This window comes from Aegilops tauschii, chromosome 3 (assembly GCF_002575655.3).
Source record: "Aegilops tauschii subsp. strangulata cultivar AL8/78 chromosome 3, Aet v6.0, whole genome shotgun sequence".
NCBI lineage: Eukaryota > Viridiplantae > Streptophyta > Magnoliopsida > Poales > Poaceae > Aegilops > Aegilops tauschii.
Window position 1 is genome coordinate 487,131,754 of NC_053037.3, and position 69,683 is coordinate 487,201,436.

The following is a 69,683-nucleotide window of genomic DNA, read 5'->3' on the forward strand; positions in this document are numbered from 1 at the left end:
CTAGCGGAAACTAAGGGATATTAAGGCCTCCTTTTAATAGAGTACCGGACCAAAGCATTAACACATAGTGAATACATGGACTCCTCAAACTACGGTCATCATCGGGAGTGGTCCCGATTATTGTCACTTCGGGGTTACCGGATCATAACACATAGTAGGTGACTATAACTTGCAATATCCGATCAAGAACACAAATATATTGATGAAAACATAATGGGTTCAGATCTGAGTTCATGGCACTCGGACCCTAGTGACAAGCATTAAGCATAGCAAAGTCATAGCAACATCAATCTCAGAACATAGTGGATACTAGGGATCAAACCCTAACAAAACTAACTCGATTACATGATAGATCTCATCCAACCCATCACCGTCCAGCAAGCCTACGATGGAATTACTCACACACGGCGGTGAGCATCATGAAATTGGTGATGGAGGATGGTTGATGATGACGATGGCAACGGATTCCCCTCTCCGGAGCCCCGAACGGACTCCAGATCAGCCCTCCCGAGAGAGTTTAGGGCTTGGCGGCGGCTCCGTATCGTAAAACGCGATGAATCCTTCTCTCTGATTTTTTTTCTCCCTAAACACGAATATATGGAGTTGGAGTTGAGGTCGGTGGAGCTCCAGGGGGCCCACGAGGCAGGGGGCGCGCCCCCACCCTCGTGGACAGGGTGTGGGCCCCCTGGTCTTGATTCTTTCGCCAGTATTTTTTATTATTTCCAAAAATAATCTCCGTGAAGTTTCAGGTCATTCCGAGAACTTTTGTTTCTGCACAAAAATAACACCATGGCGATTCTGCTGAAAACAGCGTCAGTCCGGGTTAGTTCCATTCAAATCATGCAAGTTAGAGTCCAAAACAAGGGCAAAAGTGTTTGGAAAAGTAGATACGACGGAGACGTATCACAAGCCCCTGGCTGTGTCGTAAGTCCTGACAGACTCGTGCTCGCCCGTGTATCCGGCCTTTCCTCCTTATTGTATTAACATGGTTAGTTATGCTATTGCAGTCTGGCCCACAACAGCTCCCTACGAACCTCGTCAGGAGGTTTTCTGGATTCAGAGGCGATGGCCAGTGAGTCACCGCTGGCCGCTCACTCTCCCCCAGCCAAGGGCGACGTCGAGGTGTCGTCCCGAAGGACCCTTCCTGGCCGGGGAGAGGTTCCGGAGGTCGTCAGGGCGGCGCCAGAGGTCGAGACCTCGGCCGCCGGACACATGGGGGAATAGATCCCCATGGCGACAGATGATGGGGGCCAGGTTCAATTTGGCCCCCAACCGAATATGGTTCCGGAGACCCACAAGGCTCTGGAATCCGGCAAGCAGCCTCCCTCGACAGAAGGAGGCACGCCCATCCCGCCGGTGACCTCTGTCCAACCAGAGGGACCGGACAATCTGCTGAAGCGCTACGAGGCGCTTCCATTGTGGATGAACACAGTATCCTTATGGGTACGGTGATTGAGAAGGTTCAGTCCGTCAAAAGCAGACTGACGGAAGCCTGCAGCGGCCTGCTGACAGGCTTTGAGGTAAGCGACGCAAAAGAGAAAAATCCCAATATAGACAGTAGCCCCTGAGACACTGTCCGGTGTTCGAAAAGAAAAGCCGGACAGAGGATCAATTAATTTTCGCAGGGAACTAACTAAATGTGTCTTATAAGCAGGCGTCGTTGTTGGCCGCGACCTCACACGCTGCCGAAGTCTCCGGACTAAAGCAGAAGCTGGAGCGGGCCGAGGGAGAGCTCGGCCAAGCGAGGAAGCAGCTGGAAGAGCAACAAGGTATGCAATGACTTGCTATATATTCGGAAAGAATAAATGTTGTGTATTGACTGTGATGCCATGATTTATGTAGGAGCAACGACCGAGGTCGAGGCCCTAAAAAAGGCCCTGGCCGAAGACGAGGAGAAGGCTGCCAGGGAGCAAGCCGCCCGCAAGAAGCTCAAGGCCAGGCTCAACGAGGTCTAGCAAGAGCTCCAGGACGCGGTGAAAAAGTGCGATGCCTTGGAGGGCGATGTTTCGGTTCGAGAGATCGAACTCGCCAAGGCTCGCCAAAATGCGGAAGAGGCCCGGGTAGAAGCCCAAGGCGCCCTCCAGGAGATCCAGGAGGCCAAGAAGATCGTGGCAGGTAAGGCGTTTAGTATGCAAAGCAAGTATGTGAAGAGGAAGTATTTCTTACTAACCCGAATTTGGAATTCCCCAGGGGCGTTCACGGACCTGCCGCGCAACGTGTCAGACGCTGCGGAGTTCTTCCGAGCCGAAGAAGGGAGCTCGACGGAGAAGCTGTTTTGGTCGCAGTACCTTGCGCCAGAACATCCAGTGCCCTTCACCGATCAGCTGAAACAGCTGGTCGAGCTACATAGGGCGGCCGAACTGGCCATGAAGGATTTGATAATCCGGCTATGGCCTGCCGAAGCTATACCCAGCAGCTACTTCAGCCTCGTGAAGCGGCTGGTGAGTGCCTGTCCTCGGCTGGACGTCGTCAAGCGGTCGGTCTGCATCGAGGGCGCGCGCCTGGCCTTTGCCTATGTCAAGGTGTGGTGGGCGAAGATGGACGCTGTCAAGCTAGCGACCGAGGGGCCGCTTGAGGGCAAGCAGCACCGCACACCCGAGCGATACTTTGAAGACGTCCTGGAGGGGTCTCGCATTGTGGCGACGCAATGTGCAAAAGACATTATTTTTGAATGAATACATTCATGTTGTCTCGGCCTTGTATGATCAAACAAAGTTGTTATGTAAAATAATGTTTTGTTTTTATTAAAAAAATTACCTCCTGTGCGGCCGTGTTGTATGAAATCTGAGGGTTGGCCAGTCGTCGGCTTCTGCCCCCATGTAGGTAGTACGGAGGTGTTCGGGATGGAATCTAAACACTCTTGATCCAATTATATGGTCCTTGAAGGAGTTGTTTAGCGCAACGAACCAGGCAATCAGACTATGCGGCTTTAACGCCCTCACTTAGCCATAGGAGTTTGACAATAAAAATGTTGGCGCATCCCCTAGTATCCGAACTAGAGTGCAATAAGCGCCTGATCGGGTAAATACCGATCCCTCGCGTAATGCGGAAAAAATCTCCAACGATTTGAGACCTCCAAAGAACTGACCGGCTCTCGCCGCATCATGACAGTCAGTTTCCGGCTTTCTCTACTGAGGTGCTCCATCGGGTGAACCAGCGCACAATCGCAGTAGTTCTCCCTTTACTACCTTAGCCGATATAGCGGAACGTAAGGTAGCAAGCACAGGAGCCGGGCAACCCAACTATTGACCAAAGACATGATTCGGAGCCAATGCATATAATGCTAAATTCGGGGTGCCGAACCGTACTATAAAAAAGTGTTCGGACTTTGTTGCCGTAGTGTGGGGCGCTATGAAGCCCCTGGCAAATGTGAACGTACGAAAGTGTACGGGTGCTACTTGATAAGGTTATTAACAGAAGATAGAGGAAAACCGAAAAGGAGCAAAGATAATGAGCTAGGGCCGCAAAATTTGGGCCGCAAACTGTTCTCATTGCAATTTTATTAATACGTCAAAGCACATTGATACAAATAGTGCGATAAGCAACGGGCAATTTGACATGCCACGACCAAGGGAGAGCTGCGTGCGGGTCCTAAAAACAGGTAGAGTGATCGTTAGAGAAAACACCTAGAAATTCCCATGTACGCTTGCGCTTCTTGTCATCTTGGTGTGTTTATCCTTTGATAGGACCGGTGATCAGGACATCGGGGAAAACCTATGGAAAAGAGGCCTGAAAAGGGGAAAGAGAAACAGTGAAAGTATGTGTGTCCGGGAGCGGTCAAGCCGTATTGCGGATCACAGGCTAGTTATGCCTCCGTCTATGCCCATGGTATTTTGAGTGCGTAGTTATGTATGCGTGGTACAAATGCCGCCACTTCAGTGGGGCTAGGACGAAGGCCAAATTGCTAATCGAGCTCTTGACGAGCCGAGCTGTCATGCTGCAGAATAGTCCGGACCCTCTTGACAGTGTCCGGGAGCTTGGCCGCCGAATTGAGGTTCTGCTTGAAAAGGCCGCTCTGTACTTCTGCTGCTAAGGCCGCGGTGTGTTCCTCAGTACAGAGGGAACGTTCCGTGTTTCCATTGACTGTTATGACGCCGCGTGGCCCGGGCTTCTTGAGCTTGAGGTAAGCATAATAAGGCACCGCATTGAATCGAGCAAATGCGGTTCGTCCGAGCAGTGCGTGATAGCCGCTGCGAAAAGGAACGATATCGAAGATTAACTCTTTGCTTCGGAAGTTGTCGGGAGATCCGAAGACAACCTCTAGCGTAATTGAGCCCGTGCAGCGGGCCTCTACACCTGGTATGACTCCTTTGAAGGTAGTTTTTATGGGCTTGATCCGTGATGGGTTAATGCCCATTTTGCGTACTGTATCCTGATAGAGCAGGTTCAGGCTGCTGCCGCCGTCCATAAGGACTCGCGTTAGGTGGAATCCATCAATTATTGGGTCAAGGACCAATGCGGCTGAACCGCCATGACGGATACTGGTCGGATGGTCCCGTCGATCAAAATTGATCGGGCATGACGACCATGGATTAAATTTTGGGGCGACTGGCTCTATCGCATAGACGTCCCTGAGCATGCGCTTGTGCTCCCTCTTGGGGATGTGTGTAGCATATATCATGTTCACCGTTTTAACCTGGGGGGACTTCTTTTGTCCCCCAGTGTTCGGTTGCCGGGGCTCCTCGTCATCGTCCTCGCTTTGCGATCCCTTTTCTTTGTTCTTGGCATTTAATTTGTCGGCCTGTTTGAAAACCCAACAATCTCTGTTGGTATGATTGGCTGGTTTATCAGGGGTGCCATGGATTTGGCACGGACGATCGAGTATGCGGTCCAAGCTGGATGGTCCTGATTGTTTCTTTTATATGGCTTCTTCCGCTGACCGGACTTGGAACCACTGAATCCGGCATTAACTGTTGTGTCCTCGGTGTTGTCACCATTACTTCGGCGTTTGTGTCTGCTGCGTTGGAGCTTGCTGTTGCTATTTTTGGCCTCGGGGGTGCCCGTGTCACTTGCTGTAATTTTGCTACGGGCCAGCCAACTATCCTCTCCCGCACAGAAGCGGGTCATGAGTGCCGTGAGGGCTGCCATGGATTTTGGCTTTTCCTGGCCAAGGTGGCGGGCTAGCCATTCGTCACGGATGCTATGCTTAAAGGCTGTTAGGGCTTCGGCATCTGGACAGTCGACGATCTGGTTCTTTTTAGTTAGGAACCTAGTCCAGAATTTCCTGGCTGACTCTCCAGGCTGTTGGACTATGTGAATTAAGTCATCGGCGTCTGGTGGCCGGACATAAGTACCTTGGAAGTTGTCAAGGAAAGATTCCTCCAAGTCCTCCCAGCTGCCAATAGAATTTTCAGGCAGACTGTTTAGCCAGTGCCGAGATGGCCCTTTGAGTTTTAGTGGGAGTTATTTGATGGCGTGAAGATCGTTCCCGCGGGCCATGTGGATGTGGAGAATAAAATCCTTGATCCATACTGCGGGATCAGTTGTTCCATCGTATGATTCGATGTTTACGAGTTTGAACCCTTCTGGGAATTCATGATCCATTACTTCGTTAGTGAAGCAAAGAGGGTGTGCGGCACCTCCATATCGGGCCGCATCGCGATGTAGCTCCGATGGAGTCCGTCTGCGGTATTCGGCCCGGGCGTGACTAGGTTTGTCGCGTCCGAATAGATAGCCATCCTCGCATGTCAGGGCACGTCCTCGCGATCCGTAGATCGATCTTGTATGTCCTGCTCTACTGTCCAGGTCCTGGCGAAGGTCATATGTATAACCCCGAGCTGTCTTATCCCTGCCTTTACGGCGAGGTGGGGCAGTTTGGTGTTCGGCTTGAGTTGTTGTTTTATCCTGACCGCGCGGTGGTCAGTCCGCCCTATTGCGCGATGCTGGTGCGGGTGCTGCCGCCTCGTCATCGAACTGAGGTAGCAATTTTCTCTTCGGGTAACTTTTGGCTGGGCGCTTAAGGCCGTATTCCTCGGCTACCAGGACGTCGGTCCATCTGTCATTGAGCAGGTCTTGATCAGCTTGAAGCTGCTGCTGCTTCTTTTTCAGACTCCTCGCAGTGGCTATTAACTGAAGCTTAAAGCGCTCCTACTCGATGGGTTCCTCAGGCACGATAAAATCCTCGTTGCCGAGGCTCACCTCTTCCTCGGAGAGCGGATGAGAACTACCGTCCTCCGAGTCTTCGTCTATGGCCTGTTCATTGGGGATAACTTGCCCATCTTCCCGATTGTCTTGTTCGGCCGTTTGTTCGTCGGGTTCTTCTGTGTCTTCGGCACCATCCGGAGTGTTGTCGTCTCTTGTGTCGGTGTTGCTGTCTCTGCTGCGGCGCGATTTAGAGCGGCGCCGCTGACGCCGACACTTTGGTTGTGTCTTAGGAGGGTCCTCCTTCGCTGGGTTTTCCTTGTCATCGCCGCTATTATTTTTTTGGCGCATCTACCATGTATACGTCATATGAGGAAGTGGTCGTCCATCGTCCAGTGAACGACCGGTTTTGGGCCTCCTCGTCTCCGGCATCGTCGTCCATACCGTCGATGTCTTCGGAGTTGTAATCGAGCGTGTCGGTTAGGTCTTCGACAGTGGCTATGAAGTGGGCGGTGGGTGGGAAACGAAATTCTCCATCATCCGCCTCCAGCTCAAACCGGATATAATGAAGGAAATATGCCCTAGAGGCAATAATAAAGTTATTATTTATTTCCTTATTTCATGATAAATGTTTATTATTCATGCTAGAATTGTATTAATCAGAAACATAATACATGTGTGAATACATAGACAAACAGAGTGTCACTAGTATGCCTCTACTTGACTAGCTCGTTGATCAAAGATGGTTATGTTTCCTAGCCATAGACATGAGTTGTCATTTGATTAACGGGATCACATCATTAGGAGAATTATGTGATTGACTTGACCCATTCTGTTAGCTTAGCACTCGATCGTTTAGTATGTTGCTATTGCTTTCTTCATGACTTATACATGTTCCTATGACTATGAGATTATGCAACTCCCGGTTACCGGAGGAACACTTTGTGTGCTACCAAACGTCACAACGTAACTGGGTGATTGTAAAGGTGCTCTACAGGTGTCTCCGAAGGTACTTGTTGGGTTGGCGTATTTCAAGATTAGGATTTGTCACTCCGATTGTCGGAGAGGTTTCTCTGGGCCCTCTCGGTAATGCACATCACTTAAGCCTTGCAAGCATTGCAACTAATGATTTTGTTGCGGGATGATGTATCACGGAACGAGTAAAGAGACTTGCCGGTAACGAGATTGAAGTAGGTATTGAGATATCGACGATCGAATCTCGGGCAAGTAACATACCGATGACAAAGGGAACAACGTATGTTGTTATGCGGTCTGACCGATAAAGATCTTCGTAGAATATGTGGGAGCCAATATGAGCATCCAGGCTCCGCTATTGGTTATTGACCGGAGACGTGTCTCGTTCATGTCTACATAGTTCTCGAACCCGTAGGGTCCGCACGCTTAAAGTTTCAATGACAGTTATATTATGAGTTTATATGTTTTGATGTACCGAAGGTTGTTCGGAGTCCCGGATGTGATCACGGACATGACGAGGAGTCTCGAAATGGTTGAGACATAAAGATTGATATATTGGAAGCCTATGTTTGGATATCGGAAGTGTTCCGGGTGAAATCGGGATTTTACCGGAGTACCGGGAGGTTACCGGAACCCCCCGGGGGCTTAATGGGCCATAGTGGGCCTTAGTGGAAGAGAGGAGAGGCGGCCAGGGCAGGGCCGCGCGCCCCTCCCCCCCTAGTCCGAATAGGACAAGGAGAGGGGGGCGGCGCCCCCCTTTCCTCCCTCTCTCCCTCCTCTTTCCCCTTCCACTCCTAGTCCAACAAGGAAAAGGGAGGGAGTCCTACTCCCGGTCGGAGTAGGACTCCTCCTGGCGTGCCCCTCCTGGCCGGCCGCACCTCTCCCCCTTGCTCCTTTATATACGGGGGCAGGGGCACCCTAGAGACACAACAATTGATCGTTTGATCTTTTAGCCGTGTGCGGTGTCCCCCCTCCACCATAGTCCACCTCGATAATACTGCAGTGGTGCTTAGGCGAAGCCCTGCATCGGTAGAACATCATCATCGTCACCACGCCGTCGTGCTGATGAAACTCCCCCTCAACACTCGGCTGGATCGGAGTTCGAGGGACGTCATCGGGCTGAACGTGTGCTGAACTCGGAGGTGTCGTGCGTTCGGTACTTGATCGGTCGGATCGTGAAGACGTACGACTACATCAACCGTGTTGTGCTAACGCTTCCGCTTTCGGTCTACGAGGGTACGTGGACATACTCTCCCCTCTCGTTGCTATGCATCACCATGATCTTGCGTGTGCGTAGGAAAATTTTGAAATTACTACGTTCCCCAACATATAATTCGGCTGAGAGCCCTCCGCTAGAGATAGATTCTTTAACGAGTTTAGCACATCGCCTAAAGGTGAGTGCTGGAAGATGTCCGCGGTGCTGAATTCGGCGATCGAATATGCGGACGCAGATGGCTCGGAACTTATGGCTGGAAACGAGTCCGGGGTTCCGATGACACAGGCCTCTCCTGAGGTTAGGTCTGTGTGCGGCTCCAACGCCGCAGAGTCTGCGGCCTCCGAGGCGGGGTTGAACTTCCCGTCCTTGGATGGCGCGATCCGCTCCGGATCTAAGGCCAGAGCGGTTACAGGTGCGATTTCCTGAGTGTAGTCCGATGACAGATTTAAGTCATGTTCATCGTGGCGACGGGGAGCGACTGCCGCGGTCCCGAATCCGTCGAAGATCAAGTCTCCGCGGATGTTCGCGACGTAGTTCAAGCTCCCGAATCTGACCTGATGGTCAAGGGCGTAGCTGTCGATCTGCTCCAGCTGGCCAAGCGAGTTGGCCCGCAGTGCGAAGCCGCCAAACACGAAGATTTGTCTGGGGAGGAAGGTTTTCCCCTTGGACGACATCGTTGACGATGATTGAAGGGGCCATCAAACCTTTTGGGGATGGCACAGTGGAACTCTCAATGAAAGCACCAATGTCGGTGTCAAAACCGGCGGATCTCGGGTAGGGGGTCCCGAACTGTGCGTCTAAGGTCGATGGTAACAGGAGACAGGGGACACAATGTTTACCCAAGTTCGGGCCCTCTCTATGGAGGTAATACCCTACTTCCTGCTTGATTGATCTTGATGAATATGAGTATTATAAGAGTTGATCTACCACGAGATCGTAATGGCTAAACCCTAAAAGTCTAGCCTGTATGACTATGGTAATGAGTCTCCCCTCCGGACTAAGTCCTCCGGTTTATATAGACACCGGGAGGATCTAGGGTTACACAAGGTCGGTTACAGAAAAGGAATCTACATATTTGATCACCAAGCTTGCCTTCCACGCTAAGGAGAGTCCCATCCGGACACAGGTAGAGTCTTCGGTCTTTGTATCTTCACGGCCCATCAGTCCGACCCATGGCTAACAGGCCGGACGCCGAGGACCCCTTAGTCCAGGACTCCCTCAATGAGCTTGCCGGATCTGATATCCGTGTTCACCAACAACTGAATGAAATCGTTTCCCTATTCAAAAGAAGAGTAGCTTTTCACTGATGAACCATCGCCTTCCATTATAGTTTGATTTTCTAGCTTTGTGGTGGTAGCAATTATCTGGTCAATGGGCATTGCAATTGTTATATCCTGTCTCCCTAGAGCATGAATGCATAATAGTTCACGAGTATAATTATTAGATTTCAACTCTGTTTGATATCACACTGTATTTCTATTATTAGTAAACAAAAACACTTTGCCCTGTTTTGCAGAAGTTGTGTTCATGTCAGTTGCTTGGATTATTTTTGCGTTTTCATGGCCCGCTACGAGTTCAGAAAAGATGACAAAATGCTCGCTGACGTTCTTCTCAATGGAGTTCATAATTGTTGATTGTAAATGCTCTGATCTGTAAAAAGAATAAAGGATAGGTATTTGCGATCATCTATAAATCGAAAAAGCAACAGATGTTTTATATATCATCTTTGATGTTAGGGGTTTGCCACAACTAATTTGTTTTTTACATGCTCATATCTTGATTTTCTTGCAAACGAGAAAGCACGGCTAGGTCCTGCTAGCTTACAAGCGAGAACTCTACTTCCTTTTTGTTAGAAAGGATGGCATCAATGTATCAAAAGTGTAAGCGTGCAGATTTCACATTTTAGATTTCTGAACGTTTCATTGTACTCATACAACCCTGATTGGAAAGTGATTGCAAATGGATTCAAATTGGACTGAAGTTTAAACATTAAGGTGTACCATTCCACTAAAGCAGCCCTATGAGAATATAATTAGATAATCTTGTACATATTACAAAGCAAGGTTCCATATTTTCATGATTTTGGCACTCTATCAGAATGAAAAGAGCAAATTGTTCTTCAAAGCATATGAGAAATCGTCAACCTTCAACCATGTCACTCACATGTAAAAACAAAAACATTGTTATTGGTCCAGAAGCTATTTATCAAAATGTAACTTTCTAATATACTAGGACAGTGTGGCTTCTTGCTGAATTCCATGTAGAAGACTTTTAAACCTGCTTTGGAGGAAAGGAGCAGGCATGGTCGAAGGCTGCCCATACACATTTGTTGAGAGTGTTCGCGTGGATGCATATTACCATGACCACCTTCAATCAACGGGGAAGCCATGGTCGAAGTCCGACCATACACATCACTTGATAATGTTGGCATTGAGGCAGTACCATATCCGCCTTGGATCACTGGAGCAGACATGGTCCAAGATTGTCAATACTCATCATGTGTCATAAAACGTCGATGCTACGAGCATTAAGATCCTATATCATGAAAGATGAAATAGTTTAAAGATGTGATTAAGTAAATTATGAAATGAAAATAGTGAGTACAAGCCATATGTCTCACAATCAATTCATTTGGATCATTGTGTTCCTCTCTATTTTCTGTTGCATTATTTGGATCTTCTCCTATAGTCAGACGTAAAAACCGAAGAAATAAAGAATTAAGTATAGAAGCATATAGTGGATAATAGCTTTGCTAGATTGGGTATAATCGATCAATACCTTTCTTTTCGTCTTTTTAGCACGTTTCTTGTTCTTTCCTTTGTTCTTTTCGAAAGAGATGCTTGATCGTTTGCGCCTATTACCTCCAGAGGAACTCTAAATGACACAACACCTTTTAATGTTTCTGCAGCACAGTCAATCAAAACTAGAGAAAATCCTCATTTGACTTTTCTTTCATCTTGCTGAGAGAATTATCTGCTCCCAAGTCCAACTTATCTATGTCTTTCTCCAAATCATCATGAAGTTCTTTCGATGTTGAATACTTTTGTCTTGAAGAAGCTACCGTATCTGAAGTGTCTCCTCTCCATCAGCTGCACGACCACCGGCAATCACATCATCCTCCTGGCCTCTTTCTCCAGTCATGTTGGCTGTGTCGTACTCCTGGCTTCTTTTATGAGCGGTGGCGGCAAGTACATGGCGGCTTCACTGTCGGCGCGGGGCGGTATGAGGCGGAGCTGCAACCGTCCTCGTGTGCTCGTCCGTGTGGTTTACGCGATTCAGACCGTTGGTACTGCCGGACTCCGGCGTGGCGACTCCCGTCCTTTCGATGGAGGTGGCACTTTTAGGCAGCGGGAGCACGGCCCGCGGCGGCCATGGCCGTCGTTCCGGCCGGATGCGACCATGGGAGAGAGATGGCGGCGAGGCGTACTGGCACGGTGCTCGTCAATCCAGGGAAACACTGATTGCTGCGGAAGTGATTGATACAAGCCAAATGGCATTTTCTGGAGCCGATATGAGGTACTTAAGCCGAAGAAAGGAGCGCTATAGGGGACGCGAGCGGATGCCGTGCGATGCATCGGTAGGACAGGTGGCGGCAGATCGGATCGGGTATGCACGCGAGGAGTTTTGCAGCCGGTCGGCACCCATTTTTTTTTCAAAAATGTTTCAATGCTCCAAGCCACATCCCAAGCTAAATTATTTCATTTCATTCAGTAATTCCGTGGCGGACGCACGAGAACCCTGCTTATCCCGTACCACGGCGTAACTTCCACGGCCTCACGCGAGGTGCAGCGCTAGTGACAAAAGGAACAAACAACGTCTCGAGTACGATCACTCGATCACGCACACAGTCACAGTCACGCTCCGCGCCGCTCGAGCCGACCGGGACCGGGACCAAACCGGGCGGGCTGGGCTGACCGAAACCCTCGCCGCGTCACGCCCCGTCCCCCGAAATTTCAAACGCGGGCCAGCCACGCGGCCCCCGCCGCGACGCCATAACGTGCACTGACGCCGCGGGCCCCGCGCCCAGTCACTCACCCCACCGCAAAATCTCCGCCTCCCTCCGTCCCCGCGCCGCACGCACGCACGGGCTAGTACGCGTCTCTCCAGCCAGCTCACTGCCTCCGCCACCCCCACCACACCACCCCTCGCCTAAAACCCTCGCACCGCCGCACCGCCCCTCCCCTCCCCCAAAGCGCCGCCGCTCGCCGGCGGTGAGGCCCGGCGCCCCGCCATGGCCTCCTCGTCCGGCGCGCTGCCGCCGCCCCGCCGCTCGCGCCCCGGCCCCTGGCCCCCGGCGCCGCCGCCGCAGCCGCAGGCGCAGCCCCTCTCCTGGGCCAAGCGCACCGGCTTCCAGCCCCGCGTCTCCGGCGAGTCCAGCGCTGCCGCCTCCGCCCCGAGCTCCGGGCAGGCCCCGCTCCCCCGCCCGCCCGGCGCCCCCGCCGATCTGGAGTCCGGCCCACCGGCCCGGCCCAACCCCGCCCTGCCGCCCCCTCCCGCCGCCGCTGCGACCAATGCCAAGCAGCAGCAGCCACAGCCGCCGCCACAGCAGCGACAGCAACCACAACAACCTCCCGCAGCGCCTCCCGCGAGGGCGCGCAGGAGGGATTCGGATGGAGGAAGGCCGAACGGGCAGCCGGCCGCGGCGCCGCTGCCGCAGCTGCAGGAGGAAGAGGATGCACCGGAGCGGCCGGCGCACGTGAAGTACGAGCTCCGTGACAGTCCTGGAATATGTAAGTGCCCGAAGGAGGAAAACTGAAACATCCACGATTCCGATGAGGGTTATACGGCTTGCTAATGTGTGGATTTTTAAGCTGTGCTGCAGTTCCAGTAGTGATATACGGGTTCCAGCATTACATCTCCATGCTCGGGTCGATCATCCTGGTCCCGCTCGTGATGGTTCCTGCAATGGGTGGCTCAGCCGTGAGTTCATCATTGAATTTTTACTAGTATTTCATTTTCATATAGCATGGCTGTTCAGTCGGGGTGTTGCTTAATAGGTGCTGTTTGGATGCATATCTTTTAGGACGACACGGCAGCGGTGGTGTCGACGGTGTTGCTAGTCTCGGGATTAACCACATTGTTGCACACATTGTTCGGAACGAGGTTGCCACTTGTGCAGGGGCCATCCTTTGTGTACCTTGCCCCCGCGCTTGCAATTATCAACTCCCCTGAATTCTTTGGGCTCAATGACAATGTATGCATTTTTTCCCCTGTTTGTGTTATAGTGACACAACACAGCCTCTATAACATGATCGTGGCACATGTTGTAATGCAGGGCCTGTGAAATAAGTTATCTGAGATTAACTCAAATTATATCATTGCAGAACTTTAAACACATTATGAAGCACCTGCAGGGAGCTATCATAATAGGAGGTGTATTCCAAGTGCTGCTGGGATATACAGGCCTCATGTCACTATTTCTAAGGTTCTGTTCCCTTGCTTCCAGTAAGATACATGTCATTTTCATCTTAGCTGTCTGCTGCTGCTCTGACATGTCCATATGCTAATAGGATGTTGCCATGGACCTGATTGACCTAGGTAGTGAATAAATCGAGATTTGAACGATGCATGCTCATAGGTAGCGAAATTTACTCTGGTAGTTTTGTGTTACCGCAAAGTAACTTATATTTCGAATATGGACACAACTTTCACTTAGCTCTACTGTGTAAAGATTAATTATTAGCATTGCATGATATCAACATAAATAAACATCTTAATGATCATTTCCCGCTTTTGAGTGCTATTGTTATGGATTTGTGTCCATAATTTAACTTTGTTTACAACTACTGAAGCATGGGTATAGGATCAGCCTTTCCTTATCAACTTAGGCTTTTGGGCTAACTGGTTGGTGCCTGCAAGTATGCAACTCAATATGGTATCAGATCCAAGTTGTCATAACTTCAAGAGCTGTCTTTCAAAAATTTAAGAAAATATCTGTAACCCAGTATAGTCCACGTCATAGGCCTGAGGGGGAACCTAGATATATCCCAGTATCCTAAACATATTTCTGTGATGAATTCATTGGCTGGTGCAATAGATTGGCTTGGCATTGTGACCATCGACCAAGCTAATTTTGTTCTTCTGTTCTACAATTCAATCTCTGTTTATTTCAGGTTGATAAATCCAATTGTCGTCTCACCAACGGTTGCAGCTGTTGGACTTTCGTTTTTCAGTTATGGGTTCACTAAATTAGGGTCATGTATAGAGATGGGCCTCCTGCAATTAATGATGGTCATTATCTTTGCACTAGTGAGTACACTTGAAATCTTGTTAAATGCTGTAATGTCTTCTTCACTACAAATAGTTTTATGCTGATATTTTTATATTTCTCTTGGTGCAGTACCTTCGAAAAATAAAGTTATTTGGCTACCGGGTTTTTTTAATTTATGCGGTAAGATGGGCTAAAAGTATTGACCTGTTGTCTTCATTTATGCTGCATTACGGTTACTGTGACTGCATGAGATACCAACCTTTGAACTACTGATGTGCTGCCCCTTTAGGTTCCTCTTGGTCTAGGAATCACATGGGCTGTTGCTTTTGCTCTGACAGCGAGTGGAGTTTACAGCTACAAAGGTTGCGATGCAAATATTCCTGCTTCAAACAATATATCAGCCTTTTGCCGGAAGCATGTATTGAGGATGAAATCTTGCCGTGTAGACACTTCACATGCCTTGAGAGTTTCTCCTTGGTTCAGATTTCCGTACCCGTTGCAATGGGGCACTCCAGTTTTCAATTGGAAAATGGGCCTTGTGATGTGTCTTGTATCAGTTATTGCATCAGTTGATTCTGTAAGTTGGGATTTGTTTCAAACCTTCATCATATTGGCTTTACTTTATTTTATATGTTCTTCAAATAAGCTTGCAATGTACTCCCTGTAGTGATCTAAAACATCTTATATTTGTCTACAGAGGGAGTATTACATTGTGTCTGTTGATATAGTTAACTTATTTAAAATGATCTAAACTATAAAGAGTCTTTGTTAACCATCAACTCGAAATATGCTTCCTTCCCAGACACATGTCTTACTATTGTTCTGATTACCTGAAATTGGATCTTTATGTAGATAGTATACTGATGGAACCATTGAACGCTCATCATAATAAAAAATCCTATCTTCTTACAATTCTGCTGTGTTCACTTGACTTAAGGTTGGTTCCTACCATGCGTCATCTTTGTTTGTGGCAACAAGACCACCAACAGCTGGAATTGTTAGCAGGGGTATAGGCGTTGAGGGTATCTCCACAGTCTTGGCTGGCCTGTGGGGAACAGGAGTTGGGTCAGCAACAATAACAGAAAATGTACATACGATCGCTGTGACTAAAATGGGTAGCCGCAAGGCAGTTGGATTTGGTGCTATTGTACTTATACTTCTCTCTCTTGTTGGTAAGTAACTACGTGCATTTGTCTTGAGTCTTGACGTATGCTCTTACACAATATTGGAAGAGCAAACATCACTTAGTCAGGTGATAGCATGCATGGTTCTTGCTGACAACTATTTCTCTATCTCATTTGTAGGAAAAGTTGGTGCTTTCATTGCTTCCATCCCTGATGTTATGGTTGCTGCTCTCCTTTGTTTCATGTGGGCCATTCTCTGTGCTCTTGGCTTGTCCAATCTTCGTTATGGTGCCACAGGAAGCTCGAGAAACAGTATTGTAGTTGGGCTAGCATTGTTTTTATCCCTATCAGTTCCTTCATACTTCCAACAGTACGGATTACTTCCGAACACAAACTCATCAGTTCCAACCTACTTTCAGCCATACAATGTTGCATCACATGGGCCTGTAGACACTGGATTTGGTGGGGTATGTACTGAACTTTCTATCTTTTGCATCAGTATGTTTTAGTCTCTACTGTTTAAATAACAATTGCATGGTTATATCTTCATACTATAGTTTAAATGATGATTGCATGATTGTGTTTTGTTGATAAAAATGCACAAATTCTATTGTCAATTAGAACTCTTCATACCGTCTGACTAGTAGAAAAACAGATATTTGGTTTGGACCAAGCATATGCTAGGCTACTGGGATTGTCCTATGGATCACTTGGTATATTTGGAATTGCTACTAAAGAACTACTACCATTTTGACAAACAATCTTATGTACAACTTTTTTTTTTGGTAATTTGCTACTCAAAGTCACGCTTCAATTGAAAATTGATCCGGCCTATGTTATCTCAACATAGCCATAGCCGGTCCCAAGCCTGGGTAAAGGAGGGTTGTGATAGGCTTGGCGAGCCAACGTCATAACTGAACCACTCTTATGGAGGTGAAACCCAGAAGAACATCCTTGGGGCGTAACTGTAACACCCCGGCCAAACCTACTGGTTCCTTGCCGTTGTGCCTGGCTACCACCTAGGATCTAGATTGGCCCCACTGACCAACACTAGTCTTTCCTGCACACTTTGTCCTAAATCCTAACTCGTGCGCACCCGGTATCAACTTCCCAGTTGGCCACCCATCCTTTCGGATGGGCTCCCAGAAAAGAAGATGCATCTTGTTGATATTAGTCTATCATTCTTATTAAGCCAGGATGCCACATACACCCCCACTCAAAAGAACCAATGTCCTCGTTGGCCCAGCAGGAGCACATGTGCCATGTCGTGTGCCATGACGGGCCACACGCGCCATGATCCACATGCCCACAAACCTGACCCGCACGCGCTCGTGTAACCGCGAGGGGCGGCTCTGATACCAATTGTAACGCCCTGGCCAAACCCACTGATTCACTCACCGGTTCCTGGTTGTTGCGCCTGGCTACCAACGAACTAAAACCACGACGAGTAAATCGGAACGGAGGGAGTAGGATTTAGACTAGCCCCACCGACCAATACTAGTCTTTTCTGCGCACATTGTCCTCACTTGTGTGCACCCGGGATGAACTTCCTAGTCGGTCACCCGTTCTCAAATTGCTCCAAGCCAAGCACTCTTAACTTTGAGGTTCCTTTCGGATGAGCTCCCGGAAAAGATGGTGCACCTTCTTGATATGAGTAGTCTATCATTCCTATTAAGCCGGGATGGTCATAATAACCCTTTTAGCGACGCGCCATATTGGGACCCAGGTGTTGTCTTAAATGGGCAAGGGCCGGGCCGGGCCGTCACCCCCTTGGTGTCGCACCGTACTAGATACGGTGAGAAGTAAGCAAGGATCGGTCATCGCATCCTTAGTGGCGCACTACATTGACCCTCGGGTGTAGTGGAAAATGAGCAAGGCTCTAGTAGCATCCCCATCGGTAGCTGGAAAGTAGGGTCCCTGATGGGTAAGTTATGGGAGTTAGCTGATACAATGGCGGAGAGGCGTTGATATCCTATGCATCCAAGAAACCAAATGGAAGGGACAAAACGCTATAGGACGGCAATTTGACCTCCGATGTTGTATGGTGTTGAATGTTGGCCAACTAAAAGGCGACATGTCCAACAGTTAGGTGTAGCGGAGATGCGCATGTTGAGATGGATATGTGGTCACAGAAGAAAGAACCAAGTCCAGAATGATGATATATGTGTTAGAGTTGGGGTAGCACCAATTGAAGAAAAGCTTGTCCAACGTCGTCTGAGATGGTTCGGGCATATACAACACATGCCCCCAAAAGCGCCAGTGTATAGCGGACAGTTAAATGTGCTGATAATGTCAAGAGTGGTCGGGGTAGACCAAACTGACATGTGAGGAGTCCGTAAAGAGAGACCCGAAGGGCTGGGATATCACCAAAGAACTAGCCATGGACAGGGGTGCGTCGAAGCTAGCTATCCAGAACTGTGACTTGGTTTTGAGATCTTATGGGTTTTAACTTTGGCTTACCCCAACTTGTTTGGGACTGTATGGCTTTTTTATTGCTGTTGTTGTTGAGTGTGTTTTTACTTTGTAGCGAATTTAAATACTTGTAAAGTAAATGTTCACTATTGTGGATTGTCGAGTGACATCTAGAGAAGTGTAGTTTGTGACCTGTATGCTTGGGTTGAGGCCCAAAATGCTAATTTAGTGGTGGTTTCGTACGAAAAAGGCATTTGGTGGACGGGCTCCAGGTGGCCCTTTATTTATTTTTCTGAAAAGCTTTATTTCTGGAGCGCAAAAAAATTCTGAAAAGTGTGCATAAGCATATTACATGTATAGTACTGTATTTACGTAGGAAGTTTAATCGTGATTCTCTATTTACCCACATCTCAGGTAAACTACGTCCTCAATACGGTACTGTCACTCAATATGGTGATTGCGTTTCTGGTTGCTGTCATTCTCGACAATACTGTCCCTGGCGGACGCCAAGAGCGCGGCTTGTATGTATGGTCAGAAGCAGAGGAGGCGACAAGAGAACCATCCTTCTTGAAAGACTATGAACTTCCTTTCAAGATAGGGCGGGCGTTCTGGTGGGTCAAATGCATGGGCCTATAGCATGCCTGTGACTCTCCAGAGTTTGAATGGATCTACTTGCGAAATCACACGCGAAAGAAATGGAGCCTCTCATGTTCCATGACGGACCGTTTCCCCAGCAGAGGTACTGAGTGTATATTCCGAAGAATTGCTCCTTAGGTTAGTTCTCTTGTCCTGACGCTTGACGCGTGGGACGAATTTTCCTAGTATTATTATCTTGACTAGTGTGTATTATAATTGAGGGATTTTGCTCTTCCGATATTAGTAGCTTTAGGGGGTATGATATGTATATGTGGATGCGGTAAGTGGTCTGAAGTAAGCCTGGGCTCCGATCGACCTATTAGGCTTATATTTACAGGAATCAAATATCTGACTTCCAACGTGGTCAAATCAGAGGTCTCTTTGCATACTGGCATTTGGAGTGTAGGTGTATAGTCTTACTGGCATTTGAATCAACTCTTTAAGTACCTTTTCCAATCTCAGCTAGGGATGGAAATTTGGGACCCCCATGGCACCCTCTGCTGAACTAAAATTTCAAATTTAGTTCATTTAGTTGAACTAAAGAGGTTTGGAGAATACCCATTTGCATCCTTAATTGCAGGCTCGTGTCTGGTAGGCTGCTTAGGACTGCGTCGCCGAGCTTTGGACAGTCATCGTGGGAAGCTGGCGGCAGTTTTACGAGAGTTCTGCACAGGTTCCAGCGAAGGCAGACTGGAAGGGCAGCTAGCTGCAGCGCACAGCTCGAGCGTAGCGCTTGCAGCAACACGCCATGATGACTGTTGCAACTGGAGGCAACACACGTGAGATGCATACACCACGGTGTTGCGCGGGGCAAAAGGTGCGGCGAGATTGCTCCAGAAGCAAAGTTCACGCACTTCGCTGTCATCATCATGAGTGTCGTGGATGCCTTTACAAACGCCGAGAGAGGATGGGCCAGAGATGGAGCAGGCACGCCAGGACGAGTGCGTCGCCGGCAGCCAGCCGCAGACACCGGCCAGACGACAGCACTCAAACTGGCTGTTTCAGTTTCAGTCACCTGCAGACTGCAGGGTCGCACTAACGCATGCGACCGGCGAAAAGCGACGCAACTTTTCCTGTCTTGCCTTGGGCGAGGTTAGCACGGATATCAAGCAAACAAAGGCATCTTATCTCCACTGCCGGTGCAGCCGGTGAACAAGCTGGCTGTGCTTGACAACGCCGCAGAGCATAGCATACACGCCACTGTCTGTCATCGGACCACAGGAAAAAGCCGACCAGCACACGCTATAGACAAACAATCAACGGCAAACACACGCTACAGCATCAACTTGTTAGAAATGATGCACTCGCAGCCGCGGCTGCATGAACAGGTCCGCATCCCGGAGAGGGCCGCCACCCTTTCTCAGGTCTTCCGGGAGTCCTGGGATCCCAGAGAGGACCGAAGCGCCCCCTACCGTGAAGCCTGAGCTTGCTGGAACGCCGCACCTACCAGAAGTAGCCGCGGAACCGTGCGGGTCATACAACTGCCTCGCTGAAACCCCAGCTTCATCATCTTTGTATGTGTCATGTCCGAGCTCAAAATCATGGCCATTGCTTCTTGACAGCCCCTTGTCCTTTGGGAATGAATCTGTCGGCAGCCGGAACAGGCCCGGGCTGCTGACAGGGATCTTCACGTCGCCCTGAATGTCGTCGGGGACGCGATCGTCGCCCGGGGCCGGGAGAGCCAGGATCTCCTGCCGAGGAGGGCTTGAACCGCTCGGCTTCTCCATGAGCGAAGCATTGGCGCCATCGACCCAAAGGCTTTCCTCTCTTCCATAGTCATGGTAGCCATGGTAGTCCTCCGGTGCTCCCAGCGCCAGTATTTCCTGCCGGGACGGACTTGAGCCACTGTGTTCTTCCCTGTACGAACTGTTGCCGTCGTCGTCGTAGAGGTCCGCACGGTACTCATCGCCCGGCGCCGGGAGCGCCAGCGTCACCTGGCTGGGCGGGAGCGGCCGGTCCAGCTTCTGCCTCAGGGAGATCCTGGCGCGCTGCAGGGCCTGGAGAACGCTCTCCACGTCGATGTCGCCGCTCGACTGTCGACATGACCGTGTGTCGTCCGCGTGGTCGTGGAAGCGTGACGAGCTCCAGTCCGACACCTTGCTGACCGACGGGCTCGACTCCGATGGCGCCTTGACGGCGCAGATCCCGGAAGACGCGGAGTTGGCGTATCGGCTCGAGCAGCCGTCTGAGTTTGCGTCTCCTTGCTGGTCTTGGCTTCTTCTTGTGGCCGTGCTGTAGCTGGAGCTTCCTTGTGCTGAAACGGCAGCGGTCCGCCCCATTTCCTCTGATGCGTTCTTGGGTGGTCTGGAAACGAGGAGTTTTTTATCACCACCTGATCTCGCCGGTACCTTGCAATCTGCCTCAGCGTCACCCTGCAGTTTGGAAAGCAAAAGTATGGGTCAAATCGGTGCAAGAACTATCACCTCCGGCAATGTTCATCATGTCAAATCTCACATCAAGGACACATCATTCATGATGCTAACTCTGACGTATTTTGACAGAACTAGTGATTTTGTTGCCAAAAATGCAGCTCATACGTCGGTGGTAGTAGTACCTTGTTGGGTGAACTCCGGGTGTCGTTGAATTTCTTCTCCCAGTCCGTCTGAGCCTTCTCCTCGGCCTCATACTGCCCGATCAGCTCGGCCTGCTTCTCCAGCACCCTCTCCATCTCCCCATCATCATCGTCGCGCCTCATCACGTACTGACCACCACCGTCGCCCGAGCTCCGCTGGTCGTCTCCGCCCACCTCGCCGTCAAACTTGGTCCGGCCATCATCATCGGTGCAGCGTGGTCCATCTCGCTGTTCCTTCCGACTCTCTGTCAGTGCTGCAATGCTACTGCCATACAGAACTGCAGCGTGTCAAAATCTGACAAGAATGGCATTGCAGAAATGAGGACGACAGTTAATGGCGAGACCTGAGCTCCTTGCGCTTGTTCTTCCGGCAGGACTGGCCCATCCGGTACTTGGGCGAGGGGTCCGACTGCGAGGCCAGGAAGTAGACGTAGCTCCGGCGGTGCCGCTGCTTGAGCTGCCTGGCCCTCCGCGGGCTCGCGCACCGGCCTTTCCACGACAGCCCGCCCGGCTGCAGGGCCGTCCCGGAAGTCGCGTCCTCGTCCTCCTCCTTCGTTCCGCCCTTCGCCGGCGGCTGCTCCTGCTCCTGTCCCTCCTCGCCGTGGGAGCGGGGCGCAGGGTCGCCGGTGGTGACCGTGGCGTCGCGTGGCTCGTCCAGCTCCTCCTCGTCCGCGTCGTCGTCGGAGCCCGAGTCGAGTACGTCCGAGAGGCTGCCGCAGAAGCCCCGGGACTCCAGGACGGCCAGCACCTCCGCGGCCTCCCGCTCCGCTTGCCGCCGCTGCGCCGTCACCGCCCGGACCTGCTCCTCCAGCTCCGCGACCTGAACGAGACGCGCGAATCAACGGCGCCGACATTGGCATCCACAAGAATGCGCGCGCAGCATACGTACCCTGGCGGCGAGCTGGTCGGCGCGCTCCTTGGAGGCCCGTGAGACGGAGCGCTCGGAGAGCAGGCGCGCGCGGAGGAAGTCGATGGTCATGGGCGCCGCCGCCGCCGCATGGTCCGCCATCCGCGCACGCTCACAACCTCGGCATGCACACACCAGTGTCCCCCGTCCGCTCCAGAACGGCAGCCCGGGCCGGTGGTCGTCGGCCGCACTGGACACGAGCTACCCGAGCTGCACGTACGACGTGCTACTGAAGTGGACTTCCGAACTCACTCCCGGGGTGCGGGGCTACGATACAATACAATTGACAACAACCCCACGCTCCCCGCTCCTGCTCTACGGTGACGGTCTACACCAACGCCGCACCCACCGGCCACCGTCACGCCACGGCTTGGTTCTCTCGTGCTCGTGCCCGTGCCCGTACGTATTAAAAAAGTGGCATGTCTTTCTGCGAGGTGGCGCACGCGAGGACGCAGTCCGCGGTCGCCCCCACGCGCGCACCGACAGCCGTAGCGGTCGTTGCACGAGGACCATGAGAGCTGACGGCGAGCCTCAGCGCAACGGTATCGCTGGCTGTTCCGTCAATTCACAGTGGCGAATGGCGATGCCTCACCTGTCGCCCCGGGGTCCTGTGCCGTGCTGTGGGCAAACGATCTTCTGGCTGGACGGAGGTCCTCCCTCCTTGCATCGGGGTCCGTTGTTTATGATGTTTGTGGGGGTAAATTTTCTGTCGAGCGCGGTACAGCCGAACTGTGCTGGCTTAGGCTGCAAAATCCAAACTGTCGCTGGGAGGGATCACGCATGAGTGTCATGCCCCGCTTGGAATCTTTTCGTGCCTGGATTGGATCCAGCGCCTCACCAACCAGCCTCATACTACGACCGCACGGAAAGCCTCCAACGACTTGCTATGACCTCATTTAAATCCAAGCTCACCGCTTCCAACAAGAAGAAGAAAATCAAGGTCAGCTTCACGTACTGCACCAAACAAGGAGGCCGTGACGAATTTGCAGTGCACCGAGTAATATAATATCGAGCACACACGTTTCTATCAAGCCATTTAATGCACACCCGCACTTCTCTCATGCTCATACTAGATCTGTGCACAACTTCAGGCCTTCGTAGGATGATGATGATAAAGCAATGGCGTACGGGGAGCAAATGTGTGTTTCTGTTAGGAAAACTGGATGACCGATTGTACAGACACAACAGATATCTGCCAAGTGCTTACATTACAGGACGATTGTTCTTACCAGAGGCCACACTTGAGAAATAACCAGAGTGCTCACTTTAGAACCATGGATTCGACGACACGTGATGAATACAAGTGACTAGTCAGTTAGTCGCCGCTGGCACATCCCTTGCAGCCACAGTGGACACACTCGATGACCTGCTCCTCCCTCAGGTGCTTGGGGACCCGGCACACGCACGTCGTCGCAAAGTTGTGGTCTCGGGTCTGGATGCAGCGGAGGCAGCACAGGCGCTCGTAACCCGGCTGCGCGTACACAAAAAGGAAGCAACGGGTAAGTAAGAACATCTGACGGATCATAGTAACTAAACAAAGAACAGAATAACAAGTCCTCCCTCCGTTCAAATTTGAACTAAAACAGCGTCACTTATTTCCGAACGGAGGAAGTAACTGGAAGGAACAGAAGGAAAACTATGAAGAATGAAGCACTAAGGGGAGCTTTGTACTTAGGGTTCTGAAACATTTCTATCTACATGTCAAGTGCTACAATTAGAAAAGGTCTGTTGTGGCAGGAAGAGCATGGGGCTAGAAAATATCATTGCTACTTGGCAGGATATATGTTACCAACCCAAGGGGACGGGGGTTGTATATTTAACTGTCATGGTCACCTAATCATTAAATGGCTACTAAAGATTGAGAATGACGGTGTCTGTTAGGAGCTGGTTAGGAGAAGGTACCTAGGCAACTGCACTTTAGCACAATGTAGTACTAGGCCTGCACGGTCACATTTTCTGCATGGTTTCAATGAAGGTGAAAGATTTCTTTCTTCAGTTCTGTATGGAAGAGGTGGGTGTTCGTACCAGGACAAGTTCTGGAAGGATTTGTGGCTCTGTGATGTTGTTGTCAGTTATAATGTCAGTGCTGCTACATTTTTGGTGGAAGGGTAGGGATGTATTGTGGGGGCGGGAGAGAAAACTGTTATGTGGTTGGAACTTGAGCAGATGTAGCGATGCCAATGTTGTCTGATGAGCCAAACAAATAAAATGTAATGGTTACTGGGCAACGATGGCTGTTTCTCTGTTTAGTTTGTATTTGGCTTTAAAAACCAGACAGGTTGTTTGGCCTTACAAAAGATTTTGGTTAGTCAAGGTCCCTCAAGTTAAGTGGTTGTTTGGATACAAAGAATTACAGTGAGATTTTAGAAAACTGGTTTTTAGAGGATTTTTAGGAAAACCAGTTTTAGTTGGTTTTTTGGGTAAATGTAAGCATATATAATTCCTTGTTTGGATGGGATAAACACGATCGTGCAGTTCTTTGTTTCACGAGAAAAAACAATGCGTACATGAGAGGTGTTCCGGCTCGCATCACGGCGGCTTTGATGCATTCTTTGCATCACACAATGGTGACATGGCAGCAGCAGTGAGCCTGCCCCTCGCCGCCCCACTCGAAGACCCAGCCCAGCCCCCAGGTCTGACTTCCCCGGCCATCACATCCACGCCCGGAATAAGGACAACGGAGCCTCCGGTGGCAGCGGCGCTGCTCCAGTATTGGCACCGGCCATGCCGACGAGGCGACGACTCAGGTGAGATAGCCATGGCCTTCACGAGGCGATGACGGGAACAAGGCACCATGCCGACGAGGCGACGACGCAGGAGACGGAACTGGAGGACGGGACGATGATGGTGGTTGCAAAGCAGACAAGGGATGTAGCAACAACGCATCACGCGGGTCCGCCGTGAAGGCCATGAGCACCACAACCTGCTTATCAACGTCGACTCCGTTGAGCTCTTGTCACCACCGGCTGAACTCACCAGGATGAGGACGTTGATCTCATATATAGAAACAGGTTTTTAGAAAAACGTCTATTACTCGTTTTTTCATGAACTGGGTTTTTGAGTTTTTGTAGAACTCAGTATACATATCCACGTTTTAATTAGATAATCCAAACAAGTCTTTTGGTGGTTATAACAGAAACTGAGTTTACGGACATCTGGTTCTCTACAAACTCAGTAACCAAACAACCCCAAAAGTCCTCTGTAGTTAGCATTTAGGAATAGCATTTTAACTAAGGATAATTTGCTCAGAAGAGGCTGGTGGCAGTGCAGTAGATCATCCTTTAATCCATTGTGTAGTAGTCCGTTATGTATGGGAGGTAGCGAACTTCACTTTTGGTACTAAGACTATGCCTGCATTGTTTAGTGAAGTACATGAATGGATTATTAGATGCTCTGTAAGACTGTAAAGCATGCACAGTTAGTGGAGGCAGCTGTTTTATTTACGTGTGGTTTGCTTTGCTCCATATGGAAAACCAGGGACCGCACTGTTTAAATATGTTCTTCAGGACCCTGCTAATGTATGTTACAGGTTCCGCATTGGTTATCCTACCGGGCTGGCTTACAAAAGCTAAACTTGTGAAGCCACCAAGCGCAACTGCTGTTGCAAGTGACATCTGAAGTTTTCAGTCACCACTAGGGATAGAGGCCTCTGGTGCATAGGAATGAAGATTGATGATAACAAAGATCAGAACAGGAAACTGGAGTTTTGGTGCCCGTCTCTGTTTCTGTATTTGTCCTTGTTATGGTCAGGGTGCTAGAGTGTGGCTTCACAAAGTTATCGTAAGTACCCTGGAGTCCGGGATACTTGTAATGTAAGGCATCAAAGGATACTGGTAGGAAGGGTGGATGCACAAGCATGCCATGTGTGGATGAGATCAATCTGGTGTATTGTCAGTTTCATGAAATCGAACGGGAGCACTGAGCTACATTACTCGGAACAAAAAGTTTGACCATTAGATGTATAATTCTTTAACTTTAAATCAGGATTACAGTAAACAGGGAGTGAATATAACATCCACCCTTCGTCGAGGAACTCAATTTTATTACGATTATTATCCACCGTTCATCGAGGTAAATGCTGACGAAATGCTATAGAAGCAAATTCATGCCATGAATGAAGTTGCCCACATGTCACAGATTTAGCCACAAAAGCATCTTATATAAGCTCAACATAAATATGCAATGAGCACGGCATACTTTATTAATCAATTCAGATGTCCGGAACACAAGCATTAAGCTAAAGAATATTATGGGGTGATAAAGGCATAAGCATGACGACATCAGCTGCTAGTTTGACATCACCAGAATAAAATTGCAAAGGTAGGGAAATTTATTCAGGGTGTATTTTGAGAACTACTATCTGTTACTCCCTCCGTTCCTAAATATTTGTCTTTTTAGATATTTCAAATGGACTACCACATACGGATGTATATAGACATATTTTAGAGTGTAGATTCACTCTTTTTGCTCCGTATGTAGTCATTTGTTGAAATCTCTAGAAAGACAAATATTTAGGAACGGAGGGAGTAATTGTGAATGAAAAAGATAAATAAGAGAGTAAAAACTTGATGGTGTGTTTATTCATACATATGAACTAACTCTGTACACGCATTAGTTAATTAAAGAACATCTAATGCGAGAAGAAATGAAAAATAACACTCTACAGTAATACGAAACAAAAAGATTTGTGTGCATGTAAAAATGATATTTAGCTAAGGATACTACTAACCTTTTTCCACTTTGCAATCAGATTACGGTCTGCATAACCCTGGTCCAGGCAGAACTCATACAGCTCCTTTGATATTTCCTTCCTTTTATAGAAAAGATCATAAATGTAACGGCTTCTTTGATGAGAAATGCGGAAAATTGGCCAGAGTGCTTCACACTTCCTCTTCCCGTCATGTGTATCGTTTTCAGCTGCACGTGCAAATCACATTAGTACCCATCCTAGAGTGCGAAATATCATTGCACATCTGAAAAGGGTACACAGATAGATAATAAGCATACTCAATAACATGCATACCTTCTCTCATTTTGGCATCCAGCTCACGGATTGTGGGTTCAATAAGCACCCATCCTTCAGGATATTCGACGCGGCTTGTCTTTATCTTAGGCATGCTGTTGCTGTCACAAGGGGCGTCCAAGGGCTGGTTTGGAATGCACAGACCTGAGAAAACATGGATAACGAGGGTAAGATTCAAATAGCATATACTTATGTCACCAAACTCATCCAGATATCTGTGCATTTTTTTAAAAAAAAAGCAGGAACTGGCAAACTGAATGAAGGTTCATTCTGATTCTAAGCGCTAGCACCCAAGTATTTCAAGCGATACTAGTAGTAAACAAATTAATCTCTCTCAAGAAACAGGGGCGGATCTGGGGCGTGCACCGGTACGCCCAAAATTTACCCACATCAGGTGGGGTTAAACTAAATCGTGGATGATAGAATGCCCATAACTCAGAAACGATGGCCGGAATCGCGGATGGGTTAGGACGGCAGGGCGACGCGGTGGGGTTGAACGGGGACGGCGACTCGCGTGAAAGGCGGAGGGGTGCGGGGTGGTCAGGAGTTGGGAGCCGCGGAGAGGTTAGGGCACGGCGGCCGCACTGGAGCCGCGTTGGGTCGGATTAGGGTAGGGCGAGGGGGGCGGGGTGTCGGGAGAGTGAGAGCAAAAGACGGTGCCGCACCGGCATGGGACAGCCAAGATGAATTTTTGACTATGGACATAATCAGATTTGACCGAAAACAAAACAAAAACTAAATTTACCAACCTCCTCTTTTTCATCTTTCTTGAGTTGCACCTTTTTCCTTCCTTTTTTAAGGGCATTTTTTCTTTCTTATTAGAATAAAGTAGTGACCTAAAACGGAGAATGGCGTTTTGGATCTCATGGAGGCTGATTTTTTGAAGAAAAAAAATCAAAAATCAAAATATTCGTTTTCAAAAATTCTGATTTTTTTTGTATAAGTAAACAAGGCCGTGAGGTGTATGTGTGTAAAACTTAATGATGAAATACGCTGAAATGCGACCTGTACAAAAAAGGCAAATTCATAGTCTGAGAGGATGAATAGTATCATGTGTTAAAAAGCCCCGGATTTGTTTTTTGGGAAAATTTTGTTTTTGCCATTCTAGATTTTGCCAATTTTTCTTATGCCACTCTAGATTTTGTCATTTCATTTTTACCACTCTTAGCTTTTGACAATTATCACAATTGCCATTCTTTGGCAAAAGCAAAATAATTTTATTTCATTTTTGCCACTCTTAGCTTTTGACAATTATCACAATTGCCACTCTGAAAATTTTGCTTTTGCCACAGGAATGGCAATTGTGATAATTGTCAAAAACTAAGAGTGGCAAAGGTGAAATGTCAAAATCTAGAGTGGCATAAGGAAAATTGGCGAAATCTAGAGTGGCAAAAATAAAATTTTCCCTTGTTTTTTCTGCATAACCCTCGTTTCAACGTATTCGTCTTGAAAATTTACACACTTGTGCATTATGCCTTCATATATGTCTGCATTTTGTTTTAGAATTTTTTAAAATGTAAAAATATAAATTTTCACAAATTTTGCATTTGTAGGCCTCCATAGAGCTCAGCCTCCAAAAGCAATTTCCGCCTAAATCGTCTCATATTAGTTTATAGAGAGAATATTATATTGAGTTAGCATGTGATTCATTTGTCCATATTAATTGGAAAGATCCGGAAAATGGAAAATAAATAAAAGGTGGGGCACTTGGTTTTCATTGTAAACTGGTGAAAAAAATCATATATGAGATTGAATAATAAAATATGGAGCGAGAAAGGAGAGGAATATATGTCAGGTTGAAAGAAGAAGAAGCGGTCGACAAAATATTACCCTCTATCCTATAATATAAGGAGTAAATGTTGGTTCATTTTGATACATTTGGTTCTTTCATGAAAGACTCAATTAGTTGATAAAAAAATAGCACTACGAATTAAAATGACATTTGAAAATAGAATAATAGACTGATTCTCGGTTACTACAAAAGTTGCACTTGAAGCTCTCTTGTCAAATCCAATTATATGAAACAAAGAAATTTTGTTTTGAACACGGATTCAATGGTACTTTCTTTGTCCGGAATTATTTGTCGCTTAAATAAATATATCTACCTAAGTGTGATTTTTAGGACACATCACTCATACAGTCATAGTCTAGTCACACTCTTGATTTCTTTGTCATTTATTAATATTTTCCTTTATGGGGAGTGCTACGCGTCGGCTGGTGGATCTTTTCAAAAGATCCGCTGCCTCGCGAGCCGTCCGATCTAGGTTGCTCACCTTACGATCGCTCTTTACAACAAGAGTATTGACTATTGAAACAAGAGCTTTGTTTCAAAAACACGTCGGTAACTATTGCAACAAGAGCTTTGTTTCAGAAGCACGTTGGTGACTATTGAAACAAGAGCTTTGTTTCGGAAACATATCGGTGACTATTGCAACAAGAGCTTTGTTTCAGAAACATTGGTGACGTTGCAAATCTCTCCGTGCATGATCCCTCTTTACAACAAAAGCTTTGTTTTATAAACATTGTTGACTATTGCAACAAGACCTATGTTTCAGAAACATTGATGGTGTTGCAAAAGCATCTACGAACGGTGCTTAACCCCCAAATGCCTCACCATGGATGGTGATAGCCTGCCGCCGGCCCATAAACACACCACACAGGGCTGGGAGGGATCCATCAATGAGGGCTCCCTCGACATCGACAACGTCGACGAAGAGGCCGTGCGTTGCGCCACAACACCAGGGGAGCTCGCGCCCGAAGCTTCTGCATCGCCCGGTGATCCCGCTGCCCACCGGCGCCTCCTTCCTCCCTTTCTCTGCTCCAACTCGCCATGCCGCTCCTCTCCCATGACCCACCTCTCTCTCTCTCTCGCCTCCTTCTCCTCTTCACAGGAACCGTGCAGCCGTCGTCGAGTCCTTCGCCTCCGACTGCTTTCCCGGTGAGCTCGGGCCAGATCCGCCGCCCAGGGCAGGAGAGAACTGAGCGGCGGGGCGACCGGCTGGCCGGTGTGAGCGGCAGCGGCACCCAGCTTCCAACGCCCCCGTCCACTCTGCAACATGAGAGAAGCGATGCGAGAGAATAGAGTGGGAGAAAAGTTGGCGTTGGTTTAGAAATCGGGTGAAGGTGGAGACGTGCATCAGGCCCACATGGACACGTGTTGCACAACGAAGGAGGCGGACGCGAAGTTTCTTTTCAGTCGGTTGACACCGAATGTTTTCCTTTATTAAAACGTGTGATGATAGATTAGTACTTCATGTGTAAACTAATATAATAAAAGCGTTTAGATCACTACTACACGTTCTTATAGTATTTCTTTACCGAGAGAGTACGTCGTAAATCCAACGCTTGAAACTGCTTCAGGAGAGGCAGCCTTCGCCCGGTCGGAAGAGGCCAGTCATTAGTCCATGGTATGCGCCGGAAGCTGGCGCTCCTCGCCGCCGCCGCCGGTGGCGGCGGCGCGCTCCCTCTCTCGTGCGCGAAGCAGTTCCACGCGCGCCTTATCGTCGCCTCCCCTTGCATCCCCGACGACCTCCGCCTCCGTCTCCTTCGATCCTACGCTGCGCACGGCGAGTTCGCGTCGGCGCACCGCCTGCTCGACGAAGCACCCCGCCCGGCCTCGCCGCTCCTCTACAACGCTGTCATACGCGCCCACTCGCGCCGCCTAGACCTTCCCACTGCTCTCGCGTTATTCGCCAGCATGCGACGCTCCGCCACCCCGCCCGACGCCCACACCTTCGCCTGCGTCCTCCGCGCATGCGCCGACTGTGATCGGCCGGGCGGCGCCAAGACCCTCCATGGTATTGCGTCAACTTCCGGCTGGTCCTCCCACCCAATCGTCGGCAGTGCGCTCGTTAGCGCATATTCAAAGTTCTTGCTCGTGGAGAGTGCTCGCCATGTGTTTGATGGTTTGCGTGAGCCGGACCTGGTTCTCTGGAACTCAATGATGTCCGGGTATGGGTACAGGGAAATGTGGCTTGAGGGGCTTCAACTGTTTTCTGCGATGCGTAGGGCTGGGGAGGAACCAGACGGCTACTCGATGGTCAGCTTGCTCTCATCCTTCTGGGATCCAGAAGCGCTTGCTTTTGGTCAAGCAGTCCATGGAGTGTGTATCAAGGGCGGTTACGATTCTGGCCACCATGTGAGAAGCACACTTGTTAGCATGTACTTCAGGTGCGGCTGCGTGGAATCGGGCCAAACCTTGTTTGGTAGTTTGCTGGATGCGGACTTGGTTACATGTTCTTCACTCATTACAGGGCAATTGCAGACTGGCAAGTATGATGAGTCATTTGATTTGTTCAGAGAAATGTGCTACTTTGGCAGGAGGCCTGACAGCATCTTGATTGCTAGTCTTCTTTCGGCATGTGCTTCTACAGCCACTATCAGCTACAGCAAGGAGATCCACTGTTATGCAGTCAGGGTTGGTGCTGATAAAGACATGAAAGTCTCATCTTCACTAATGGATGCTTATGCAAAATGTGGTTTTGCTGAGCTGGGATATTTGGTATTCCGCCAAATTCCTAACAAGAACTCAGTCATGTACAATATGGTCATATCAAACCTTGGTTCTCACGGATTTGCGATGAAGGCCATTGAAGTCCTTGATGAGATGGTCCGTGATAAGCTCAGGCCTGATGGTGCTACCTTCTCAGCTTTACTTGCTGCTTGTTGTCATGCAGGACTCCTAGACGAGGGATGGAAGTTGTTTAGGAGAATGGGGGATGAGTTCCACATAGTGGTTGAAATGCAGCATTATGTCTACATGGTGAGGCTTCTTGCAACGTTTAACCAGCTGAAGGAGGCCTATGATCTTATACAGACAATGCCAATGCCACCAGATTGTGGCGTGTGGGGTGCATTACTTTGGGGGTGTTGTCTCCACCGGGATTCCAGCCTTGGTAGGGCAGTTGCTGAAAAGCTCTGTGAGTTGTATCCAGACAAGGCTTCTTACAAGATTATGCTTTCAAACTTGTATGCATCAGAGGAGATGTGGTGGGATGCTGAGGAGGTCAGGACCGAGATGTTGAAAGAAGATATGCACAAGAACACAGGGATAAGTTGGGTTGGGGATACAAGGAAATGATGGTTGGGTTTGCATCATTGAGAAATATGCCGAACGTCAAGTACATTTGAACTCTGTATTGTTATGGTTTTAGAGAAATGAAATATCTGAAATTGCTTGAAACTTCCTATTTTTTACCTTACCATTTGACAAAAAATATTTTCTTGCTTTTTATTATTTGTGTAGAATTATTTCTGCTGTTGCTGAGTACAAAAATAAATTTTAGTATATATCCATGGAACTTTGTGTTGCTAATTTCTTAGTTGTTGATGTCGTGGAGTAATATTAGGTCAGAACGTAATATCTGAAGCACTCTTTCTAGTGGAGTCCTGCATTTTTCTTGCCTTCACTTGCCTGTATCCCCTTGTTAGCTATATATAGGTATCATGTTAGCAATTCTGTAGTATTATATAAAGATCACTGCTTTGATGGTGCTTAATCTTATATCACTTCTGTTTATTTCTTCTATAAAACCCTGTGAAAGACATATTAACCCTTTGTTCCAGTCTAGCAATTTGCTACACAGATTTTTCAAGTATTTCTAGATTGGCAACAAATTATTGTGACACATCATTTTAGTAGTTAAGTAGGCTGCCCTCACACAGAATTGATAATCTCTTACAATATTTTTTGAAAGAAAGTAGATCTCACATGTCGAAATGATATAATCAGCACAACCTGATCATTTTATGGCTCTGTGGCGATATTTAACGTATATATCTTCACTTCTTAGTGCTTGGATGATGAAGTTGAGGCTTAGTCAAGCAGTCGACTGTAGTTGTGCTGGTGCAATGAGATCTTTTAAAGAAAGCCAAAGAGTAAGAAAAAAAGGATTTTCTTTAATTGGTCAACTTATCCTAAAGGCTGCAGCAAGCAGTGGTAGAAGCAAAGTTGGAATTTACCTTAGGTGTCAGAACTGTACTATTGTTTTGGTAGAAGATACTTATTACTCTCATGTGCTAGCTTTATAAGAGTAGTACTCTTAGCTAGGTCGGTTTGAGCAAGTCCTATATAAGGACGTGCACCTCATGGATGTTTACAAGCATTGGTTGCCAAGGAAAAGATAGGGCATCTGTTGCCCAGAACAAGAACTCCCTTATGTTGTGTGTGTGTGTGTGTCCAGCAAGGAGGAGGAGATGTTTAGGCCAACACATTATCTATTAGAATTAGATTAGGTCTTACAATCAGTAGTTTCCTTTTTTCTGCAGTTGTAGAGTTGTCGTAGTTTTCTTTGGTGAGGAAATACCTTCTTGACAGTTTTATAGTAATATATTTGTATCTTTCTTTATAGTATATTTTTAATACTTTTACTCCCTGTAGCTTCAGTGACAATTCTGCTAGAAACTTTTATTGTTTATTTGTGTCTGACAGTGTCAAATTAATGTATCAATAGCCAAAATGCTGTCTCAGAGCGAGCAGTCCATGTCATGCTGTCCTTTTCAGTGCTATATATTTTTAGGTTTGGACACCTGCAATCCAGCTCCGACCCAGCAAAATAGGCCAAATGTTCGAAGCCAAAAGCAAGCTTGACTTCTGAGTCCATGAGGGTTTTCCAGCTAGCTGGACTACTTTTTAAATGTGAGAAGCACCCTGGCCTGAATCTCTCATACCCTGATGAAATTTTCCTATATCCCAAACCATGTGGAGCTTCAGGGAAGCGGAGTAAACTAGGAACAACCGAACAAGCTTTGCTTCATCACGGCCGGCCTTGCCTGGCAATTGGCATCTTAGCCTTCTTGGAAGTACCGCACCGTACAAATATACCTGGAGCGCCAGAAGCCAAATTCTGGAGCGCCAGATAAATTACCCTCTGCAACCGAATCCCAGTTGCCTCTCCAGTTGCTAGTTCCCCATGGCCAGACATTCCTTGTTCTTCTTCTTCTTCTTCCTCGCCTTGTTTCTGCAGCACCTCCACATTAGTGTAGGTTTACCTGGAAGGAGTTTAGCAGCAGCAACAGAGCAATGGCAGCCCATGCAGTGCGACGCTGCGTCGCTCAACCCATCATCGTGCAGCTCGTACCTTTATGTGACTCCTCAAGGGCGCAGCCTGTCCGAGATAGCCTCCCTCTTCAATGGCAGCGCATCTCTCACCCAGCCCATCAAGCGGCGCTCTGGTTCAGAGGACTTGCTGGTCCGTGTGCCGTGCGTGTGTGGTGCAATCAATGACACCATGAGCGGTCTCTTCCATGATACTGCATACAAGGTTAGTCCAGGCGACACGGCTGACAGCATCAACGGTAACTTCAGTAGGCTTGCGTGGAACATTGTTGCTGCAGCAAACAAGACAATCACGGTTCATCTTCTATGTGGCTGTTCCTCCACGGCACCGGAGGGGGTGGTTTCTTACACAGTCCAGCCTAAAGATACACTGAGCAACATCGCAACCTTGTTCAGATCAGGCTCGAGGGAGATCCTAAGCTTGAATGCGGGGGTCACGGATCCTGATTTTCTTAAGGAAGGTTGGATCTTGCTCATCCCGATGGGAGTTGCTAGTTCTTCTAAAAGAAGTGAGTCATTCCTACTTTTCAACTATGTATGTTGCATCATAGGAAATTTGTAAACTACTAACCCGACTGCAAATTCTAAAGTTTGTTGATACCATTGGCATAGTACTAATTTGCTAAAATGGAATAAGCAGTATATTTTTCTGCAATACAAGTTTATGTGTTTCCATCTAATGTTGTTTCTCTCCTCCTCTTTTTCCTTTTCTCTTTTCACATCATAGGATTTCTGATAATCACAAAATGGTGTTTTTATTGTTTGGAATCTCCAAATGGTGTTGTGTTCCTTATGTTCTTTTAGCCTTTTGGTAACTGATAAACTGACTGCTCAACTTTTTCGTGTTTACTCCCTGCTTGATTCGAACACTTTCAGAGTTTGGCGGTTTACCGATCATAATCACAGTATCAATATCAGCTGCAATTATGCTCCTTTTCGCCCTCACCATTGTACTTCGCCTGAGAAGGAGATCTCTGGTGCCCAATGTTGAAGTGCCAAAGAAAGAGATGGAGAGAGTTCCCAGCAACACAAGCATAGCTATCCTAGAGAGCCGTTACTTTCCATCCAAGAGGATTGATGGTCTCGTTATGCTCCCTATGCTACATGTAAACATTTTGGATACACACATCGTATAACTCTCGGTCAATTGGTTGCAGATATTGATCCATTCCAAACGGAGAGGCCTGTGATTTTCAGCCTGAAAGCGGTTGGAGAGGCCACAGCTAACTTTGATGAGAAGAGGAAGATTGGTGAGGGTGGATATGGCATGGTCTACCTAGGTTTCATCGGAACACATGTAAGAAGTTCATGTAGTATCTTTCTCAGGTAACTATAATCTCGAAGCAACATCAGATCCTTATGTTTGACCTTGGTCACAGGAGATTGCAGTTAAGATGATGAAAGACAGCAAATCAAAGGAGTTCTTTGCTGAGCTGAAAGTGCTGTGCAAAGTACATCACATAAATGTGGTACGTACTTAGATTGTAGGATCTACCAGGAAATGAACATCCATGCTACGATGTTGTCATAAACTTGCACAATTCTATACAGGTTGAGTTGATTGGCTATGCTTCTGGGGAGGACCACCTGTACCTTGTTTACGAGTATGTTCAGAATGGATCACTGAGTGAGCATCTCCATGATCCTTTGCTGAAAGGTACGTGAAAGAAAGATAATTATGCATGCTGATGTTTGCTTGCTTCTGTCAAAGAAACTAGATTTATTGTTTACCGAAATTTCTGAAAGTTTGAATGAGGTACTTCTTGATTCTTAGGTCATCAACCTCTCTCGTGGACTGCAAGAACGCAGATAGCAACGGATGCTGCACGCGGTATCGAGTACATCCATGACCATACAAAGGCCTGCTATGTGCACCGTGACATCAAAACCAGCAATATTCTGCTAGATGAGGGACTAAGAGCTAAAGTGAGCCATTCAAAGCCACAAAGTTTAAAGTGTTATCTGCTCAGGTATTGATTGCAATCTGATTATTTTCTGGATAACAGGTTGCGGATTTTGGGCTGGTAAAGCTAGTTGAGCGCAGTGATGAACAAGATTGCCTGGCAACTCGTTTGGTTGGAACGCCAGGCTACCTTCCACCAGAGTTAGTTTTTAATTTGGAAATGATTTACATTTTTTCAGCTGATGAGGCTTCAAATGTAATAGTAATGCCAAGCATCAACCCTGCAGGTCAGTCCGTGAGCTTCACATGACCACGAAGTCTGACGTCTATGCGTTTGGAGTAGTTCTTGCAGAGCTGATCACCGGTCTCCGTGCACTTGTGCGGGACAATAAGGAAGCTAATAAGACAAAGTCACTTATCTCAACTGTAAGAGCAAATGACAAATGCCTGTGAACGTCAGAGCTGTTTCAATTTTTATAGTCTATCTGTTTTTGACAATGTTTGCATGACAGATGAGGAAAGCATTCAAATCAGAAGATGTGGAGAGCTCACTGGAGGGAATCATAGATCCCTCCTTGAAGGATAACTACCCCATAGAAGAAGTGTGTAAGGTTAGTAGTAAAACTGTTCATCACCACTGACACAGTGAAACATCTCAGTTGGCCTAATCCTGCATTTCTACCGTGTATAGCTGGTAAACATTTCGATGTGGTGCTTGAGTGAGGATCCGTTGGACAGGCCTGAGATGAGGGAGATTATGCCAATGCTGTCTCGAATTCATTTGACCTCCATAGAGTGGGAAGCGTCGCTCGGAGGTGACGCCGAAGTCTTTAGTGGTGTTTTCAATGGTAGATGATCAAATGGCATGTATGCTATTATGTACAGTAGATACGAAAAGTGTGCCCCTGTTGATTTTTGTTGGACGAGAATGGTTCTTGGTTTGCAGTTTCTGATATATTTTTACTTGCGACCATGTCTTTGCAAGAGTTTTACTGAGTGAAGCCAGTCATATCCATCTTGCTGGCAGAATTGTATGTACATACATGATACTCCCTCCATTCCTAAATATAAGTCCTTTTAGAGATTGATTATAGAGACTATATACGGATGCATATAGATGCCTTTTATAGTATAGGTTCACTCATTTTGCTCCGTATGTAGTCTATAATGAAATCTCTAAAAAGACTTATATTTAGGAACGGAGGGAGTCAGTGTTGGAGGGAGTACATGCGACTTCTCCAAATTTATCTGCAACAATAACTTAAACAAAGCGAGAACCGGCCGTAGCCCAGGCATCCTTTGACCCTACCGACATCGTCAATGGCGGACACCATGTCCGACAAGTGTTCATTGTTTACTTTGAAGCAAACACGATGAATCAGGCCAGGAGTACTTCTATGTCGAGTTCATGAATTCATCTTGGTCGAACGAGGATGAAGATGATGTTGAAGGTGATTCTTGAAGATGCGGAGCGTGCAGAAGAGCATGGTACCAACTACAAGGGTTCAATAAAGGGACACCGAGTGTTGAATCGACAGAGGACATGTGGCCATATGATGTTGTACGACGGCGACGGCTACTTTGCCCCCGCTATTCAAACCCTATTTCAACCGCCAATTTCAGATGCGGTGACATGTGTCCAAACACATCTACCAAGGTGTCAGGGCCTATGATAATTACTTCAAGTTGGAAAGGGATGCTATTGGAAACATTGGGTTTTCTGGTTATCAAAAGTGCATGGCTACTATGAGGGTGCTTGCCTTTGACATGGCCTTAGATTCGTGGGATGAGTACCTCTGGATGACTAAAAGCACATGTCTCGAAGCCATGGTCAGATTTGCTACTACATTGGTCAAGGATTTAGACCGTAGTACTTGAGAGAACCAAATGTTGCAGACACAATGTAGCTCATGGCACTTGAAGAATCAAGAGGGTTTTCATGTATATTTGGATCCTTGGATTGCATGCACTCAAAATGAAAGAACTGCCCATATGCTCAACAGGAGCAATATCAAGGCCATTGCAAAAAAGCCCATCATTATTCTTGAAGTAGTTGCATCCCAAGACCTCTGGATTTGACAAACCCACAAAAAAATATCCATCATTTGGGGTTATAATTATATTTTTCATGGAATTAAATACATTTAAATTAATATGTAGGGTTGAAGTGTAAGTGTGTGATAAACTATTACAGAAATTATAAAATAATTGTTGGAGCTACCCAATATTAGTGGAGGCTATCTCTAGATTTCAAGAGATTTCACCATGCTAAAGTCCCTCAATTTAAAATATAACAAAATATATTATATTCATATATTATTAAATTGCATTTTAATTAGGTTTTGCATTCAAATTGTACTGAGGGTTTAATTTGACCTCATTTCAATTTAAAGCATGATGACATGATGGCATGATGTCGTGATGATGAAAAAGAAAATATAGTAATCAAATCTAAATCTGTCATTACTCCAGATTGTTATAGTCGACCCCATTGAAATGGAATCTTACCCCGAGATTCAGGCGATAAGGTAAGGGAAGGATTGGGCTACAAATCCAACAAATCTTCTCGTTTCATGTTGCTCTCCTCGAGGACGTTGATTCATTGCATCATGGTGAACTTGATATCCTTCCTTCACGATCGTTGTTATGGGCCCTTTGCTGAACTTGCTATCCTTCCATCGTGGGTGCGGGTGTTGCGATTCTAGAGAATGAAACTTCTAACCTCGTGAAATTGTTATGTGACGACTTTGATTTGCAAAATCATTCGGAGTCTCTTGTTGAATATTAACTCGTTCAATCATCATCTTACTCTCAAGGTTCTCATAAAAATGTTTTTGATTAGTAGAGTCGATTCATCACATCCATTGAAGGAGTACACGTGTACGACACTGACATCTGGATATAACCGCTGAATTTAATGGAAGCTTGGAAGGCCAACAATTGAGTCCCCCTACCTCACCGGTCAGCTCAGCAGCCGCCCGATTCGCGCCGCCCTCCCCGACTTCCGTCGCCGTTCGCCGCCGCAGAGCGCATACACGGCGGCGCGCCCTGAGTGGATGTGGTGGGAGGAGGTGAGGAGGAGGGAACGCGGGGAGCTGCGCGCGCGGCGCTTCGAGGCCCTCGCCCGCTCGCGCCGCGCCGCCTCGCTCGCGCTCTCCAACCGCAAGGAGATCGCGACCCCGCACCTCGGCGCCGTCAACTCCCTCCAGGTCCCCTTCTTCCCCGTCGCTCCCCCAATCGCTCCATATTACTCCCTCCCCGCCCGCCGCCCCCGCATCAGTTGCGCGGAGATCAGCAGTACTATTAATTTTGCGTGTTAATCCGTCGAGAAACTGCGCCTAGCGAGGTCGAACTTCTGTTCGGTGCGTGAGTCGACGTTGCTGGCGTTCGTAATTTGACAATATGGCCAGGTTGATTTGACAGAGGGGAGGTACCTGCTCTCGGGGGCGTCGGACGGGTCGGCCGCCGTCTTCGATCTGAAGGACGCGACGGAGTACGAGGCCGGGTTCATCGCCAAGCACAGGAGCATTCTGCTCGTGGACAGGCAGCATCAGCATGGCCACAAGTTCACCGTCTCCAAGGCCATCTGGTATCCTGTGGACACCGGGCTGTTCGTCACGGCGTCCTTTGATAACTATGTCAAAGTGTGGGATACCAATTCCACTCAAGTATGTGTTATTGTGCTTCGCTTTGACCAATCCTGACCTTAACATTTTGCCCCGTTGAGGTGTTGATTCCGATGTCCTGGTCATTCTGGGATTGGTTTTCTTTTCCTAGGTGGTCATGGATTTTAAGATGCCCGGAAAAGTGTACAGTGCTGCAATGTCTCCAATTGCAACAACGCATATGCTCATCGCTACCGGAAGCGCAGACGTTCAGGTCCGTTTGTGTGATATTGCTTCCGGAGCCTTTACTCACACGTTGTCCGGTCATCATGGTTAGTCCCTTCCTGCTGGTGTGATGATGAAACACCATTCTTGTTTTGTTTTTATGCTTATCCTCGTCGATCATCTCAGATGGTATCATGTCTTTGGAGTGGTCTACCTCAAGCGAGTGGATCCTAATGAGTGGTGGCTGCGACGGGGCGATACGTTTTTGGGACATAAGACGAGCTGGATGCTTCCTTATCCTTGATCAGTTACGGTCTCAGCTAGGAAGACGGCCTCCCATTATTGATAGCACCACGGACAACGTATGCTTGCTGTCACCCTTTACTTTTTATCTGCTTGTGGGTTTGGTTATTTCTTCAGAATATATTTGCTCGCAGGGCTAATACAGAACTGCTTGCCATTATTCTGGCTACTATTCCAAAACTGTTAGGTCTCCAAGTAGGAGTGGATTTTTCCCGCAAGAAAAGGGTACAAGCGGATATCTGGTATATATTCATGTCCTAGGCCTATGTCATTGTTTTAGCATCATCATATATAGATGGTATGGATCAGTGTAGTGCTCTAGTTCTTAAAAGATGGGATCTGCATTTCATTGGGAGATAATCCATGCTGCTCTACACAAGGTTCCTTCCTGCTGTTTATTGCTGTGTCCTGAAAAAATTGTTGATGTCATGCAAGTACAATGGGAGATAATTAATATTATTAGGTTCTTGTGTTGTTCATTGTTGTGTCCGAAAGATGGTTGATGACGTGCAAGTACATCTGCTAGTTGACATCTTCAATGCATATATATTTTTCGTCTTAAGCAGCATCAGAAGAACTTAGGACGTTCATCTTCATCAAAGAGTTACTCGGTTCAGCAGAGGACAGGCAATCATAAGAAGCAGTCCAAAGGACTACGCAAAAGTCTAACCATGGTACGTGGACATACGCAACAGAAAGTGCATCCCGGTATGTCATCCAGTCAAAATCGTAAAACAGCTCATTATGGTGCTGTTACAGGATTAAGAACAACAACAGATGGGATGCACCTTCTTAGCTCAGGTTGAGTTAATTTCTTCTCTATCGGTTATCTGCTGCTATGCCTGAAATTGGCATGCAGTGCAACAATGATAGTTTAAGCTTAAGCCTGTTATTAAGAAGAGGTTATCGTTTCTCTTCAGGATCTGATTCTCGTTTAAGACTCTGGGATATCGATTCAGGCTGCAATACTTTGGTCAATTTTGAAGCCATGCGATTGCAAACTAGCAAGCCACTGCAATTAGCTGTCACTGATGATCCATCACTTGTTTTCATTCCATGCATGTCAAGCATCAAGGTATGCTGTTGCTTTTCCAGCTTTATGTCTTCATTCTGCATTTTGAAGTTCACGTCTAAGTATTATAATTGCTTATAGGCATACAATACATGGTCTGGTACGACATTTCAAACATTCCGTGGGCATTATGACCATGTAAATTGCTGCTACTATAACTCACAAGACCAAGTAAGTTTTCCCTCTATTGTCCTCTGTTAAGCTTTAGTATTTCAACGTGTATTCCATTCCTAAATATTCGAGAATGCAGGAACTCTATACTGGTAGCAATGATCGACAAATTCTTGTGTGGTCTCCATCGACTCCTGCTTTGACTGAAATGGTATAAAATCTATCTATTGACACCATGCAGTTTTTTTTTTTGCATTTTTCTAGCGAGTTAATATTCTCCCAATGGGAGTTTGAGAAGGAATTGAGTACAAAATTTTCATGTAAATTTGATGATTTGATGCTGCTAAATATCTGCAGGAAGACGATGACAAGCGGCAAGAGGGTTTTGCAGCTGATGAGGATAACTGGAGTGACTGAAGTTGTGAGTTTTTTAAGGGAGATAACTTGTGAGTTGATCATGTGTATATACGAGGTTACTAACAATATTGACACGAGTGATGCCGAAATAAAGTCAGGGTTCTTGTTAGGTATTACACGAACCAGTAATTACTTGTGTTTGGCTACTACTCCGAGAGGATGTTGTACATTAGGATTTGAATTTTTTGTAGTTCATTGAAACTTATGTATTCAGGCATCATAATAAAAAGAGGAGTATTATGTATGGTTCACCCAACTGCTATTTCTGTACCTTGTTCCTGATAAAGCATTGAACATGTTTTATGCCTTCTCTGATGCTAAAGTTTCTGAAGGGAACAACAATGAAATTTATAAAACCAAATTACTATTGCTATTGGTCTGTTATAAACAGGGTCCCCAGCGGCAGAAGACACATGAGTTCCACTGTTAGGTTTACACGAAGCAACATATCATGCAACTTTTGATCAAGAGCAATGGCTCATGATTTCCATTATTCATCTATTACATATTGGCGCGACATTGTTCAGTTTGTCAATGTTACAACTGGCACGACATTGCTGAATTTGTGTGACTGCGTAAACAATAGATGTACATATGTTACAGCCTTACAGGAAAAAAAAACTCAGTTACAACTTGCACCAGGTTCAAAGAAGTTGCGGGCGCCTAGCCCGCACTTATTCCAGATCGATGCCCCTTATTGTGTTGCTGAGCTGCTAATATTCTCAGAACTATGATTTGCTGAGCCCAAGATATGCAGGACCTGGTAGCTCATATTGCCTGAACTTGAGTTCCTAAACTACAAGGATCTGTTGGAGTTCCTCAGATACACAGCTCTGTTATGTATAACTCTGCGTAACTGGAAATCCGCAATGGCAACCCGTTGAAAGGTTGAATCGGACGAACATACCATATATTGCTGCAAGTAACAGCAGATGCTGCGACAGCTTATTGTGTAGGTGGATACCACGGAGGACCCTGGTTTGCGGCAAACACTCCCCAACTATGCTTGCCTTTTAGATCCTCTGACAACGGATGATGCCTGCGGCGCCTCCGTAGCATAACCATTTCTCGCTGCCTTTGTTCATATTCCATCTCAGTCGATGCAGCGCTACAGCTTTGGGAGGGAAGAGCTCAAAGTCTTCAGTGTCTTCATCAACTGGGACGTTGCATGTGCCACCATTCTCTAGCATTAGAGGATCGGCTAAAGCCAGAGCATTAGTCTCTTGGCCTTTATCAGGCCCATCTTGTCGGCCCTCTCTGGGTTCTGCATCTACATGTTCTGCAGGGGTAGTTCAGCAGGCATGTCAGGCAGTAAGGCAACGATACAAGTTGCAGCAACATGGAGAGAGTTTTTACCTGAGTTGGTGAGGGTTAGTACTTGCTCTTTTTGTGTATCGTGGGCTTTAGGTACTTTTTGGCATGGTTTTGGGCCCTTTTTTGCAACCAGAGGAACATTTGACATAGGAGGGCTTTGTAATGTTCCACCAATCTTAATGGCTGTCCCCTCCTCTGCTAGCGAACCACAAAGGAAATAGGGCACACGGTTCCTCCCAGGTTCCTTCTCCCAGAATCTCGAAGTAAGCTACACGTGCAATATTTGTTTAGCACACACGAGATTCTGTATGACAAGCAGAAGCAGAAAATGACCATGGTTATGGAGTACAGGCTAGTGGGTTTACCTGGAAGCGCACAGCAGTACCATCTGCCACACAATAAGCTGCATAACCTGTATGTAGGCAAAATTAAGGATTCATTTATATATCTTTAATATCAAGTGTCCAAAATGTAGGAAAAATATATTAACATAATAAGTATCACAAAAAAGGTGATCCAGTGTCCAAAACAGAATATCATACAGGGTATTAATATTACTAAACTAATAAGCTGTTCAAGTATCACTATATGCCACAATAACATAATTATAGATGTGCCCTAGACAAACAAGTCAAGAATTCTTAGTAACTTGTAACTGCATACTACTTAGGCCGGATATTGACTATGGTTAGGCATGGTTCTGGAAATGTACCGGTAATTTCTGAGACATGGACATTCCATATCAAATATTCTGACAATTGATAAGTAGAAACACCCTGGGTTTTAGTCCCAGCAAATGGCCTTCCGGTGACTGGAACATCATTGGCAATTCTAGGTAGGCTGAGGAACTTCAATGTGCCATCTTCCAGTGAGATGACAATACCTCTGAACATGAAAGATAGTAACAGTTAATGTTATTAACCTAGTAGACAGAAAATATCTATAACCTGCATATATACACACAGTAAGGCCCCATTATGGAGCTCAATAGAACTTTCCGCACATATTTTACCAGTGTATTTTACTAGGCAGTAGGCACAAACAATACCATTGTAAACAAGGGAATCCTAAACGTAATCATGAACAAACGCAAAAAAAGAAGTGAGGTGAACTTCAGTGTTAATAAATTCTAACCAAACATTACAAGCCACACGAGTCCTATATATGTTCACTATGTTTAGCAACAATCACTGTCTGTTGGGCCAATGATTAAGTAATGCATTAGATCCTCCCAATAAAGGGGCAATCCTTGCACAAAAATATATTACTTCCATCCCAAATTACTTGTCTTAAATTTGTCTAGATGCGGATGTATCTAACACTAAAACATGTCTAGATACATCTAGACAAATCTAAGACAAGTAATTCGGGACGGAGGGAGTAGAATACAAATGAGTAGATAAAATCATTTGTGTTTTTTATAAGCTATACAAACTAAATACAAATTGAAATGTAAAGGACACAGAAGCATTAAAGGAACTAATTAGTTTTTATAAGCTACACATCTACCTTAGCAAGTTAGCATGCTGACATATCACACAGATCAGATGAGCCATGTACGTATTGTATAAGACCATAATAAATCCTTTTTCCAATTTTCTTGCAACTGTGATTTGTGTTTCAACTTTAATGAGTATAGTGATATGTGTGCATCAGAAATTACCTAGTTCCTCACTGACAGGGTAAAATGAAAAACAAGGTAAAACCAAGTCCCTATCCTCAACTGGGTAGTGATGAAAGGTAAGTAAATGTCATGTAATGAAGGAAGCTGAGTACATTAGTGTCTGCAAGATTTATTTACTCCAGAAGGAACAGGACTCATTACTACAAACGGAATGAGGTTGATTTGCTACAAATGGCATAAAACATTACCTAGCCTCCTTTAACCAATGAAGACTTAAAACAGCCCTTGGGGCAGTGGTTAGTTCCCACAGAGGACGGTATGGATCTCTGCAACAAACGAGTTATATGAGATGCATTTCAGTATTCAAACATTGCAGCTCATTCAAAAAAATCATAGCAAGAAAAGGTTGTGAATCCAGCAATCATATTACTGTTTGCTGACAATATTTACTCAATTAAGGTTATGCTGGTGCCAAAAAAAAAACGCTCTTCAATAGTAGCTGCTACGCCTATGGTTACTTACTTCCGCTTCAAATTTTCATAAAACTTGACAATGGCCATGGGCTGTGGCAACTAAATGGCGATGTTTTCCGTTGAAAGGTGTGCTGTATTTGTTCATGTGAGGATAACAGATTCTGCAGATTAAATATACCTTCGTTTATTGACCCAAATGTTATCATTGCAAAACAGCACACAAAAGATGCATGGTTCTCAAATTGCAAAGTGCAGTCAATTCGTTTAGAAAAACCTTCGTAGGTGAAATATTAACCAAAAAATAAATTATATTGACTATGACTATTGAGATAAGCCTCAGCACCACTCCATATATGCAATACCCGAAAATGGTTAGCAAATACTACCTCTGTACCAAAATATAAGACGTTTTTGTAAGCTAAACAAGCCTACAAAAACGTCTTATATTTTGATACGGAGGGAGTAGTAGTTTTCTCCACAACAAAATTTGAGTTATTGATTCCAGTTCCTAGTAGAGTTTATGCTACCTTAAATCCCAGAATTTTAGGCCATCCTCTCCAGCAGTGACGAAGATATTTGTGTTTTCCTCACTGTCAAAATGATATGGAGTCAGAACTTAGTGTTTATCTTTTGGAATGGAACAGAAGTATAACACAGCTTAGTACCTTACATATGGTGCCCACGAGAGGGCTCTGATGGGAACAGATTCAGCAGTGACACACATAAAAGGTTTTGAATCTATACATAACGAGAACAACTGGTTAATATAACACAAAAAGGAAATAAAGAGGTATGCAGTTCAGGCATTCCAATAGCTTGCTCTTTAAACATGTGAAGTAAGCAGTTCCTGAGTCAGACATGTCATCTGAATGGCACAAGTGACAGAAATCCTATGAAAAGGGAGGTAATAGACCAATAAAATACCTTGTGATGGCAAGTCTGTAGAGAACTTCCATAAAGCAACCTGGAACATCAAAATCCAACCACGAAACTTTCAGCACAGCACCTACTAACCAAACAGTGCAGGTATCAGATTTAAACTAAGAAAATAATTTACTACAGGCAGAAAAGATACCGTTCCATCGTGACATCCTGCCAGTATCATATCATGAGGATAAGGCGACCAATCAACTGTCAAGGGAATGCTGTTTACCATTATAAAGAGGCAATGACTTCAAAATGAAAATTCATGCTGACGAATTTGACAGAAATTTAAATCTGTCATCTGGTTTTAATAGAAAAATGATGAAAGTAAAAGTTGGAATACCTCTGTATGTTTCCGCACTTAACTTTAGCACATCTAAATACAGGTTGCAGCTTCAGAAAGCGAGGATCGGTGCCCTTCACTGAAGAAGAGGAATATATTTTCTGGATCATGCTTGGAGATGGAACTTCCCATCTGCGCACAATAATGAATAAGTGCATAATAAGTGGTGATATTCAAAAAGTGATGGCCAAACAATTCAAAATGGTGGTCAAGCATTGGATGTACTCACACTTCAAGTGAGCCACTTCCCAACAGTACTGCAAGAAAACCCAAATGTGATTTTTGTTCTGACTGATTTGGTAAAGGAGGCTTCCATTTGATGTCCCAAGCAACTTTGCCGTTATGAGCTAAACACAAGACGACCCTTGGTAGATGAATGCCTTTGGGGATTGCAGAAAAGTTTGAGTTTTCTGCACAAGTAATAATATCATTTTTACTTGATTCTTTGGATGGAACTACTTCTGTATCTTCCACAACAATGATCTGGGCACTGTTTTCAGAAGGAACAGGCACAACTTTGTTGGCAGCTTCACTATCATTCATTTCCACAACTTCATGGTTAGCAAGTGCACTCTTACATCCAACCAAACCAGCCTCATTAGCCATGTCTTCACTTATAGATGAACCCAGTAGCTTGGGATTCTCAACAGAAGACAAATTATTATTTGGCATGATATACGTGGAGGTTCTCTCCGTCTTCTGCGCATCACCACTAAGAGCCAGTGAGCAGGTCTCATTTGAAGCAGGTTTCTTTGTAGGTCCTCGTACACGCCTTCTGGTGTAGACAATTAATTCCTTCTTGCAATTTTGGACTGAGGCCACATTATCATTTGGCTGGGGAGTTGTCTGCTGGACACTTGATTTTTCCTTGTAATTTGCATTACACAAGCCATGTGTTGGTGGTGTGGCATCAGATGATGCAGCACTCATATTGACATTGCACTTTCCTATATGACACCTCAACGAACCAATTGAAGCAAGATCGCTTGCTATAGCTTCACCGTCACTCTTGGTCAAAGCCATGGGATTGTCCGAATTGGTAATTGTAGCAGCCGCCTTTGAGGACTCGGTACCAGAAACAAATAAACAACTGTTTGTATTTGAAAGTGTCTTCCTTCTAGGCCGTCCTCGTCTCCTACTACCACTTGACTCCTCGCCATTTGATTTAGCTGCAATATGCATAGGCAACGAGGAATCTTCTAAAGTGGGGCCTGTGTGCACATTGCCATCACATCTTAGCATGCTAATCGAACAAAGCTCACTTGTCAAGTTAGAGTGTCCATATGGCAAATGATTCTCAACAGAGTGTGCTGGATCATTTGAAATGGTCTCCCTACTCTGCGATTGGACATCAGAAACCACTGACGAAGAAAGTGCACAAGGATTTGTTTCCTTTTTAGGTCGTCCTCTACCCTTCCGACCTCTTGATCTTTTCCCACAAATTGTAAGAGATGAAGATGGAACTGGTAATGCTGCATCAACTGCAACAAGACTTAAATTAGAATTAGACTCTGTGTATCCAGTTTCTCTTTCAAATTCAGTATCAGTGCCAGAAACATGCTTGCTGCTGCTTGGGAGTGGATATTTCCGGGGCCTCCCCCTCTTTTTCTTTGGTTTCGTACAGCATATTAGAGCTCTAGAGGTATCTTCTGTCCATTCAGTGTCAGGCGGACACTTTATTTTGTCAATTGGGATTTTCCTAGGTCGGCCCCTACCTTTTTTTGGAGCTGATTCCACAGACTTCACAGATGGTATAGCACAAGATAATGCAAGATCGCCTGGAATAACTCCTGAAGTGACAAGAGGGTCAACAAAACTAGAACCTGGACTTCCACTATTTTTTGTTGAATCTACCGCTTTGCCAACTGACAGTGGATATTTTCTTGGTCTGCCCCTTGGTTTTTTCAGACTAGGTTCTGCATGATCCTTTGGTTTTTTCAGACTACTAGGTTCTGTGCGATCATCCCCAGTCGTCAGTTTTATCTTTCTTGGTCTCCCTATTGGTTTTCGAGGAACTGATGAGCTCTCAATTGGATTGTTCTCATTTGGTATTTTTCTAGGCCTTCCTCTACGATTGCTGTTACTGTATGCAAGCATTGACTGATTAGTATCTGCCTCTTCAAAGGGTGCTACGATACACCAAACTTGAATGATGCCTCTGCCAATCAGTGGCATACCAATTTTATGGTAAGAAGAACCAGGAGGATGAGCAGCAACAGCAAGATACTGCAATAGATAAAAGAACATGATCAGCAATTCTAAGACCAATAAAATACCTTGTAAATCCAGTAAATTCTTGCGAGTAAAAAAAGGTACTCCCCCCGATCCATATTACTTGTCGCTCAAACGGATGTATCTAGCACTGAAATACGTCTAGATACATCCATTTGAGCGACAAGTAATTTGGATCGGTGGGAGTACTATTCATAGACACTGAAAACAAGTGCAACCTAGCAATGAGCCTGCATGCAAAGATGCACTTGAGAAAAGCACTGCAGCGGTTGTCTGGAGGGGTTTTTAGAAGTAAAACGAATCAATATGCCATTGAAATGTGGGCTTGTGACCCACATGCCAAGCAAATAGATGATGGCATTTTTCTCATTGCTAAATTTGGTGGTGAACAACATAAAACTTTTTTGAAGCCATGGTTTGCAACAAAAGAGCTACTAGTTCATGCTCAAAGTCAGTTGATCACAACCTCGCAATTTACGGGAGAAGAAGGCTTGTCGCACAACCTCGGGCACCAGTCCAACGACCAAACATTCCCTCCAGCGAATAAAACGAAGTCAGAGCTGCAACAATTAAGAGATTTAATCACAGCTCAATCAGCATGGATAATGTAACAGAGAAAACTGGAAGAGTGTAGAAATAAGGTCAAAATTAGCACTGTGTCCACATATCATCAGCATGGTTTTTGAGTCGCGACTAGTCAAGTCGCCGCGAGCCCTGCGGCTCGGCGATTAGTCGACGAAAGTCGCTGTATAGTCGCTATAAGTCGCTGTATAGTCGCGAATCGCCCTGATTTCTAGAAAACGACTTGGCGATTAGTCGGCGACTATACAGCGACTAATCAGCGACTCAAAAACCATGATCATCAGTTTATGACAATGCTGAAAATTAATTAATGAAGGTGCAATGGTATTTCATCAAGTAACTTCACTGTTATAACCTACTAACAAATCCCCACCCCCCAAAAAAAGGACATACCCAGTGTGAAAGCTCCCACACAAGGTGGGGTCTGGGGAAGGGAATTTCAGACAGCCTTACTCTTGCATAATATTTCTGCAAGGAGGCTGGTTCGAACTCAGGACCTCCAGGCCACAAGTGGACGGACTCTGCCACTGCGCCAGGTCCGCCCTTATACTAACAAATCCCCCAAAAGCAGCAAAACCTTGCATGGGTTGGCGACACTCGATGAGCCAACTCACTCTGCAGGATTACTCCTGGACCAAGAGAATATTGTTTTCATTCTCAAATAGTTGTTCTTTTATTGTGTATGCAGTCCAGAATTTAAAACTTTGACCACTGATTACACCAAAGAACAAAATGGTATTCATATATTGGTCAATGAAAGTACTTCCATAGCACTAATCATTTTAAATTATTTTACTGGTATATAATTAGAAAGGGTACTTATCAAAGGTGTATTTGAGATCATGTTACGTGTGAAACAGCAAGAAAATTATTATACTTTCAAAGAAAATTCTTCACCAACAAGATGAGAATAGGGACTGGCCTGCTTACCAGTCCATGTGCAGCAACCTTTGAATTGTGAGCAGACAAACAAAAATATTACATAAACAGGGCTATGGAAAAATATTGGGTCATAACTTCAATACTCCAAATAACCAGAACTGAGGAACTTAAACCGTAATGTATCTCTCCTCAACAAACTTAGGGAGAATCATGTAACAAAATAAGAAGATTCTAGTAAGTTGAAAAAGTCTAGCTTCTAGAAATAATACCTGTATGTATTATTATCCCTCCCATCTTCCAAGTGTGTGACCTGCATTGATTTGCACTGATGTGATCCAAGAAATCACCAGAAAGCTTTCCTCCAATGTTATAACAGGAACTTTAGACTCAGAAATTAGCACCATAGTTTTACTAACCTGAGGAACAGATGCAGAAGAGAATTGTGGTAAGGTAATCTCATGTGTGTCATCTCTGGATGAAGTTGATCCAGTGCCGTAAGTAAAACTTATACCTTTTGGCTCATAATTAAAATGCTTCCATTCTCTGGGAAGGTAACAATTGATTAAATGTCAAGCAGAATGGGTTCTGACTTCTGAGTAATCCAAAAAAACACTAAAATACGAAAACAGGGAACAACAGAGTAAGCTAGTAAAAACAAAACAAGAAGACATCTTGTGCTCTCCAATTAGGCATACTGCCAATGTAACAACTGCAACTTTTCACAATGTGCTAATCTTATGGAAAAAACAGAGCCATCTCCGATGAGTATGTGCTACTACTAAGCAGAAAAGGCTCAAATTAATTCCATACCAAGTCAATAAAAGTGTCCTTACTTGCCGATAAATCTGATTTTTTTTAATCTAAAATGAAAGCAACTAGAACTGTAGATCAAGAAAAGGCCGAACATTCACAGTGTACAGGCGCCCAGCCATTGAATTTAAAAGATCCTATCATCATCAATCAGTCAAACAATAAACTTAAACTTACTAAATTTTAGCTATCACGCCCACCAAATTTTCACAACAGGTCTTATGGTACCATTCAAATCAGACAAAAACCAGATGATAACAACACAATCACGTGCAGTGACTGTATCAAATGAATCCTCTTGAACACTAACCGCAAGAAATAAATGCTACCATAACAAGAACATGACGACTAGTAGAAATCGTTTGTAATGGCGCCATAAACTCCAAATTCACAAACCATAACAAAATTCTCCCGCACAAACGACACATCAATCAATCAATCAACAAAACTAAAGAGGTTCCACGTTCCAAGCTCCACCGTACGTGCACAACCACATCTCCGTCACGCGCCACGTGTATAAAAAAGTTGAACAGTTGAAGCCGCCATTAATTGCTGTCGCCGCTGTACGGCTTGCAAGCCCACAACTGGAAGCTGCCAGATTCTATCGCGGTGATTGGGGAGCAAGGAGAGCGCGTCTTCACCTGAGGAACGTTATCGAGGAGGCGAGACGCTCCGCTTCGGCGTCGGGGAAACCCGGCTCGGGCTCGCCGGCGGCGAGCTCCGAGATGGCGCGTACCGCTCTGGAGAAGTCCTCTGCAGATTGCTCGAAGCAGCAGACCTCGACGCCCGCGTTGCCCTTGTGCTCCCCTTCCGGCGGGGACGGCGCGCCCGTCGTCTCCGGCGGCGCGGCCATCGCCGGCGGGGGGAGCAGGGACCAAAAGCAAGGGGCGTTCTAGGGCTTAGAGCCGCGGGAAGAGAGGGCGTGTCTGTCGGAAGATGGGCCCAATTATACACCTTGGGGCGCACCCGCGTGGGCTGGGTTTCCTAGTAGTATGTGTTTTCAGGCCCTCGAAAGGCTCCGAGTCCGGCCCTGCTACGTACTGCGGGCGTGTCCTTTTCTTTCCTTTTTCATCAGAAGTCAAGTACAGGATCAGAAGTCAAGTACAGCCCCTGAAAAAAAGGCCGAGTACAAACGGACTGCAACGGTTAGGAAGGCGAAGAAGATTCTTCACGTCTAGTTCCCCTGCTTTGGTGGTGCTTCTAGCATCGTCACGGGCATGTGGAGGTTTGTCTCTGGTAGATCTCGTAAGATTTGATCGATGATTGTCTTTGGTGGATCGCAGATATCCGATCTTCGTTCGTCTACGTCCGTGTGTCTTTAAGTTGGATTCTTTCGATTTACGTGTCTCTTCATTGGTGGCGGTTGTTGTTCTAGTGCGCTGGCCATATGGACCCTTAGAGCATCTACAGTCGGACTTGACAAATCTGGTCCTTCAAACGCCCGCAGACGCATCCGGGCGCGTCCGCGGATAGTGACCGGTCACGCCTCAAATTAGCTACTCTGCATCCAAGTCTCCCATATTTCAACCCCTGGATCAATACAAAGCATGCAAAAAAAATCCTACGTACTACCCTAGCTAATCTTCGTCGTCGGAGATGTCCACGACGTCGGTGTCGGGCACTGGGTGGACGGGCGCATCGGAGGGTCTGGCTCCTCCTCCTCATGCTCGACCTCATCCATGTAGGCGAACATCTCCTCCTCCTCCTCCGCGGCATGTTGCGCCTCCATCTCCTGCCGGCGGCGGCGTCTCGCCTCCGCATCCGACTTTGAGCGGAGGGAATCGAGGATGGTCTGCTGCTCCGCCTGAACATTCGTGTCCCCGGCGTCCCCCACATCCTCCTCCGGCTCCTCCTCGTCCTCCTCAACCCCCCTCCTCCACCTCCAACTCCTCATCTGGATCCACTGCATCTAGAAGTAGTCCCGCGATCCGGGCTTCGCGCCTTGCTCGGATTTGCTCAAGGAGCTGCAGCCTGCGCTCCAGCGTCAGAAATGGGTGGCCCCTTATCCGGCGACGTGGGAGCATGGCTATTGGTGGTGGCGGATGGGAAGTGGAAAGTGGCGGCAGCGATGGACGGGCGGAGGAAATGTGGAGGGGTAGGGTTTCGGTGTCGGCGGTCGGCTTAAATAGCAGAGTTAGGCACTACGCGGCCCGCCAGAGCGGCGCCATGCGGCGACATTGGTCCGACGAAGGAGACGAGCTTCGGACCGCCGGGTTTCAGGGCGATTCCACGTGGGACCCCAACGTCAGCCCGACGTGGCGGGCACCCCCATATCCGCCCCATATTTAGGCTGGATATGAGGGGTGCCGGTCAGTCTGAGTGTTTGAGGCTCCCGGCTGGACGAAATTTCATGACCGATCAGTGACCGTGCGGCCCACCCGGCCGTTTGACGCGGGTTTGGGGTGCCCGGCTATAGATACTCTTATCATGATGACTTTCGAAATGTTTACTACAACAAATTTTGCCCGGCTCAGACAAGGAAGGGGGATGATGACGGCGCGTCTATGACTCGCTTCAGTGCTTGTGGCCGTCACTAGATGGTCTACGGATCTGAATATAATTTTATTATTTCTGATGTTCGTTGTACTGCCATTATTGAAAATTAATAGATTGGAAGTTTCCCGAAAGAAATAAATAAATTCCACACAGTATGCACTTGGTATTTTTTTTGTTTCAAAAGATAGTGAGCAAATATAATTGAACACGTCACTTACGAAGCCATTGTATGACGAGAGAGATTGCTTACATTTGCTAACTTTTCCCGTAGCAACAAACCGGCACGCCACTGGTTCCTGGACGGCCGAAGTACACGAGACGGTCAGCATGAGAAAAGAGTCAGCGTCTCGCACTATTGGACGTCCGAAGATGCCCGACGATTTCACACCAAGGCACGTGCGTGATCATTTTCACGAGGGGAATCTGGTGGAGGTCTCAACCTGACGATGGCGGCAGTGGACTGACTATCTCGTCAGCAACCAAAAAATCGCCACGCACCAGCACACTCTTTTCCTGTGGCTCCTCCCTCACGCATATGCCTCGCCAGAAAATGGCGAATCCATGGTTCGCGCGTCACGTAGCCCGGGTCAAATCGACCCCCCGAATTAGGTTCCGCGTCCACGTGATTCCACGTCTGCCGAAAACCAAATAATGTACCGCCATACACACACTCTCTCTCTCTCATACACGCACGCATTTGAGAGGTAGGACGCGACGCGCGACATCTGCCGAAAAGGAAAAAAAAAAAAAGAGACGAGACGTGCGATCGGTCGGCCTCGGATCCCATCCGGACAGTGGCCGTACGCGCGTCCAACCACCCGTGGTCCGTGAAACGTGCCGCACGCACGCACGCACGCACCCGATGATGCGATCGAACGCCTCGCGACGCAATCCAACGCTTGGCGTCGGCCCCGAGGAAAGCTGCGTGGTTTGTCTCCGGGCTGGCTTGGTCGCCGTCGCGGTCTCGCGCGCGGGGCAGCAAGTAGGGTCACGTCCCACCGCACCGCAGGTACGGCCATCCCGCCGCGCCGCGCGGCTGCTCCTCGTCCGCACGACGTGACGCCGCGCGGTGACCCACTGGATCTTCGGTCCGCTCTACGTGGCTGCCTCCTGATGCGCGATTCCGATTCGAGATCTGTTTCCACCCCTCTCGTTGGGTGGGCCGGCGACACCAGTACGGATGGAGATATCGTCTCCGCGACTCGTGTCTCATGCACAGGTCGTCGGCACACACGAGATCTATCATTCGACTGATGCGGGTCCACCTCGTGAGATAACCCTTCGGGCGACGGGAGGCGAGCGGTGGCGATTCTGGGCTGCCGCTAGGGTCAGGGTTTCTGTGATCAGGATACGCTGGTGGTGTTCTGGGCGGCGATGACGTCTCCCGAGCACGGATCGTCTTGGTTTGGTTCTCCTTTGAGGGGGGCACCGTGGCGGAGAAGACGGTGGGAGGAAAGCTGATGCATCACCGCAAAAGTCGGCAACTCCGAGATTGGCGGCGAATGGCAGATCTAGGTCAGATTTGACGTCGCGGCGATCGCAGGGTGATGGGGATTCGCTGGCGGTGAGCAGAACACCTGATGCGACGGCAAGCCTCTCGGCTATACTTGGTGGAATGGTGTTGACAGAGAAGGAAGTCCAGGGCTTCGTGTTTAAAGAACCGGTTGAGGAGATACCCACGGCGAGGAGGTGGTCACTGATCGGCAAAGTTTGCTCCTCAAGACCCATGAACATCAATGGCCTAGAACGGACTATGCAGAGGGCATGGGGTTTACATCGCGATGCTCATTTTCGGGATCTTGGAAGAAATTTGTTCATGGTTCACTTTGGAGGGGAAAGGGAGTGGAAGCACGCAAGGAATAATAGACTGTGGCTATACCTGGCCATCTGCCGGGCCGGGACGGGCTTCGGGCCAGGCCTACCAAAGCCCGAGGCAGAAAACCTAGACCCGAGCCCGCCCAGCCCGGCCCGAAAGTGATAAAGCCCGCCGGGCCACGAGCCACGAGCCGGGCCCCTTCAGTAAATCGCGAAAACGGCGGGCCCGGGCCCGGCCTTCGGGCTCAAAATCTAGGCCCGAGCCGGGTCGGGCCGTTAAGGCCGGGCTGCCCATGATCGGGACTAACTGTGGCAATATGATTTCAACATTATGATACTAAGGACTATGATGGAAAGACTAAGCCATCAGAGATGATTTTTAACATTGTGGAAGCTTGGGTCAGAGTAGAAAATTTGCCACTCGACAAGAAGACGGAAGGGATTTGGGGAAGCACTAGGCAATTGGCTGGGCAAGGTGGTGAAGGTAGATGTGAAAAAATACAGCTTTGCAAAAGGGAAATTTCTTAGGGTCGGAGCCAAGATATCTATGTATGAACCTTTGGTGCGGTGCTTTAGCATCAAGGCTTATGAAAATGATGAAGTTCGTACATGGTTCAGTTTGTACTATGAAAAGACCCCCACACCTTTGGTTTGAGTACGAAAGGTTGGTGCACGTGAATTGTAGATGCGAGCCATGGATTGATAAATCGTCTCAGTGGGGTGAGTGGCTGCGAGCTTCTCCTAGCAGAAACACGTCATACAAAGGAGGGGCGGTAAGTGGAGAAGCGAGTAGTATCAACAGTGGTGAAAACTCTTGCATGGGCGGGAGTGGTCAAGGCAGATATGCTCATTGTCGGTGTAAAAACCGACAGACCTCAGGGTAGGGGTCCCGAGCCGTGGATCTTAGACAGATGATAACTAGAACAGGGGAGATGATGTTTACCCAGGCTCGGGCCCTCATGGAGGTAAAACCCTACGTCCTGCTCTTTTTATATTGATGGAGATGTTATAATTACATAGTTGATCTATCTCGAGATCTTCATATGTGTTCTAACTCTAGGGCTAGGAGAATGAGGTTGTGTCGATGTCCCCTCTACAGGCTAAACCCCTCGGCATATATACACACTGAGTAGGGTATCTAGGGTTACAAGGTCGGTATCCTGACGTGGAGGCGGTGGAAGAGGTCTTTTGGTGAATTAACAGAAACGGACAAAGAAGGATTCGAACCCTCGGTAAACAAAAGCGTACATAACAGTTCCAATGCTACGCCTTGAACCACTCGGCCATCTCTCCTACATAATCTTATTATTGACGTATACTGCAAGTCTTCGGTAGACGTGGTCTTGAAGAATGAGGGCCCTTCGGCCCAACCCGAAGTGCATGGATGGGCTAGGTTGGTACCCCCTATCCCAGGACACCGCCATTCATGCTTGGATTAGCAACCTCCCTACAAAGCGCAACCTAAATCCGGAGTTCTCACGGTCTAACAACTCTCGCACTGGTGAGGGTTCCCATCGGGAGAGGAGTGAAGTAAACAACCCTTCCAAGGACAGATGCAGTGATGATGGAGCCCGGGAAAAAGACACAAGGTATGAGCTTGAAAGGAACAGAGAGAATGAGATGCACCAAGAGTTAATCACCAAGCAAAATGGTAAACAGACACCCGGTGGATAGGGAAGTCGAACTCAGAGGGAAAGAGCCGGTTAGCAATCATGTAGCTTCAAGTGGGAGAGAGGGCAGGCGGAGGGGCACGTATATCCGCAAGCCGGGGAAGGAAGAAGGTGTGTATCACCCAAGTGAAACACGCAACTTAATGATGACTGCTAGAACTACGTCGGTATTTCCCCAAAGAGGAAGGGATGATGCAGCACAACAACGATAGGTATTTCCTTCAGTGAAGAGACCAAGGTTATCGAACCAGTAGGAGAACCACGCAACACTACGTAAACAGCACCTGCACACAAATAACAAATACTCGCAACCCGGCGTATTAAAGGGGTTGTCAATCCCTTCCGGGCAACGGCGACAGAAATTGGCAAATGGACGTGAGAAAGCTGTAATAGATTGGATAAATAGATCGCGAATAAAATAAAGTGCATCAAGGTATTTTTGTATTTTTGGTTTAATAGATCTGGAAAAAAGCAAATAAAAATAGATCGCAAAGGAAAATATAATAAAGAAGAGACCCGGGGGCCGTAGGTTCCACTGCAGCTTCTCTCAAGAAAAATAGCAAACGGTGGATGAACAAATTACTGTTGGGCAATTGATAGAACTTCAAATAATCATGACGATATCCAGGCAACGATCATTATGTAGGCATCACATCCAAGATTAGTAGACCGACTCCTGCCTACATCTACTACTATTACTCCACATATCGACCGCTATCCAGCATGCATCTAGTGTATTAAGTTCATGGAAAAAATGGAGTAATGCAATAAGAACGATCACATGATGTAGACAAGATCTATTTATGTAGAAATAGACCCCATCTTGTTATCCTTAATGGCAACGATACATACGTGTCGGTTCCCCTTCTGTCACTGGGATCAAGTACCGTAAGATCGAACCCATCACAAAGCACCTCTTCCCATTGCAATATAAATAGATCAAGTTGGCCAAACAAAACCCAAATATCGGAGAATAAATACGAGGCTAGAAGCAATCATGCATATAAGAGATCAAAGAAGACTCAAATAACTTTCATGGATAAAAAGATAGATCTGATCATAAACTCAAAGTTCATCGGATCCCAACAAACACACCACAAAAAGAGTTACATCATATGGATCTCCAAGAGACCATTGTATTGAGAATCAAAAGAGAGAGAGGAAGCCATCTAGCTACTAACTACGGACCCGCAGGTCTACAAAGAATTACCCACGCATTATCGAAGAGGCACCAATGGGCATGATGAACCCCTCCGTGATGGTGTCTAGATTGGATCTGTGGTTTCTGGAACTTGTGGCGGCTGGAATTGATTTTCGTCGACTCCCCTAGGGTTGCTGGAATATTGGGGTATTTATAGAGCAAAGAGGCGGTGCGGGAGGCCACCGAGGTGGGCACAACCCACCTGGCGCGCCTGGGGGCCTAGGCGCGCCCTGGTGGGTTGTGCCCCCCTCGGGGCAGCCTCCAGGTGCTTCTCCGGCCCATTGGGTGTCTTCTGGTCCAAAAAAAATCCACAAAAAGTTTTGTTGCGTTTGGACTCCGTTTGATATTGATTTCCTGCGATGTAAAAAACATGCAGAAAACAACAGCTGACACTGGGCACTATGTCAATAGGTTAGTACCAAAAAATAATATAAAATGACTATAAAATGATTGTAAAACATCCAAGAATGATAATATAGCAGCATGGAACAATCAAAAATTATAGATACGTTGGAGACGTATCAGCATCCCCAAGCTTAATTACTGCTCGTCCTCGAGTAGGTAAATGATAAAAACATGATTTTTGATGTGGAATGCTGCCTAACATATTCATCACATATTCTTTTCTTTGTAGCATGGACATTTGGACTTTTATATGGTTCAAAGCAATAGTCTAGTTTTGACATGAGACTTAAATACTCAAGCATATCAACAAGCAACCATGTCTTTCAAAATATCAACGCTAAAATAAGTTATCCCTAGCCCATTATGCTCAATCATTGATCCATTCATGAAACACACTCGCATATTAGCTACACCCAATGCTCAAGTACGATCATAGTGCCCCTTAGTTGGTGCTTTATAAGAGAAGATGGAGACTCAAATTAAAAATAATTTTTTTTGAGGGAAGTACAGTGGGAGAGGCTCCCACCGTGTTGTATTACTCAAAAAGTATGGTACAATCTATACACCATATTTACAAGATACTCATCCTCCACTTTGGGAGGGAGTGATAGCTATTTTATGCTTGAGAAAGTCTAATGAGGTGGTAGTACAAAAGAGAGAATGAAGTCTCTCTTGTCAGTCCTAGTTCTATGTTGGAGGAGGCTAAAGTCATGCTTGAATCGTACAAGCCAAGAGTGGTAAGTGGGGGCGATGCTTCTGAAGTGCTTGTTATTTCTCTCCTTCCAGATACTCCATGCTGCTTGTAGAAATATTTCCATGAACATGGGCTTATTCCAATTGGTGGCTGCGCGGCTTATCCATTGAAGTCTGGATCCAGTGTCTTCCCACGTGATCCCTAGGTTGGACCAGCAGTGCTTACTGAATGAGCATAGGAAGATCATGTGTTCCACGTCCTCTTCTATTTGTTGATCACATAGTAGGCAGTTGAAATCATCCCCAATGTTATAGTGTCTCCTCTTGAGCATGTTGCGTGTGTTTAGGCGGTCAGAGAGAAGGAGCCACCCAAACACTTTGATTTTCAATGTCACCTTCAATTTCCACAGCCATTGATATGATTGGTGGGTCTGCACATCTCTAAAATAGAATTTGTAGTATCTGTTGGCCTTGTATTCCTTTGATCCCCAACAGTACGACCAGGTGTCATGGGGGTTTGGGTCCGCAGTGTTGCCTACATGGATCACTTTTTGTTGCAGCTCTCTAACTTCTTCGTGTGCTTGGACTGAGAGTGGAAGATGAAACGTTTCATGCAGTGATGCTGATCCCAAGAAAGCTTTGACTCATATATCCTCATTTATTGCGTAGGAGAAGGCTCTTGAGTACATATCATCCAGTGTGTTGTCCAACCAAAGATCCTTCCACATAAGCACCGTGTCACCGACGTAAATTAAAAATAAAAATTGCATAAAGTAAAAGAAAGACCCTTCGCGGAGGGAAGTAAGGATTTGTAGAGGTGCCAGAGCTCAAAGCGAAAATTATAGAGATAAAAACATTTTGGGATGCATGCTTTTCCTGTCAACGAGAACGATCGAGAAGTTCCCAATACTTTCCATGCTAGATATCTCATAGGTGGTTCCCATACCGAAATTAAAGTATATTCATTTTTCCACCATACTTTCACTTTCCATGGCTAACCGTATCCACGGATGCCTTCCATACCAATAGTTTCCAAGGAATTTATTATTTGACAACATAAAGTAAATTCATTTTTCATTTCGGGACTAGGCATCCCTAATACCTTTGCCTTACTCTCGTGCAATGATAAGTGAATAAACACTCATCGTGAGAATAACATATCTAGCATGGAAATATATTAGCCACCCCTACCGTTTCATGAGCTGTACGAGCACACAAAAAAGAAGTTCATTTTGAAAATTAGAGATGGCACATGCAAATTTGCTTAGGACGGCACGGAAATACCGCATATAGGTAGGTATAGTGGACTCATATGACAAAACTGGTTTAAAGGGTTTTAGATGCACAAGTAGTGATCATACTTAGTGTGAAATAAAGGCTAGCAAAAGATTGAGAAGCGACCAACCAAGAAACGAAAGATCTCATAAGCGAGCATTAAGTATAACTAACACCGAATAATGCACCGCAAGTAGGATGTAATTTCATTGCATAACTATTGACTTTCATGCTTGCATAGGGAATCACAAACCTTAACACCAATATTCTTACTAAAGCATAATTACTCATCAACATGACTCACATATCACATCATCATATCTCAAAACTATTACAAAGAATCAATTTTATTTTGTCCAATGATCTTCATGAATTTTTTTATTATATCCGTCTTGGATATCTATCACTTTGGAACTAATTTTCATATGTTGCTTTTGATAAGCTCAAACAAATATAAGTGAAGATCATGAGCATAAAATTTCTTTCGCTCAAATTAATTTAAGTGAAGCAAGAGAGAATTTATTAAAAAATTACTAACTCCCAAATAAATCTAAGAGAAGCATGAGAGCATTTCTTCAAAAATAATAAAGCACACCGTGCTCAAAAAGATATAAGTGAAGCACTGGAGAAATTCCATAGCTTATAAAGATTTAAGTGAACCATAGAGAGCAATTCTAACAAGTCATGGCATATTTTTGGCTCTCTCAAATAAGTGTGTCCAGCAAGGATTCAAGACTTAAAACAAAAAGCAAAACAAGCAAAGACTCATATCATACAAGACGCTCCAAGCAAAACTCATAGTATGTGACGAATAAAAATATAGTTCCGAGTAAAATACCAATGGTCGTTAGAAGATAGGGGGGATGCCACTCGGGCATCCCCAAGCTTAGTTGCTTGCTTCTCTTTGGATAATAGCTTGGGATGCCATGGGCATCCCCAAGCTTAGGCTCTTCTTACTCCTTATTCCTTCATCCATCGTAACATCACCCAAAACTTGAAAACTTCAATCACACAAAACTCAACAAAACCTTCATGAGCTCCATTAGTATAAGAAAGCAAATCACTACTATAAGTACTGTAGAAAACCAACTCATATTTTATTTTTGCATTATATCTACTGTATTCTAACTTTTCTATGGAAAAAATTCTTCAATGAAAACCATAGAATCATCAAAACAAGCACGCAATGCAAAGAAAACAGAATTTGTCAAGAACGGAACAGTCTCTAGTAATCTGAGAACTTCGAATACTTATGTAACTCCATAAATTCTGGAAAATTAGGAAAATGTGGGCAATTTGTATATCAACCTTGTGTAACAAATTCAGAGCAAAAGCACGTTTCTGTGATTTATTAAAACTATTTTTCTGGGCGCAAAAGTTTCTGTTTTTCAGCAAGATCAAATCAACCATCACCCAACAAGATCCTAAAGGCTTTGCTTGGCACAAACACTAATTTAAACCACAAAAAAACTTCTAACCAGAGGCATAATTGGGTATTTTATTAAAAACAACAAGAAAACAAAAAAGCAAAAAGATACAAGTTGGGTTGCCTCCCAACAAGCGCTATTGTTTTACGCCCCTAGCCAGGCAGAAAGCAAGGATCTACGTATTGTCATCTTTGGTTCTAGATCCATAAGATGCCCTCATGATTGATTCATATGATGGTATAATTCTTGTTCTAGGGAAGTGTTCCATACCCTTCCTTAGTGGAAATTGAAATTTAATATTGCCTTCTTTCATATCAATCACGGCGCCAATAGTACGTAAAAATGGTTTACCAAGAATAATTGGACAAGACGGATTGCAATCAATATCAAGAACAATGAAATATATGGGCACATAATTCTTATTTGCAAGAATAAGAACATCATTAATTCTTCCCATAGGCTTTTTAATAATAGAATCCGCCAAGTGTAAATTCAAAGAACATTCTTCAATATCGGTAAGACCAAGCACATCACATAAAGATTTCGGAATTGTAGAAACACTAGCACCCAAGTCACATAAGGCAAAACACTCATAATTTTTAATCTTGACTTTGATAGTAGGTTCCCATTCATCATGCAATTTTCTAGGAATTGAAACTTCTAATTCCAACTTTTCTTCCAAAGCTTTCATCAAAGCATCAACAATATGTTTAGTAAAATCTTTATTTTGTTCATAAGCATGGGGTGAATTTATCATGCATCGCAACAAAGAAATACAATCAATCAAAGAGCAACTATCATAATTAAAGTCTTTGTAATCCAAAAGAGTGGGGACATCACTAGTTAAAGTCTTGACCTCTTCAAACCCACTTTTATCAATTTTCTCAACAAGATTTTCACCCTCCGAATTATCGGGACGCTTTCTAGCTAAAGTTGACTCTTCTCAAGTCCCTTTACCATCAATTCTAATTTTACTAAACAAGGAATCAATAGAAGAAGCACCAATCGTTTTAAGATCTTCATCACTTTTATGAAAGCAATCACTAGAAAACGCTTTTTCTAAAAATTCTCTTCTAGTTGTAAGCATAGCGGTTCTTTTCTTACTTTCATCCATATTAACATAAAGAGCTTTAATTGATTCCTCTACCTTAGGCACAAAATTTTTCATCTTGTGATTCTCTACATCATGAGAAATTCTATCAACACTTCTAGACAAATCATCAATCTTATTCAACTTTTCTTCCATTGAAGCATTGAAAACCTTTTGAGTAATGATAAATTATTTAATATTATTCTCAAGACAGAGGTGTTCCTATTATTATTATTATAAGAAGGATTACCATAGGAATTTCCATAATTATTAGAGGAATTAATAGGAAAAGGCCTAGGATTAAAATTACCTCTATAAGCATTGTTATTGAAATTATTTCGAGAGATAAAATTCACATCTATGACATCACTATTTTGCTCAATCAAAGTAGACAAAGGCACATCATTAAAATCAATAGGAGCACTTTTATTAGCAACCAATTTCATAAGAGCATCAACTTTTTCACTCCAAGAAGAAAATTCTTCAACCGAATTAACTTTTTTACTAGTAGGAGCTCTTTCGGTATGCCATTGTGAATAATTTGCCATGATATTATCAAGCAATTTGGTGGCTTCACCCAAAGTAATTTCCATAAAAGTACCACCCGCGGTGGAATCTAAAAGATTACGAGAAACAAAATTCAACCCCGCATAAAAATTTTGTATGATCATCCAAAGATTTAACACATGAGTTGGGCAATTCCTTAGCATCAATTCATCCTTTCCCAAGATTGTGCAACATTCTCATGTTCAAGTTGCTTGAAATTCATGATCTGGGTTCTAAGGGAAATAATTTTCGCGGGTGGAAAATACTTAGTAATAAAAGCATCTTTGCACTTATTCGATACTATTGCGAGGCAAAGAAGAAAACCAAATTTTTGCACGATCTCACAAAGAAAACGGAAATAATTTCAACTTCACAACATCATAGTCCACATATTTTTTCTTTTGCATATCGCATAATTCCACAAATGTGTTAAGATGGGACCCGACATCCTCATTAGGAGTACCAGAAAATTGATCTTTCATAACGAGATTCAGCAAAGCAGTATTAATATCACAAGTCGCCGCAGTAGTGGCGGGAGGAGCAATCGGAGTGCTAAGAAAATCATTGTTGTTGGTATGTGAGAAATCACACAACTTGGTGTTCTCTTGAGTCATTGTGACTACGCAACAAGATTGCACTCAAAAACAGATCTGATGAGAAAACGGCGAACGAAAAAGAGGGCGAATAAAACGACAAATTTTTGTGAAGTGGGGGAGAGGAAAACGAGAGGCAAATGGCAAATAATGTAAACTGTAAGGAGATGAGATTTGTGATTAGGAACCTGGTAGATGTTGATGATGTCTCCCTGGCAACGGGGCCAGAAATTCCTTTTGATGACTGCTAGAACTACGTCGGTATTTCCCCAAAGAGGAAGGGATGATGTAGCACAACAACGGTAGGTATTTCCCTCAGTGATGATACCAAGGTTATCGAACCAGTAGGAGAACCACGCAACACTACGTTAACAGCACCTGCACACAAATAACAAATACTCGCAACCCGACATATTAAAGGGGTTGTCAATCCCTTTCGGGCAACGGCGTCAGAAATTGGCAAATGGACGTGAGAAAGTTGTAATATATTGGATAAGTAGATCGCGTATAAAATAAAGAGCAGCAAGGTATTTTTGTATTTTTGGTTTAATAGGTCTGAAAATAAAAGCAAATAAAAATAGATCCCAAAGGCAAATATAATAAAGAAGAGACCAGGGGGCCGTAGGTTCCATTGGTGGCTTCTCTCGAGAAAAATAGCAAACGGTGGATGAACAAATTACTGTTGGGCAATTGATAGAACTTCAAATAATCATGACGATATCCAGGCAGTGATCATTATATAGGCATCACGTCCAAGATTAGTAGACCGACTCCTGCCTGCATCTACTAATATTACTCCACACATCGACCGCTATCCAGCATGCATCTAGTGTATTAAATTCATGGAAAAATGGAGTAATGCAATAAGAACGATGACATGATGTAGACAATATCTATTTATGTAGAAATAGACCAAATCTTGTTATCCTTAATGGCAACGATACATACGTGTCGGTTCCCCTTCTGTCACTGGGATCAAGCACCGTAAGATCGAACCCATCACAAAGCACCTCTTCCCATTGCAAGATAAATAGATCAAGTTGGCCAAACAAAACCCAAATATCGGAGAAGAAATACGAGGCTATAAGCAATCATGCATATAAGAGATCAAAGAAGACTCAAATAACTTTCATGGATAAAAAGATTGATCTGATCATAAACTCAAAGTTCATCGGATCCCAACAAACACGCCGGAAAAAGAGTTGCATCATATGGATCTCCAAGAGACCATTGTATTGAGGATCAAAAGAGAGAAAGGAAGCCATCTAGCTACTAACTACGGACCCGTAGGTCTACAAAGAACTACTCACGCATCATCGGAGAGGCACCAATGGGCATGATGAACCCCTCCATGATGGTGTCTAGATTGGATCTGTGGTTTCTGGAACTGGCGGCGGCTGGAATTGATTTTCGTCGGCTCCCCTAGGGTTTCTGGAATATTGGGGTATTTATAGAGCAAAGAGGCAGTGCGGGAGGCCACCGAAGTGGGCACAACCCACCTGGGCGCGCCCTGGTGTCTTGTGCTCACCTCGGGCTCCCTCTTCGGTACTTCTTTGGCCCATTGGATGTCTTCTGGTCCATAAAAAATCCACAAAAAGTTTCGCTGCTTTTGGACTCCGTTTGATATTGATTTCCTGCAATGTAAAAAACATGCAGAAAACAGCAACTTGCACTAGGCACTATGTCAATAGGTTAGTACGAAAAAATGATATAAAATGACTATAAAATGATTGTAAAACATCCAAGAATGATAATATAATAGCATGGAACAATAAAAACTTATAGATATGTTGGAGACGTATCACTTAACTAGCGAGGAGTCAAGGAAGCGCAGACCAAAACAGCTATGGGTGGCGAAAAGTGATCTAGACAGGCAGTTTACCCATGATTCGTTCATTCGCTCCACGAGGCATAAACCCTCTAATGTGTTTGACCGTATTGATGATAACACAGGGCCGCCGAGGCCAATGATTTGCCTGGCCTGCAACTGTCACGGTTTTGGTTGGACCCGATAGCTGGCGAACTTAGAGACCTGGTACGATCATACAACCCAGCGGTGGTGTTCCTTAGTGAAATAAAGAAAAAAATCAAGGGCCATGGAGAAAATAAAGTGGAGTTTAGGCTTCACAAAGGGTGTGGCGGTGGATTGCGTTGGACAGAGTGGTGGACTTGCCCTTTGGTGGAGAGATCATGTTCAGGTTGTGTGTAGGCCGAGGATCCAGTACTTTATTGATGTAGAGATAATTGTCAATGGCAAAACCTTTAGATTCACTGGTTTCTATGGGGAGCAAAAGGTAGAACTCACGAAAAAAATCATAGGATGCTCTGCATTATCTGAAGGCCAGGATAACTCTGGTTGTGCACGGTTTTTTAATGAGATCCTTACCTAGGAGGAGCAATGGGGTGGTAACCCGAGGCCATTCTCGTAGATGGAAAGCTCTAGAGACTTCCTATCCAACTGTGGGCTAGCATATTTGGGATATACATGGTACACCTTCACCTGGGATAATAAGAGAGAGGGTGATAAAAAATATCCAAGTCAGGTTGGACAGAGCGACGTGCAACAGCGCCTTCATGTCTATGTATCCAGAGACGATGGTCGAGAACCTTGTTACGCAAGAGTTTGATCATATGGCTATTTTGATCTGTGTCATGGAGACGGCTGCTGGCACACGGCTTAGTGTGGCACACCCTTCTCAGTTTGAGGAAATGTGGACTAGGCATGAGGGGTATGACTGGTTAATAATGCATGGACGGAAGGTGGCAGACTGTTGGGTCGGCTAACGTATGCAGCAAGCTACACCATCTCACTCACTTGAAGCGGCTTGAACTACGTCAGTATTTCCCCAAAGAGGAAGGGATGATGGAGCACATCAACGGTAGGTATTTCCCTCAGTGATGAGACCAAGGTTATCGAACCAGTAGGAGAACCACGCAACACTACGTGAACAACACCTGCACACAAATAACAAATACTCGCAACCCGACATATTAAAGGGGTTGTCAATCCCTTTCGGGCAACGGCACCAGAAATTGGCAAGTAGACGGGAGAAAGTTGTAATAGATTGAATAAATAGATCGCGAATAAAATAAAGTGCAGCAAAGTATTTTCGTATTTTTGGATTAATAGATCTGAAAATAAAAGCAAATAAAAATAGATCACGAAGGCAAATATAATAAAGAAGAGACCCGGGGGTCGTAGATTTCACTAGTGGCTTCTCTCGAGAAAAATAGCAAACGGTGGGTAAACGAATTACTGTTGGGCAATTGATAAAACTTCAAATAATCATGATGATATCCAGACAATGATCATTATATAGGTATCACATCCAAGATTAGTCGACCGACTCCTGCCTGCAACTACTACTATTACTCCACACATCGACCGCTATCCAGCATGCATCTAGTTTATTAAGTTCATGGGAAAACGGAGTAATGCAATAAGAACGATGACATGATGTAGACAAGATCTATTTATGTAGAAATATACCCCATCTTGTTATCCTTAATAGCAACGATTGCTACCTCTTGAGCATGCGTTGGTTTTCCCTTGAAGAGGAAAGGGTGATGCAGCAAAGTAGCTTAAGTATTTCCCTCAGTTTTTTAGAACCAAGGTATCAATCCAGTAGGAGCCCACAAGCAAGTCCCTCGTACCTACACAAACAAATAAGAACCTTGCAACCAACGCGATAAAGGGGTTGTCAATCCCTTCACGGCCACTTGCAAAAGTGAGATCTGATACAGATGATAAGATAATATTTTTGGTATTTTTACGATAAAGATTAAAGGTAAAGATTGCAAAATAAACAGCGACAGAAATAGCTAGTTGACGGGAGATTAATATGATGGAAGATAGACCCGGGGGCCATAGGTTTCACTAGTGGCTTCTCTCAAGATAGCATAAGTATTACGGTGGGTGAACAAATTACTGTCGAGCAATTGATAGAACTGAGCATAGTTATGAGAATATCTAGGCATGATCATGTATATAGGCATCACGTCCGCAACAAGTAGACCGACTCCTGCCCGCATCTACTACTATTACTCCACACATCGACCGCTATCCAGCATGCATCTAGAGTATTAAGTTCATAAGAACGGAGTAACGCATTAGGTAAGATGACATGATGTAGAGGGATAAACTCAAGCACTATGATATAAACCCCATCTTTTTATCCTCGATGTCAACAATACAATGCGTGTCGTTTCCCGTACTGTCACTGGGATCGAGCACCGCATGATTGAACCCAAAGCTAAGCACTTCTCCCATTGCAAGAAAGATCAATCTAGTAGGGCAAACCAAACTGATAATTCAAAGAGACTTGCAAAGATAACCAATCATACATAAAAGAATTCAGAGAAGATTCAAATATTGTCATAGATAATCTTGATCATAAACCCACAATTCATCGGATCTCGACAAACACACCGCAAAAAGAGTTACATCGAATAGATCTTCAAGAAGATCATGAAGAACTTTGTATTGAGATCCAAAGAGAGAGAAGAAGCCATCTAGCTAATAACTATGGACCCGAAGGTCTGAGGTAAACTACTCACACATCATCGGAGAGGCTATGGTGTTGATGTAGAAGCCCTCCATGATCGATTCCCCCTCCGTCGAAGCGCCGGAAAAGGCCCCAAGATGGGATCTCACGGGTACAGAAGGTTGCGGCGGTGGAATTAGGTTTTCGTGGTGCTCCTCGATGGTTTCAGGGTACGTAGGTATATATAGGAGGAAGAAGTAGGTCGGTGGAGCCACGAGGGGCCCACGAGGGTGGAGGGCGCGCCCAGGGGGTAGGCGCGCCCCTCCTACCCCGTGGCCTCCTCGTGGATTTCTTGACGTCCACTCCAAGTCCTGTGGATCACGTTTGTTCCAAAAATCACGCTCCCGAAGGTTTCATTCCGTTTGGAATCCGTTTGATATTCTTTTTCTGCGAAACACTGAAATAGGCAAAAAAAAATAGCAATTTGCACTGGGCCTTGGGTTAATAGGTTAGTCCCAAAAATAATATAAAAGTGTATAATAAAGCCCATTAAACATCCAAAACAGAATATATAATAACATGGAACAATAAAAAATTATAGATACGTTGGAGACGTATCAAGCACCCCCAAGCTCAATTCCTGCTCGTCCTCGAGTAGGTAAATGATAAAAACAGAATTTTTGATGTGGAATGCTACTTAGCATATTTCTCAATGTAATTTTCTTTATTGTGGCATGAATGTTCAGATCCGAAAGATTCAATATAAGAGTTTAGTATTGACATAAAAATAATAATACTTCAAGCATACTAATCAAGCAATTATGTCTTCTCAAAATAACATAGCCAAAGAAAGCTCATCCCTACAAAATCATATAGTTTGGCCATGCTTCATTTTCGTCACACAAGAATGCTCTCATCTTGCACAACCCCGATGACAAACCAAGCAATTGTTTC

The 69,683-nt window shown here is 45.7% G+C and overlaps 6 protein-coding genes and 1 pseudogene across 8 annotated transcripts; 4 read left to right on the plus strand and 3 right to left on the minus strand.

The window, feature by feature from the left end:
- The first annotated feature begins 12,488 nt into the window (after positions 1–12,488).
- LOC109734595 (nucleobase-ascorbate transporter 12) lies at positions 12,489–19,024 on the plus strand. Its single transcript, XM_020293800.3, has 10 exons — positions 12,489–13,002; positions 13,095–13,192; positions 13,296–13,466; positions 13,597–13,697; positions 14,386–14,521; positions 14,613–14,663; positions 14,773–15,060; positions 15,421–15,655; positions 15,788–16,074; positions 18,434–19,024. The coding sequence occupies exons 1-10, from the start codon at positions 12,504–12,506 to the stop codon at positions 18,653–18,655; spliced, it is 2,088 nt and encodes a 695-aa protein (XP_020149389.1). The 5' UTR covers positions 12,489–12,503; the 3' UTR covers positions 18,656–19,024.
- A 736-nt stretch (positions 19,025–19,760) lies between these two features.
- Positions 19,761–23,052, minus strand: LOC109734596 (uncharacterized; annotated as a pseudogene).
- Positions 23,053–23,259: 207 nt separating this feature from the next.
- On the minus strand, positions 23,260–27,831 carry LOC109734599 (protein BUD31 homolog 1). Its single transcript, XM_073510894.1, has 4 exons — positions 27,593–27,831; positions 27,158–27,301; positions 26,864–27,051; positions 23,260–23,605 (listed from the first exon to the last, which is right to left on the minus strand). The coding sequence occupies exons 2-4, from the start codon at positions 27,249–27,251 to the stop codon at positions 23,450–23,452; spliced, it is 438 nt and encodes a 145-aa protein (XP_073366995.1). The 5' UTR covers positions 27,252–27,301; positions 27,593–27,831; the 3' UTR covers positions 23,260–23,449.
- A 2,735-nt stretch (positions 27,832–30,566) lies between these two features.
- LOC109734597 (putative pentatricopeptide repeat-containing protein At1g64310) lies at positions 30,567–32,339 on the plus strand. Its single transcript, XM_020293801.4, has one exon. The coding sequence runs from the start codon at positions 30,567–30,569 to the stop codon at positions 32,235–32,237; it is 1,671 nt and encodes a 556-aa protein (XP_020149390.1). The 3' UTR covers positions 32,238–32,339.
- A 1,729-nt stretch (positions 32,340–34,068) lies between these two features.
- On the plus strand, positions 34,069–37,109 carry LOC109734600 (lysM domain receptor-like kinase 3). Its single transcript, XM_020293804.4, has 10 exons — positions 34,069–34,723; positions 35,091–35,294; positions 35,372–35,511; positions 35,594–35,683; positions 35,766–35,871; positions 35,989–36,140; positions 36,221–36,318; positions 36,405–36,543; positions 36,630–36,728; positions 36,809–37,109. The coding sequence occupies exons 1-10, from the start codon at positions 34,069–34,071 to the stop codon at positions 36,971–36,973; spliced, it is 1,848 nt and encodes a 615-aa protein (XP_020149393.1). The 3' UTR covers positions 36,974–37,109.
- A 1,890-nt stretch (positions 37,110–38,999) lies between these two features.
- Positions 39,000–42,106, plus strand: LOC109734601 (WD repeat-containing protein ATCSA-1). 3 transcript variants are annotated; one of them, XM_020293805.4, is made up of 9 exons: positions 39,000–39,326; positions 39,528–39,785; positions 39,895–40,054; positions 40,134–40,309; positions 40,814–41,051; positions 41,171–41,325; positions 41,404–41,493; positions 41,573–41,644; positions 41,791–42,106. In XM_020293805.4, the coding sequence occupies exons 1-9, from the start codon at positions 39,174–39,176 to the stop codon at positions 41,848–41,850; spliced, it is 1,362 nt and encodes a 453-aa protein (XP_020149394.1). In that variant the 5' UTR covers positions 39,000–39,173; the 3' UTR covers positions 41,851–42,106. The 3 variants fall into 3 exon arrangements, with proteins under 3 accessions (XP_020149394.1, XP_020149395.1, XP_073366996.1); XM_020293806.4 differs by having other exon boundaries at positions 40,817–41,051; XM_073510895.1 differs by having other exon boundaries at positions 39,037–39,326; positions 39,541–39,785.
- A 202-nt stretch (positions 42,107–42,308) lies between these two features.
- Positions 42,309–51,991, minus strand: LOC109734602 (uncharacterized). Its single transcript, XM_020293807.4, has 15 exons — positions 51,676–51,991; positions 50,641–50,767; positions 50,494–50,534; positions 49,227–49,320; positions 46,758–48,754; positions 46,529–46,660; positions 46,337–46,406; positions 46,186–46,225; positions 45,927–45,999; positions 45,789–45,851; positions 45,037–45,114; positions 43,877–44,049; positions 43,530–43,576; positions 43,207–43,432; positions 42,309–43,129 (listed from the first exon to the last, which is right to left on the minus strand). Exons 1-15 carry the CDS (start codon positions 51,885–51,887, stop codon positions 42,864–42,866), a joined length of 3,639 nt encoding a protein of 1,212 aa, XP_020149396.1. The 5' UTR covers positions 51,888–51,991; the 3' UTR covers positions 42,309–42,863.
- Positions 51,992–69,683: the final 17,692 nt, after the last annotated feature.

Bases quoted from the DNA above. Each gene is read 5' to 3' on its own strand.
- LOC109734595 (XM_020293800.3), top strand. From the start codon at position 12,504: ATGGCCTCCTCGTCCGGCGCGCTGCCGCCGCCCCGCCGCTCGCGCCCC. The intron at 14,522-14,612 runs GTGAGTACACTT...CTCTTGGTGCAG, and splicing joins TGGTCATTATCTTTGCACTA to TACCTTCGAAAAATAAAGTT. The intron at 15,061-15,420 runs GTAAGTTGGGAT...ACTTGACTTAAG, and splicing joins TTATTGCATCAGTTGATTCT to GTTGGTTCCTACCATGCGTC.
- LOC109734599 (XM_073510894.1), bottom strand. From the start codon at position 27,251: ATGCCTAAGATAAAGACAAGCCGCGTCGAATATCCTGAAGGATGGGTG. The intron at 27,052-27,157 runs GTATGCATGTTA...TTGCACGTGCAG, and splicing joins GGATGCCAAAATGAGAGAAG to CTGAAAACGATACACATGAC. The intron at 23,606-26,863 runs GTTAGTAGTATC...GTGTACGCGCAG, and splicing joins TGATTGCAAAGTGGAAAAAG to CCGGGTTACGAGCGCCTGTG.
- LOC109734597 (XM_020293801.4), top strand. From the start codon at position 30,567: ATGCGCCGGAAGCTGGCGCTCCTCGCCGCCGCCGCCGGTGGCGGCGGC.
- LOC109734600 (XM_020293804.4), top strand. From the start codon at position 34,069: ATGGCCAGACATTCCTTGTTCTTCTTCTTCTTCTTCCTCGCCTTGTTT. The intron at 35,684-35,765 runs GTACGTACTTAG...AATTCTATACAG, and splicing joins AAGTACATCACATAAATGTG to GTTGAGTTGATTGGCTATGC. The intron at 36,729-36,808 runs GTTAGTAGTAAA...TACCGTGTATAG, and splicing joins CCATAGAAGAAGTGTGTAAG to CTGGTAAACATTTCGATGTG.
- LOC109734601 (XM_020293805.4), top strand. From the start codon at position 39,174: ATGTGGTGGGAGGAGGTGAGGAGGAGGGAACGCGGGGAGCTGCGCGCG. The intron at 39,327-39,527 runs GTCCCCTTCTTC...CAATATGGCCAG, and splicing joins GCGCCGTCAACTCCCTCCAG to GTTGATTTGACAGAGGGGAG. The intron at 40,310-40,813 runs GTATGCTTGCTG...TTTCGTCTTAAG, and splicing joins TTGATAGCACCACGGACAAC to CAGCATCAGAAGAACTTAGG.
- LOC109734602 (XM_020293807.4), bottom strand. From the start codon at position 51,887: ATGGCCGCGCCGCCGGAGACGACGGGCGCGCCGTCCCCGCCGGAAGGG. The intron at 48,755-49,226 runs GTTGTGATCAAC...TATCTATTGCAG, and splicing joins CTTCTCCCGTAAATTGCGAG to TATCTTGCTGTTGCTGCTCA. The intron at 45,852-45,926 runs GTACTAAGCTGT...TCATTTTGACAG, and splicing joins TCGTGGGCACCATATGTAAG to TGAGGAAAACACAAATATCT.